General features: G+C 35.8%; 1 protein-coding gene across 2 annotated transcripts; it reads right to left on the minus strand.

Moving 5' to 3' along the window:
- Window positions 1-359: 359 nt before the first annotated feature.
- PSMD14 (proteasome 26S subunit, non-ATPase 14) lies at window positions 360-46674 on the minus strand. 2 transcript variants are annotated; one of them, XM_036386779.2, is made up of 13 exons: window positions 46572-46674; window positions 43344-43393; window positions 41659-41746; window positions 38726-38777; window positions 24346-24417; window positions 23901-24020; window positions 22702-22772; window positions 21580-21730; window positions 9623-9730; window positions 6430-6504; window positions 3957-4082; window positions 2749-2811; window positions 360-564 (listed from the first exon to the last, which is right to left on the minus strand). In XM_036386779.2, exons 4-13 carry the CDS (start codon window positions 38771-38773, stop codon window positions 466-468), a joined length of 933 nt encoding a protein of 310 aa, XP_036242672.1. In that variant the 5' UTR covers window positions 38774-38777; window positions 41659-41746; window positions 43344-43393; window positions 46572-46674; the 3' UTR covers window positions 360-465. The 2 variants fall into 2 exon arrangements, with proteins under 2 accessions (XP_036242672.1, XP_036242673.1); XM_036386780.2 differs by lacking the exons at window positions 38726-38777; window positions 41659-41746; window positions 43344-43393; window positions 46572-46674 and adding an exon at window positions 24747-24767.
- Between the last annotated feature and the right edge of the window lie 25415 nt (window positions 46675-72089).

Below are 72089 nucleotides of genomic sequence, written 5' to 3' on the forward strand. Positions count from 1 at the left end.
AGAATTTTTGCTTTCCTAGCAATTAGTATCTCAGTAGTTTTACAGTGGGGGAAAATGAATGTTTACTAACACTTTGTCTAGTTTGTTAATTCCCGCTGTCCTTTCTCAAAAAACACTGTCCAGAACTTAAGACAGATTTGTAAATGTATTTTTATTGTGTTGCAACAATCAAAATATATATGTCTTACTGATTCCCGCCCCCCCCCCCCCCAAAATATTAAATGAAAAGGTACTCAATTTTTTCCCCACATTGTGTTCTTGAATGCTTTGGAATCTGTGAGGACCTTGACATAAAGAAACTGAAGCAAATGCACAATTAGAGACTGAGAGGTGTTATAGTGCTGCACTTACATTGCAAATGAAGTCAGATGTCTCCGTTTAATCAAATAGAGCCTCAACAGTCTCTGTTTTGTATTAGAAACAATAAACAAATATACACAGAAAGTATCACCAACGGTAAATCAGTTATTTAAATACAACCGTATCCAACATAGCAGCTAAACACTGGACAATGTTTGAGGTCATCAGCACATCCACATGCTCTTCTAAATGACGTTTAGGGTCCTGAAATACAAAGGATGCCATGAGAGGGATGACTGAAACACGTCTCTGAAATATTTCATTTACTTCAAGTCTATTTAAGATGTCTGTGAGTTAATGAACACAGGCCAGTAATGCTCCTAAATTTTCCATTCTAGGAAGACCTAGCAAATGACTGAATTCCCACAAACAAAATTTTATTAATTTGTACTAACAGTTAAGTTGAGGATAGGCTTAGGAAGTAAATTTCTATCCAGCATATCAAGAGTAACTGTGGCAGCTGTTGAGTTAGTTTTAAGGACAACACACAACATGTGAATTTTTCTATACATCTCGCTAAGGCCAATATTTTAATCTTAGTTCTGGTATGTTGCAATTTGTTTTCAGATCTTTGCAAATGTGTGTTCTAATCCTGTGAAGATTCAGGCATAATCTAACATAGTCTTTGAATAGTTGCATTGACTGCAAGAAAATGAGTGTATCCATACCCATAGAAACATGAACAATGCCCTGTCAAATGCTCTTAGGAATTGAATGTTAAGTCTGAGCAGTTTTCTGAAAATACATATTTTTACACACTATTACTCAACTGATGTAGGCATTTGTGGGCATCTGCATGCAACAATAAGATTATTTCTGGTTGAAAATCATACCCATGCACTTCTTCAGTTTCATCACTGATATGAAATAATTAATCTCCAAATACTGCAAAAATATCAGGCATACCTCAAAAAGATGTCTAAACTTTATTACAGTATTATTGTAGCAATTCTTGTGTGTAAAGAAATTAAAATATGGAAGACAATAATGCATGGGAATTGTAACTTCTTTAAAGATGGAATTATGTCAAAATGTAATGAACATCTAAATTTATATAGAAGAGTGCTACTGAATCTGTGTATGCTGCCCTTCTTAAATAACTCCTTTTCAAAGTTTAGACCTGTTGTCCAACATTCTTTCGGTTCCTAACAAATTATACACCCAGTAACATAATATCCCTATAGTGTGAGTGGCTGCTTGTTTACAAAGCTTTTAATCTAAGTTGCATAAAAAATTCCACTTGAAAATTACTTCACTGAACCATTTTTTAAATTTAAAAGCAACTTAAACATTTTATCAGGAAAAAAATTCTTTTCCTTTTGAAGAACTGCTCCAAAATAGAGTTTTTTCACGTATGCGTAACAACTAGCGAAGCTCAGGTTCTGTTTGAGATGACATCATAACCCTTAAAATACAAGTCTTCTTACATACTTATATGTATATATTTATGTATGTGTAGGTGTGCATAAACTCCATTGTTCTGAATGCTACAGAAATACATGAGTGACTGAACAATAGTGCAGATGTGTTATGACATTGCTGCTAGAAGCTGACACATAAGAGCAATCCAGAATCTTTTAAATTCTGCTACTGCTACTAGCAATACAATAAGTACTGGTTCTTTAAGGACACACTTGATATTTTAAAAGCTCTTTCTTGTTTTCATTGCCCTTCTTGAACACAAGCTCTTAAAAATTTCCTTTACTCTCCCCTTGCTCAGAAGAGCACATTTCCTCAACCTTCCTCAAATCAAATGTAGAAATAGTTTTTTGTTGAGTCTTCAAGAAGACATTATATCCTAACATTGCAAAGGGATGGAATGAATTGAGTGGGTGTTTTCAGTTTCAGCTGTGGTCCTAAACAGTTTTCCTCAAACACCAATACAAAGGAACCGAGCCTACCTCCCAAGTGTGTCTGAGAGCTAAGCACTGACAGTGTGTTCATGAACTGAAGACAGGGGTGAGCTGGCTCTTTACATGACAATGTACATGATAATGTACAAACACACCACCCTAACCTCTGTTTCCATGATCACCATTTTTAAGTGTCTCACAGTTTGGGTCTCTCTGACACAGACTTGGATATCTTTATGTCTCTTAGTAGAAGTTAAAACAAATGAAGATGGAAAAGGGAAAACTACTAAATTTCAACACTGTTCCTCAGCATGTAATAAAAACACATATAGAACACGGCTTGCAGACATTCTGCCAATTACCTACAGTCAAAGACCTGTTCATTGCATGACCTCCAACAAAAATAAATTTATCATTTGAAGCACTGAGAATATCATACATGTAGAACTAAAATCACCTCCGCACATGTAAAGAATTAGTATTTAGAATGAACGAAGCATATCATTCCACCTCACTCTAATTCATCACACCTCACCTGCTTGCCAACATTTTTTATTGCCAGCTGTTCAGGTGTCATCTTATCTTCTTCTTCAACAGCCTGTGAAAGAAACACAGAAAAGGTCAGTGTTTCAGATTTCATTTACTTTTCTCCCAAGCCACAGATTCTCAAAATACAATTCCGTTCCTTAAAAAAAAAAAAAAGGAAAAAAAATCAAACAGCAACACATTTCAGAAAGTCAAAAGGAAAGGTACTTCAGGTTTTCAGCAGACGTGGTTTTAATTACTGAGTGTTAGTGCAAAAGATCAAGGCAAATACTTATGAATGGTTTTATTGTCACACATTCACCAAAATGTTAGTAAGCAAAAATCTTAAATGAGCAGTATCAATAGTTAAAGATAGTTGAAAGCAGTTAAAATAATAGAACTGAACCCAGCATTTCTATATGGTTTCAACTACTGGAGATTTGATCTCAATTTTTGTACTGTTTAAAGTAATTTATTTTAATATATTTTGATACTGTTATGTTGCCTTCAAGTACAGTGTCTTCATGAAGTTCATCCACTAACTTAACTAGTGAATGTGATACTGAATTTTGGTTGTAAGGACTTCTGAGGAGTTAAAAAAAAAACACTTGTTAAGAAATACTGACATGATTACTACTCACAGAATGTTTGTTGAGATCTAGTATTTGTAAGAAATATTTCTAAGTGTGTCAGTATTAAAACAGTACAAGCAGCTGTGATTCCTCTTACAACACCAATAACAAATTTCTTCTTCACCAATAACAAATATCTAAACAGAACATTGAATTGGGCTCTGGAATGCATTCTAAATACTTATAGCCTATCTACTAGACTGACACAGATAAATAACCTTTACTCTGCCACAGTGATCAAACAATCCTTGACTGAAGGATTGAAAAATTTGACTGCTCATTTTGATCTACAGAAATCTTATATTCTTGTCACTAAGTAAAAACACAACATGATTATGATTACTCACATTTCAAAGCAAAGCATGTAACTCAACACTTCGACAAAAGTTTAGGGCAAAAGTCTGGTGGCAGTGCCTGAGGAGCTAATCTGGCAACTTCCCACAGAAACCATACCTAGCTGATTAGTACAAACTACAGTCATTCTGAACAAAGCTTGTGATAACCAATTTGTTCTGAAATTAGGTAACTAATTTCTTCACTTCGTAAACACAGCTACACTTATACTATCATTATGGGATATGAATACCTTGTTATAATTCTTAGCTAATTCTAACATCTCCTTCACTACTGTTTCATTGAGTTTGCAATGTTCACTGTAGTCCTGAAGTGTCAAACCTTCCATCCAACTCTTCTTATGCAAATTTAGCAGCATCTGCAAAACAAAACCTCTTTAGAGCATTCACCACAAAATACTTTCAGAATACTATGAAGATCTCTTTGACAGCCAACTGATTTATAGTAAGAAGAATATTAAAAAAAATAGATCTTAAAATGTCAGTGTTTAAATAAAGGAAATACAATGATAAACTACTAGAGTACTCTACTACAGTAGAAGATAGATTTGCATACTTTTAAAGGATCGAACTTCTTGAATCCTAAATATGAAAATGAGGCATGAAAACATGGGTCACATTAACTTTGACAGGAATACATAGATTTGTTTTCTGTGATTTGTTACTTTTGCTGCAGGTTAAGAATGCACAATTGCCTTGTAGCAGAGCTAAGATAAAATTGAATACTTTAGCCGCCATATAGTTGAATAGCTGAAGCTTTTGGCCTCTGATGAAGTTGAAAAAGATTTTAATGCTTGGATTAAATTCATAAAGTAGTTACACAGGCTTCACTGATTATCTGATCTGTATGCAAGCAACTGACAGTAAAACAGACTTTGAAAGTGACCAAAGCATGACTTGTGTGTCTTTGCCTCATAAAGAATAAGCAAGCATAAAAAACATAGGATAAAATGTGCAGAGATTTGATGGTGATAAAGGCAGGCACTAATGCATATATTTGAAAGGTTTTACTTGACACTTTCATGTCATCTTGAAAGAGCAAAGGAACAGCTACAATAGCAATTTCTTTATTTTCATGAATAAAGGAAGTGTATTTTGTGGATCTCCTGCACACTTGATGACTATAGGGAGGACCCCTTCAGCAAACAGTTTCAGCTTGCCTTCAATTTGTGAACATTTACTAGACATTTCTGAGAACTGGTAATCCCTGTAATTGCTATCACCTGAATAAAAGTACCTGTTTCATCCTCTGTAGAGCTTCCAAAGCAACCTAGCTTTGGAACATGTGAACTGAGAAGAAAGTTTGTGTCATAATTTGTGTTAGCAAGATCTTAGCTGCTGACAGAAGGAGTCGTAGGCAAACTGCATATGGACAGTTTAGCTAGGCTATCTTGATTTTAAAATTAAGGTTTGGTGTGATGAGCTCCTAATCTAATACATGAAGCATGTACTTTTGTTACTACAGATGGAGATAACAGATCACCACCATCATGAGGGGGGTTTGAGATATGTATGAAGCTGCCTCATGAAAGATGTGAGAGAGAGTTGTTACCTCACAGATTAAAGTCTTTCTAACTTGGTCAAGATTATTCTCCTACTTGCAAAGGTAATAACTCACTTTTATAAAGCCATTGACGAAAATACACACTTGGAACTTCAGACAAGACTGGATTTGGCCAATTGTTGCATTTGACTGGAAACAATAACCCCCTGGAAGCCTCATGGACATTTCCTGAGAGAGCTGGTTATGTTCAATCAGTTACTCATCTCAGTAACAGTGAGGTCTTGGAAGTCTGATAGTGCACTAAAAATGGTTGTGCATTTCACACATTCTTTCCAACTCCTTAATTTGCACACATATTCCTGCACTATTTGAAACTAGTTTTTTTTCTTATTACTTGTAACTCAGAAAGTCTGAATTCTGTAAAAAAACTATTCTGATCATTTCATCATAAGCTTTGATATCAATTTATAACCCTAACAAGGCCATGAAAATGCACAGACATATCAGAGAACATATACAGAGGATAGAATCTGGCTTTTCAAGAATTAACTTCTGTAGATGATACATAAGCTTTGTTCCTTCCTTTTTGTTTTCCTGGTTGAGACTCTCAAGCTAGATTTTGCATGTAACCTGAAGACATTTGATGCAAAAGTAGCAAAAAATGTTTGTTGCCAGTAACTCCAAAATATTTCTTCTTGTAAATGCAGGACATCACTACTTCCTGATATTCAGTGACGTCTTGGGGAGTTGCAATCATACCAACTGGAAGTACCTTCTGTCAAAGTGATCACAGCAAGGAAAAACCCAACATCCCTTGGTTATATATTCCATTTTGGAAAACACAGTTAAAAATTCTCCTAGCTTCAGGAATTCCAGCCTGTGAAAACTGAAGGCAGCTAGTATGTCTTTCAGCTTCATCACTGAAAACTTGAAACTTTGCACAAACTTAGGTACAGAGAACAGAATGACAACTTTCAATGAGGTGGACAAAAATGTTGTCAAACTATTAATATGGTCATTAGAATGTGGTTTTAGAAAGTTTTATCACAATGACTGTTCATTCAAGTGCTTTCTGGAAGAGAAGCCACCTATTCCGGGAGAGTTTAAACAATTTCTGAAAGTAACAGCCATTGAAATCAGAATATTGCCACAACAGTTTGTATAATGCTTGTGGTACTCTGAATTAAAGCTGAAACAATTACCTTCTGTTCTAGTTCATTCTTCCTGTAGTTGATGGTGATGGAATAGTAATGTCTGTTTAGTCCATGGATTAGTGCCTGCAAAATTTAGGGGAGAAATTGAATTAAAATCACCCACCGCTGAAATTAAGAAATATCAGAAGGAGAAAGCTCATTTCAATATAAACACCTTAAAAGATGACTCAAATAAAGGGAAAAACACCAAGAAAAAAAATGCAGAAATTACCAGGAGATATGAAGTAAATATACCTGGTTCTATTTCTCTTTTTGTGTTCATTAACTGACAGTTATGTTTTCTATTTCTAAACCACAGATATTTTTTTTCACACAGTAGCAACTATAATAAGAAAAAATGGTAACTGCCTTCAAACATTTGACCGATACATATGCACAAACATATTTCTCTCAAATCCTTCCTCTCTCAATAAATGTGGTTATCACTCCTATTAAAATATTCTGTTACTAACAAAAGACTATTTGCTATCTATTTATTTATAACCACTGTCAACATCCCCAAGTTAATTCTCCAGGGTACAACATGAAGAGGGATTAACTGAAGCAAGCAAAAACCTCAGTTAGACAATGTGTATCAAATTAACCTTGGATACTGACACTAATTTTATTTTTTAACTGTAAATGAAGGAAAAAACTCCCACCTTTTTCACTACAAGTATGCCCTCTGCAAATACAATCTGATCAACTGAGATCAGTTTTAGTGGTAGCTGTATGCATGTATTTTCTGTTTTGCTCACTTGCATTAGACATTTCCTTTTACATTTATGACTTAAGGGTGAATTGTATTAATATTTGGGGAGGTAAAATTCTATGATCAATCCTCATCACAACTAATAGGGTCTATTTTCAAATAGAATTTCACATATGAAGTTTACATTTATGAACAAGATAGAATAAATCATACATAAATATGCTGAATTAGTGATAAATCTTCTGTTTCAAGCATTCCATCTATTTAAATTTAATATATATTTACAGCTACACAAAATGAATGTGTATTTGCATCCTGTGCAACTTAATATTTCAGCATTACAGAATTATCTCTATGAAAGCTGAAAATGTTTTCATACATACATTTTAAATAGAATTCTATTGCAAACACATATACAAGGATAAAAAATTACTTGAAAAGTTACGAGAATTAGCACTTACATAAAACCATTACTTGTGCAACTTATTTTAATTAAGCTTGTAAAACACAGATTTTATTATCAATAACAGAATTTATAGTTTAAACTGTTAACTGTAAGTAATTTCCACTGCCATTTTCCTATCCCACTCAAAATTACTGCATATGAGGTTTTGGTGTTTGTGTATAAACTCATGTGTAGATATTTAGGAAGTTTCCTCAAGTTCTTAAAGTTTGACAAACAGATTTGACTTCTCCCACTATCCTCTCCCTTCCTCCCCCCTTCCAGAAACTACCCTTTAAAAGAGTGGGCAAATGTAAAAGGTAAACAACTGTAAAAAAGGCTGTTGATAAGGGAACTCAAGAAAAAAACGTACAAAAAGGGAGTGAACCAAGGGCATGTACTACTCTATTATTCTTCTTCCTGAGATTTTAAGTAAGGTCTTCTAAGTAATTCCTGCTTCTAGCCCAGCTGAAATCAGTATTTAGTTTTCTTCTGTCCTCAACTGGGTCAGAATTTTATTCAAGGCTTAAAATAAAAATAAAACAACACTGCAAGAGCTCTTGCAGCTTTAGAAATAGAGTACCATTTAAAATTATGATTTTTATCATAACAGTGACATTTGCAACAGCTCATTGCCAGCTTGCAAAAAATCAACACAAACAAAAACTATCCATTTTAATAACAGAAACCCAAAATCCCATGGCCAAAATATGCCACGCTGTAGTGACAGTGATCTTAAAATAATGAAGCTGAACAATACTGTAGGGGTTTCCAAGGGAAAGCATTACACATGGTCTAGAAAAGCCCAGTTAGAAAAGCCCTGAAACATGCAAGCATGGGCTTGTCTACATCCAATCAAGAGTATTAGCTGCATATTTCATACTCATTATTGTCTGCAGTTTTGACCAATTCAAAAATCAAAAGTAAAACACAGCCTGAAGCAGACACTATTTAATTTTAAGATGCCTTTTTGCTAGCATTTTTATTAACAGCAAAGAGTTTCAACGTAGTAGTAAAAAAAAAACCCAACTTATCTTTCACCAGATAAGCGTATGGTGGTCTAGGACCTCTCAAAGAATGACTCTCCCAGAGCACAAATTCAGCCATTATTTCAGTTCTGCTCTGACTAGTGGACGGTCTTTTTTCTTGGATGTTTACCTAGCAAGATATTACTTCTATTGTTCAAGTAATGGAAACAAAAGCAGGAACTGGGCTCCATGGTTTAAGGACACATGCCTTTAGAACCCATAGTAAGGGGGAAGAGTTTTTAAAGGAAAAACAGTGAGGAAGAAGAATGACAGGGATAAAAGCATTAATCACTCCAGAGGATACTTATTTCAGGATAGAAGCTATTTCTGAAAATCAAGGCTTGCTTCAGTGAAGACCAAAACTTCTGGTTTTTTAGCGAAAGTCAACTTCAGAAATCAAATTCTGAATATTTAAGTTTCACAAATGAGTATTCAAAAGAAACATTACAGCAGAAGCCAATCAAGCATCTATTTTATCCATTGAATATCCTCCTCCACCATTTTTTCAGCAAATGACTGCATTACATAAAAATCGAGGATTAATTATTTAAGACACAAGGTTTAATCTAGATTACATAATGAGTAAGAACCTCTAGAAACTTACAGTAAAAAGAAAAGAGAGAACTTTTTCCATAATTTATTTGTGAGTAACTTAACTTGAAGAAAGATGAGATGTTGATAAGCAGCAGTTTTTCAGCAGGACTGAAAACAGCACTTGTCTTGCATCACATGTTATGTCATCTATTGTCACTTTTTAAAGTTTGCATTTCCATAATTTATACTTCAGTCTTTGCTGTACACATTAAATACATGCATTCACCCTTGGGTAGCTAATTTAGGGCTCAATTTTAAACCCCTCACATACACATGTCCATTGATGAATCACATCAATTATAAATGCATGTGGAAAAATGCAACAGGGAGAACAATAAATAATTTGTAACCTACTGTTTTAAGTACCTTTCCCAAAAATTGATAAATAAATCTTGCAATTTACAGGACTAGCAGCACTAGGTTTACCTGGATAGATGGCTTGTTTAGGTGACCCAGATTTGAAGTTGTTTGTCGTGGTTCATGTCCTAAGACCATCATATTAGCATTGATCAATCTGAAGGCATCAATAACAACCTGTAAAAACAAGATGTCAAGTCAATTCTTTTTAGAAAATGCAACTAATAGAGCCAAGCAACAGTGGACAAGGCACAATCAACTCTCATCTGTTTTTGGCCTTTATCCAGAAAATCATTTAATTATAATATTAATAAAAAAGAACCTCCTGCTGGCTATGTGATCAGCACACTACACTGCCTTGTATTGTAAGGTGACACCAATTATTACCTTTTCCATGGAACTGTAAGCTTTATATACATTATATCACCATATAATATTGAATTTTATGTGCACTTACTCTAAGCCTCAAAACTATGCATATGTTTGTCACCTAAATCTTATCCAATCAAAATGAATGACAGAGAGAGACTAAAACTGAAAGTGAGCACAAGCTAAGGGACCAAGTCTAAAGCCCAGTCCTGTCACATCAATTATACTACCACAATACTTGAAATGACAACAAAATTATAGCCAGCAAGGAACTTGCCCCATGTATTCCCTTCTAGTCAGATGCTTTTTGCTTCTTGTGACTACGAAAGGGTCTATAAACTGTCTGATGGATTAAAAAGTCCTTGTCAGTGTCATGCTCAGGAGTAAAAAATAGAGTAAAAGAAAACCAAGGTCATTTATGATTTAAAGGTACACGGTAGGCAGTATTCAGTGCTATTTGATTGCAAATAATGTAAACCCATCACTGATTCTTACTCTGTCCTGTGCTATATTTGTCTATAAAAATTTTTGCAAAGAGAAATTCATGGTCCCATGCAATAAAACCCTCACTCCTGTCCAAAACCTATAGGAGCTGAGACAGACCTAAGAACCTACCAACAATACAATCAAACCCACTCTTACTGTGTGCTGACCAGCACAGGTTTGTAACTGCAAGAATAATTCTTGTTTAGGTTCCAGTCTTTTAACTGGACCAGTGCAGGTACAGCCTTGCACATCCACTAAAACAGTACCAGGCAGACTTTGCAGGCATCTTGTCTGCATATCTTTGGAGAGTTATTAACTTAAATCTCCTTTTAACAGCTTTTCTATAATAATTTTTATTCTTTTCTTCTCTGTGAGTTGGACAACAGAAGCATTTACATGGCTGGTTTGATATTTTGAGGAATTAGATTTGAACCTCGTTTATGCTGAACAAACAAGAAATCAACCACTGTCACTGAAATCTGCAGAGAAAGTGATACAGTCTCCCACCTTGTTCCAGCATTTTCCTCTCCATTTACACAAATACTAATAACTAAATAATGTGTAGTTTTTAGGATTAGAAGAAAAAACACTGAGGTCCTTCATGTGGAAATGAAATTAATTGGCAAGTATTTATAACAACAACAACAAAAAAATCAGGTGTAAACAGAAAAAACCCACAAACTTATCACCAGTTGTGATTTACTTTTGAGACCCAAGTGAGACAGTGGTGTTGACTGAGTGCCACTAAGGGCTATTGCTTGGTCTCTCAGCTGCTGGCCAGATCCACCTGCATATGCCATGTTTTCAAACTGCTTGCAGAAATCCTTCCAAAAAAGATCTTCTTTATTAACAATGTTCAGTTGTGACCAAATTAAAGTGAGTTACCAGTGATTTTTTTTTCTTGACAAAAAAACCGCACAATTCAGATTTAGAATGCAGCAGAAGTACGCTATCTGATGCCAATGCTACAGAAAAAGGAATTACATTTAGAATAATTCTCAAAAATATTTAAAACAATTATTATGTATCTATACATTACTTCTCATAACATAAGAAGTAATTGGGTTGTTTCATTTTTTACAATTTTTCTCTATCTTAGAACACTTGTGACAAGCTTTTGTATGTATCTTTGTATTCCTTTTTAACCAGATGCTCTAATTTTTCAACATCTGGAAATGTCCAACCATAACAAACAGGCAGTATAAATTAAAAAGTCAAGCAAAGCAAGGCAAAAAAAAAAAAAAACAAAAAAAAAAACCACCAAAAAAGCACACCAGCAGTTCTCCAGAGACTAGCTAGATAATGGAAAAAAACCTAAGCAAGCAAAAATTTACCCTGAGGAGCAAGAAACATGAACTTGGAAGTATACCAGAATGACAAGGAGTTGCTTTATAGCTTACTAACAGCCCTGCTTCTAGACCTGAATTTAACTGAGAACTTTACTAGACAATGTTGAGCTTATCCAGAAAGAATGGCGTTGTCCAGCATAGATTTGTTTTGGGGCTTGAGCCACGTAAAATAAAAATATTAGTAAACCTTTTTTACAAGAAAATTCAACATTTTGGTTAGAGTTTTCAGATTAGTTAAATTTCACATTAAAATATAAGAACAAGTTCCTGAATTAGTTATGAGTGATACTGAATATTGCTCAAACATCTTAATTCTGACTAATTCTTAACTAACTCTCATTGTGTTTTGGTACAAGCAGCATGGGAATACACTGCACTCTCTATTTCTCTTCCTGAAGGAATGACATGCAAGTATTTCCTAAGTAGAACAAATATAAATCTAACAGAAAGCAGTATGAAAATCACAAATACCAAATATTATGCTTTTAAAAGGGATAAAATTGCAATTCTTACAATCTCAGAGGGGTACAAAAAGTAGATTTGCAAATGCTATTTTTCATCTTAGTTGCACTCTGATGACCAATAGTAACTAAATACTTTAACTACACTAAGATTAAAGGAATTTGCTGCTATCACTATAGCAACCATCTTAAAGAAACTAACATGCTCAGCAACCTGGAGGCTAAATTTAGACCTAATACATAATAAAAACATAAATACCACAATAAATTCTACATATTCACTTCTATGAAATGTAGTTGCTTTTTTCACAGTGAGCATAAATCAGTCCTGCCTTTAGAGGATTACATAAAAATAAATAGACTCATTAATGTCCAGTGTACTAATGAGCAATGGGTGAAGTAGGTGTTAATTATGCCACAGTAAGATCCAAGAAAAAAGCCCCAGTGAGCACTTGGAGGTGTGTACAAGTTAAAGTCTCCTCTCTATGTTTGTGTATTTCGAAGTACAGAATGATGCAGACTGATGACAGAAACATGGTCACCCCCTATTCTATGATGGAAACTTTAGACACAGTATTTTGAACAAAGAACTTCTAGGGATTAATTAATCCCAGCACGAATCACCACTCCGTTGCTTAGATTTTTGTTGTAAAATGTCAGTATTTCCCAACCGAAAAATTTAAGCTTTCATTGTACTTAAATTACCTATATAATACAGCATGTATTCTTCTAGTAAAAATTTGTTTCCAAGCTTCATGCTAAATTCCTTTCCTAAAAAGGCATTAAAAAGTTAACCAGAAGTCTATGTTATTGGGATGCTTTCCAGAAATTTGAAGGTAATTTTTTTTAAATGCACTTCCATAGTGCAACTCTTTCACCACTCTGACCATTTAATTTTTCCTTGTGTAAGTGTCTCCAGACTTTTCAGAGGTCATTTCAACAGCAGACAGCTTATAACAAAACCATTAGCAGTTTGGCTAGCTTAAGGAAACCTCTTACTTTCCTTTTTTGTTTATTATCACTGCATGAATCTGCAGCATATGAGAGTTTATAATTTCTCAGGCTTGTTAAATTCATGTTAAAGGTCTGTTTTCTTGTTGAATAAATTTTGTTCATATAATGCTGCCTATTTCATATACTGAGTCTTTAATAGCACCTTTGGTCTATGCGCAACTCACAGATCAAAACAGAGGACTAAAATAGGGGTTGATGATGCTATTTACATGTGTGATTCCTGCTGTCTTCTTGTTAGTAGCTTTAATATAATAGAAGACCTTGTCTGTTTTGTAATTAACACATCTTTACTGGAGAGATATTTGGAAGTGATTGCTGTGAATATACTGGTTAGTAAAATAAACACAATCACACACCACTTTCTGTTATCAGACAAATTTGTGAATTGTACACATTATACTCCAGATCAACAAACTGTGATATAACAGCCAAGTAGAAGACACATTTATATAACCCTTTATTTTTCTGAAAATATGTATTCAATCTGACCTTGCAAATATAATTAGCTTGTGGGATGTGTGGATTTCAGTACCATGGATGCTTTACTAATTGCAGTTCTTGGAAATAGATACTAAATATTTGGAAGCTGCCAATACAAAATAAAAACTGCATCTTTTTGTACATCTGTCTTAGCTTCAAAATGCATAATAATCTAAAAAACAATAACTATACAGCATTTTTTTTTAGCATTTGCCTGGGGTCAACAGCCCACACTAGAGTCCATAGAATCTATTTTTAGGAAGAAAATATACAATTATGTCCTGTGTAAATTTCAGGACAGCTATAATTAATATGATTAAAATTTACTCACAACATAAAATGAGCACTGGACACCTCAATTGCTAGCTAGACAAAAATCTGGCCTCTTAGAGTCTCCACAGTTATTAAAAATAATGGCTTGATGAAAATTTAGGGTATTTAATGGCCAGATTTTTTTACCTTCTCCTGCAAGTGTGAATGCTGTCACTCTTTAGTTTCTTACTATCAGATACTGATCATACTTGAATATTATCAGTTACTCTAAAACAGTTGTCATAACTTTGTGGGGCATTTAAAAAAAAAGATTAATTCAAGAGTACTTTACACACTTGACTCTGAAACCCCTCCAATATTAAATATCCAAACAATAGTGAATAAAATAGCTTTGTTTTTCAAGTCCCACTATATTTTAGTGGTAAACTTCAGTTAGGCATAAGTCAGCCTTTATTGTTTAAATTAAAAAAAAAAAATCTAACATCAATATTTTTCCAGTGAAGAATCTATGGCATATGGTGACTATCTTTAAAAATGCATTGTATCCTTGGAATTCAAATAGTGATGTATTGTTTATGCCATATGTTTATGAACAAACATACCAGTCCTTAAAGACAACTGCAAAGGATATAGTGTGGTTCTGCCAGGTGTGGAAAAAGAAGTAATGTCCCATCTAAAACCTCTTTTATCACCTGCAACTGACCTGTTATCAACTGCTTAGTTTGTTTCTAGATTCTTTAAAAATGAAATGGAACATGTGACCAGAGAAGTGCAGCTCAGGTTTATGACCATTTCGTTATTTATGCTGCCATGCACTGTTAGACAGCTACAAGTGAAGAACATCTTCTGTCCCCTGCAAGCCCACAACATAAAAAATTCAAAGAAATCGTACTTTTTATGCCATTTCCAATGAAAAGCACTAAGAACTGAAACTGACTCATGCCAAATGCATATCACTGAATTGCTGTGATTGTGAGTTTGAAGTTTGCAACATGGAAATTATTTATAAAATATCAATTTTAGCTCTGGAAAACATATTCCTAGGAGTATGTGCATTTTCCTTCTCTATCCTTGGAGAATTATTTACTTGTGGTCAAATCTGCAGTACAACTTCAATATCCATACTGGAAGGGGAAGAGAACTACAGCATAATACATTTATCTTGACAAGTGAGGGCATGCATCCATAACTCCCATGTAGCTGAGCCACAAGTTTTAAAGCTATATGCTTTAATGAAGATAAATGGACTATTCTACATCCACCACAGCAAAAGGAAATTAAACATTTAATACTTTTCAATTAAGTCTTAAAACTTTCTGTTTTAGGGAAGGGCATGAACTCAAGTAACCTATGTAAATGGTTTAATAGGTAAACGTACATGACTTAATTAAATCAGAAGTCCAAAGGACATTACAGAACAAATTTTGGAACACTAGGATTGATACTAACAATTTCAGCACTCCATTAAAAAAACAGGAGGTAAAATATGCAAAATATGTGAATCTGGATATGTATCACCACTCTAGAAAATGTAAGAAAACAGTGGTGCACTGGCAGTAATAACACTATGTAGTTTATGCCTAGGTTTCTACAGCCTGAACTGAAAATGCCAAGTGGCCCACACTGTGATGCAGACACAATTCATCTCCCACAAATATGATTCTCCAAGCAAAGGAACATCAATCTTTACTGAATCAAGAGTGATCAAATCCAGCACAAACATACAACTTCCTTACTCTCCAAACCAGGCTCCTATGGAAACTCAGTTCTTGCCTAGATCAAACCACAATGTTTCTGTCCAGTCAATGGCAAGAAATCGCACATTACTGAGAGTACCTAAATGTACTACACACTGTGCATAATGTCCAGAAAGGTACTCTTGATACGTCAATCAAAATTACATACTGCACAGTTAGGTTATCCATTTTAGAATTCTTCCATTTACAATAGGAAAGTATTAGCAAATCCAGTTCTAACAATGGAAGTTGTTCCAGGTATAAAAGATTCTGACAAAATTGTAGGCATCACGTTTTAAAATACATTTTCCTCTACATGCTATCTGCATAATGATTCACAATAAATAGACACGTCTCCAAAGCAGTGACAATACAGTCAATTCACTGTTTTGTTAAGTTGCTTTTAATTACTAATTTCAACTGTGTTACTTATTTTTAACTGTACCCTGAAGACCGTTGAATTCATTTGTGTCTAGGGAAGAATAAGTCAAACTAAAGATCAAAACAAGTGCATGAAGTGGGAAGGAGGAGTTAGGTATATTAAAAAAGTCATGTTAGGTGGCTCCAATCTGCTTACACTTCTCACAAACTTTATTCTTAATGAGATATTTTAAATTTCAGGCATTACACTAGAGCCTCCACACATCTTGTTTCAAGGATTGCTCTTTTTCTGCCTTCTTAAAAAACAAAGCCTCTTTAAATCCTGTGGTTAATTCAAACAAAGAAAGGAAAAAGACAAGTTCAAAGGAAAAAGAACAGCACTTTGATAAAAGAGTGGAGTTTTAAAACCATGCAATATTTCAAAAAACTGGTGTAAAACATGCTCAGCTGAAGAAAATCTTGTAGCTAGATGGTAATTCCAATATTCAGGAAATTAATTGTTAAATTGCTGTCTACTACTGGTTTCAGTATTTTAGACTAACAAGTAATTACCAAATTATGAAACCATTCACACACACATTTGTCTTGATAAACTAGGAAGATCTGCAGCACAAAAACAGAAGTCACCCATCTGAAACAGTGTAATACACAGGAAATTTAATCTAAACTGGAACATAAAAGTAGCAAGAGATCAAAACTACTTGGAAATCACTATTTTTATGGTCAGCATGCAGCAGAACGACCATCTATTACTCTGAAGAGAAAAAAACCTGAAACCAGCTATTAACAGCCCTGTAATGCTCATATACATCACTAATTATGCACAGGTTGTCACTTAGATTTACAAGTACCAATGGACAAAAAAGGGGAGAGAGGTTGCTGCAATAAGTCCTCCAGCTCTCCTCAGGGTTTTCATTTGTATAAGGAGGATAAAAGAAGCTTGTATCTTTCTCTCTCTCCAGCATGATAAGAGTAACTTTTTTCATACTTCAAAAATTACTAAAATAACAAATTATAAAGTTCAGCACCTTTTTTACTCCTTTTTGAATAAAATTCCAGAGATCTTATAAGCTGAACAAAAGAAAGCAGTTTTTAACTACCAATAAAAAGAAACCGCATGCACAAAATGGTTTCAGAGCACAGCCCACATTCTGTCTCTTTGAAGTAAAAAACCTTCCAGCTCCTGAAGAGGTTGCTTGGACCACAGGACAAGGTTCTTCAATGATGAATGTGGCAAGAGACAGTAGTAATAAACTGAAAAGAGCAGCTGCTGACCATATGCATACAAAGGGAAAAAACAAACTGCAAGAAAAATAAAATATTGGAACAGGAATTGGCATGAGGCTGTTGAATCTCAAGACCCAAGTGGACAAAACACTAAGTGACCTGATCTGAACTCAACGTTGAAACTGTGCTCACCACAAAGTTGGGCAAAATGATCTATAGAGATCAAGTAGAATTACTTTGATTTACCTAAATGTACATATTTATTTTCTTTTACCATCTGAATGAGTTTAAGATAAGGATAAAGTACCACAGCAAAATCCTCTTATTAATGTGGCTGGATCTGGTTTTAAGCACAAGATTAAGATGCATAGCAGATTTGTTTCTATCTGTCTGAGGTGACTGAAACAGAATTTATAAAAAAGTTATTGCAAAGACAACTATTTTCCTCAGCAAACAATTAAAAAAAGAATTTTGCCATAAACCAACAGATCTTCCAGACAGTGCCTTGCTAGAAAAAAAATATGGTTTAACAGAAATGAAAGTTTGCTGTATGAGTAGGAGATTTTGCTACCAACCCTGCTAAACACCACAACTGCCAACAAGTTTCTCAGATGTACAAAATGGACTTCTGACAATTTTGGATATTTTATCGATCCTTATGCAAGCAATTATTAATCAAGGGAAACCAATTAACTCTCTCAGAAGAACAAAACATTTTAAATGGTGACTTTGTTATAATAAAGACCCAAAGTTTAAAACACGTCAAAAAAGAAAACACCACCCTTTTATTTTTTTAATATTAATTTAACAATACAGTGAGTGCAATGCCGTAAGTTAATGCTTTTGGAGTTAAAGCTACCATGTTACAGTGGGTTTAGTATAGTTATATTTTCCTTAAGAGGTGATGAACAGCTGCTAAGTTGAGGTCCAAAAAACCACATTTATTTTTAACATTTGGCAAAGGTTTATGGTTCTCTGTACAGACATTTCAAAGTGTATGTTGGAAATAAATATGAAATGTCAATATTTAGCTTTATTCCAGATCTTTAATGAAATTACTGCTTCTGTGAAATATGTATTACTTCTAAATATGTATTACAGCTTCCATTGCACAGACTGGAAAACTGTAGGGGATAAAAGAAAAGTTTATTAATAAGTATAAAATGAAACAACAGCTAGCCAGCTTGCCCCAATGGCCATATTTCAGCATGCTTACTTTGACTTCATTCAAAGAAATCAAGCTAAAAAAAAAAAGTCAGAACAATGCTTTTCCTTTCTGGGTTCTGAGAACACTGACCTTCAGTTAAAATTCACTGCACTGTTGCAAGTTTATTTTACAGACAACTAGAGCACTATTAGCCTAAATATTGAAAAATATGGTACACAGACATGAAAAAAACCTAATTTGTATGCTAGAATATGTATGTAAAGTAATTTGGAATTACTTGTCCTTCATGTGTCCTACTATATTTATGCAAAAATAACCCAGACCTAAAATGGTCATTAAAGCAGTTGGCATTTAATCCACAGATCTATATGAGGGGGTTTATTTTTATATAAGGATTTTATATGACTTTTTATTTTTGCTCATTGGCTTTAAGATATAAAATGACTGGTTTGTTTTTTTTTTAACTGATGAGAATTACAGGTATATTTATTTTTAAACTGCAATCATACATCCCTGTGCTACGCAGAAAATGTGTATGGAGACAAGGTAGTTAACAAAGAAGTTAACAAGTTTTCCTTTTCTATAGTAACAGGGCAAACTGCTTTTTAATGTTTTAGCTAGTCAGGGTGAACCTGAGATTCCTCATCAGAATTCACTGCAACTTCCTGACACATGAAAATAACCTCTGCCCCAGTTATTCTTCACTAGCACAAGCCATGACTGCTTCACTGACCATAAACTATGGCAATTTATATGGGCATGGACCTGCCCTGAGGCAGCTTTAAAATTAGCTAATGTGCTATTTTGGGCTTTGCTTTTAAATACATCTAATCTCAGACAAAACATGCCATATTAAAATCTTCTATGCCACATGTTCACTATATTTTTTTGCCAGACAGTCCTGCTAGTATAAGGTATAATGAGTAATGATCTCGGACTCACGTAGCTAAAGCTCACCAGTATAATGGTTACTACACCAGCAAAATTACCTCTGCAAGTGGCTCTTCATGCTGGCAAATGCAGATACTTTCCTGAAATAGGCTGAGCTCAGGCTCTGTAACACACAAAGAGGCTCTGGGTGCCATGATAAGTTACCCAGGCACATGAAGCACTGGAACCTCACCTGAGAAACCCCCCTTGAACAATAACATATCTGCTCTTCTCTCAGTTCATTGACAATCCAAACACTTTTTAGTGTAAGTGATCTTGCCAACCAGGATCACAAAACTCGAACACATTCCACATCTTCCAAACCAAGAAGTTAATTACAAGTGGTATTCATAATTTAGGAGATTCTTTTTATTTCTAAGCTTTAAAGGATGCACTTGCCAGAAACATGACAGATGTAAATTTTTTTTAACATGAAACCTGAGAACGTAATTTAATCTGACTGTAGCAGCTAAAAATGTGTATGAAAAACAAACATTACAAGACTTCCAGTAATCTCAAGTACTGGCAGCAATGCCATAAGAGCAGCTGTAACTGAGAAATGCTTAGATGGACAAAAATTTATTCACATTCAAAATAAATATGCCAAAGATTACTTTATTGAAGATCTCAAAGATCTCAAATCTAGACATCTATGTCAAACAACAGTGGCAATAAAATTATTATAAAAAGAAGCACTTAGTGAGCAAGTGTGCAGTGTGACTTATTAGAAGGCTTTTCCTCCTAATGGATTTAATAGCTAGTGAGGTCTAAATTAATTACTAGTAATAGTCTTGACATTATTTTTCGTCAAAACAAAAAGAATCCTATTTCAACATTTCTATTGGAGTGGGAAAATAAAAGTTCTAGGAAAAATAAGTTAGGAATAATTAAGTGTTCTACTGCATCTTATCCCCCCCGCCCCCCAGACTACCTGTATTTTCTTCTACTCTTTAAGCAATTTAAAAAGGAACAACATTTCCACAGATGTCTAATATCTTCCAAACAACCAGAAGCTAACAATTTTTCAATTGCCCGTTACATAAAGGTATTTGCTATAAAATTCAGAATTAAAAAAAATAAACAAAACAACCGAAACAGCAACTGTAGCTTCAGAACATTCTGCTATGAAATTAAGTGAACTCATAGTGTTTGGTATCTTAGATAAGATGTGCCTCACAGGAAATATGATAGTACAGTTTTATAGAAGATGAACACTTTTGAAATATTTATAAATTTACATGAATATCATCCATATATACCATGACGCATTTCAATAATTATTCTACAGTACAATGGGAGTGCATGCTCAAACAAAACACCTCAGCAGTATTTTAAAGCAGTAAACCACCTAGCCAATTTCTGTACGTTCTGTAGTTTTTCTAATCCACTCTCCCTGTGGTTGAGCAAAATCGAATTGCCTCTCACATTTGCAGACAGCTCTGTGAAGGTGATAATAGAGCTGCTCCCTGCTGTCATGAGGCAGGAAATAGGAAAATGGCATATGGGGCTAGAAAGAAATAAAAAGAGAACTAAACAAGAACAAAAGAGATTTCAACAAAGGACAACTATAACCCAATATGCTTTGCAAGTTAAAATCTCTTTTCATAATAATTTAATGTACTTAATCATTTATCTGCATGCTTCCTAAAAATTCAAATGCTTGATATCAACTTCTCTGTAAAGTTTTATTGCCCAAAACATTTGGAATAGAAGTTTTAATAAAAATCGTCATATGCAATGCCTGGAAATCAATGCATTCTTAGTACCCATGTTAAGGGGCTGAACTTATTCCAATCTGTTAGTAATTGATCTCAGAATCTGTAGCTAAAATTTAATATATAAAACAGTGTATACTTGGATTATTAGTTGTAAACCTGTTGAGTGACACCTGAATAGCAAAATATTAAGAGAGGATTATGATTGTTTATGTGTACTGACAATATCAAAGACTTCCAGCCTGTTTAAAGACTACTTATCTAAGCTGCAGAACAAACTGGAAGTGATCTTTTAATTTACAATGAAATTTTGGTTTTAATTTTTTTTTTTTGATACGCTATGGGCCTCCAAAAATCAAGTACTTACATTTATTTACAGTGCTTCTGTATTAAATCTTACTGAAATACCTTAAAAATAAAAAGCAAGCCTACTATACCTTTCCTTTTACACTCTGAATGGGATCCACCACCACAGCAACAGCTCTTTCTGATAAGGCTTCAAAGCTCTGCTGAGTATTGATATCTACACCAGACAACCAACAGCCAAAGCCAGGATGACTATGATACCAACCAACTACCATCTCAGGTCTGAAACAAAGAGGACATTGAGATTTTTAAAAACATAAACACTTATCACAAGAAGAAACAGGAACATATCAGGGCATAAATTGTGATGAGCTGTGAAAAAAACACCATTAGTAATATTTAAATTACTCACCATAGTATGGTGAAAACATGGACATGAATAAATGAGACAAAAGAGGGCTATCATTAAGGGATACACATTAGCAGTGGTAGATCATGCTTTCAGTTTTTCACCCTGTTACCACACCTTCCCTGAACCAGTTTTTACCCTTTCAGCACTTGAGTAAATATCTACTCTTTAACTCCTTGGCATCGAAGGTTGAATTTTCACGGCAGAAAGTCCATTTCAGACATGGACAACGGGAACCAACGGTGGGAAAGGATTAAATATCAATTAAACCAGCAGTAGAACTAGGAACTCAGTCAAAAAGCAATTTGCACTGTTCTGTTCAGCTGCTGAGCCTTTTGCTAACATTAATTTTGAAGTTTTTCCCACAGTAAAAGAATTTGAGCAAGCAGACGACAACTGTTGAGAGGTAGGAGTGAAATAAAAATTTGTTTAAATACTAGGATCTTTGCAAAATTATTTTCCGTTTCTTTTCACTAAAATTGTTCATGAGTAAGCTATAACTTCAAAAATTTTTAAAATTTTATTTGAAGGGTTAAATCAAAAAATCAATCTTTTAAGCAGGTGCTGTGTAGTGATCGCCAATGCTAAACTGAGCAGCATTCTAATCTTTCTGGGTGATAATCAAAGCTGTAGATTTAACAGGAGTGACAATCTCCTGACAATTGAAATGCATGAGGGAGACTGAATTACATGCTATGCTACTCACCTAATTTTTGGGACAATTACTTATTTTTAAACATTATCAATAGCCCTTAGATCACAAGTTTTGCAGAAAGCCAGCCGTTTCTTCTGAAAACCGTGCAGGGAGTACTTGTGACTGTCAGCCCTCTTTACAGTGCCTTACCTTCCCGTCTGTTTCAGCATATCCAACATTTTTGCTTGAAATACAGGATCAACTGCCTCCACACTGACACCCTGATTTAAAAAACAGACAAAAATCATAGTAGCTGTACGTGAAGCAATATTATTAAAAGACAGACAGAAGCAATATTATTAAAAGACATAGTAGCTGTACATGACGCAATATTATCTTGTAACTTGTAACTTTACACAAACAAAAATATTCATAAGCATCTGTTTAAAAAAATAACGAAATACTTTAGTACTACATGACAGAACACCCTTAAACACAAAATATAATTTTTAGAAATGTATTTCAATGTGATTTTTTAAATCCTGAAAGATTATTTTGAATTGCTATTTAAGTAATCTTCACTATGAGTAAACATGATTAAATAGGCATAGGAAATCACTTTTTTGTCCTCTGTTTGGTCTGCAAACAGTGGCCTGTTGTTTGTCCCAAGTTCAGCTCTACACGTTTTATTCAAGATAAATATAATATATTTACTTTTTGCAGATTTTTATATTATGCACATGAATAAAGTCAGGACAAAAGAATTTAAAATTTTCATGGAGTGCAGCTCTGAGTAACAAAGGAATTATCCCATGCCTGTTTCAAGCACATTTCATTCCAGTTACATGAAATAAAGCACCATAAATTCCAATTATGCCCCTTGACTCTTCACCTCTTTAATCTGTTCATAAAATGGATATTCTTACTCAAAATTTAACCACTTTTGTTTTTCATATCACAGAACTATCATTTAAGAGACATGCAACTAAGATCTGTCAAAGAGAACAAGTTTGAAGTATATCACAATTAAGGGCATGATACTCTTCTAATCAAACCTCTTACATTTGAATATTTCTGCTGGCTCATACTACATGAGTTTTGAAAGTTATCAATTTATAAGTCTTATAAGTCATGTAATACACTATATTTGTACATAAAAAAGGACACAATATCTGCATATATTGCTATACACACTTAAGTACTAGCCTTCTCTCAAAAAGAAGTTTTGACGACATTTCTTTTACTGAAATCCTTTAACCATTAAACTTGTTTGTATTATAACTCACAGCTTATACCTCAGATTGCTTCAATGAGGTAAAGCACAAAAACATTTTAAAAAATATATTTACCTTGAGGAAAAAAACAAACAAGCAAATAAAATGATCAAGGTCTAGATGCGAAGAACTCACCGTTCCAGACTGTGGCATTGCAAAAACATCAATCACTCTCACAGTATAATCATCAACAAATTCCCCAAGCATCAGACCCATAACTTCCATAGGGACACCAGCACGACCATGCTTCAACATCTGGAATTAAGACCAAATGACACCATATGTTTAAACGATGATTCAAGTCTGATTTGAGGTAGTTTTTTCAGCCTTTGTTGATCTCTAGCTAATTTGCAACTTGTAGCACTTTTGGAAACTGTAGCAAACTATAAAATAGTAAAAACAAACCCAACAAAAGAGAACTAATTAAAATAAGTTTCTGAGGGTTCCAATCAGTATTAATTTATTTTTAAAATAAGTCTGGCCATCACTTAGGCAACACAAGTCCATTAACTCTGGACTGCTGCCAGGTGCTCTAACTCCAGCATTATATTCAGACATAGTATGTACACAGAACACTTACTTTCAGCAGTGCAAGGGAAGAGATATAAACCTGTTCCGCTGTATCGACTGCAGGAGCATCTGTTGGTGGTCCCTGTAAAAAGAATAAACAATTATTTTCATCATCATTGTTATTCTGCAGTTTCTGAATATTTTCTTTTGTTTTGCATATTGCAAAACTTGTAGAAAAATGCATATGTAATTGATTTAATGAGTTAGATGTAGTTGTTACAAACAAAACAAAAAATTGCACATCCAATCCCCAAACCCTTGTTTACAGCACTTTCTGTCACTAACATTATTTTGTAATAGGTCACCCAGCCATCATCCTGTCACCCCCCACCTCAAACAACACAGTCTATAGAGCAATCTTACCAGAGCCAGTCAAATATAAAGCAGGCAAGTGTTACACTGGATACAAACCTGTTACAAGCCATTCAGGCTAAGAGTCAGATAAGTTTCCATTAGTCAGCCTTGCTGCAATGCTAACCTTCGTCAGCTCTAAAATATGGCCAGTTCTCCAATTAACTATGTGTTTCTTACAGTGGTGTGAATGTAAATGCTGCTGGGCTAGCATGATTAACTGGCACCAACACAAACAGCAATTTCCCTTTGCTTCATCAGCTTTCAGCTAAAGAGGACTTGCAGATAAAGGCTATGGGAGTACTTTGCAGATACACTGGTACAGTGAGAGAAAAAACGGACCTCTGATCCCTAGGTGGAAAAGCTGTGAACAAAATACTTTGCTCTTTGCCTTATGAGTAGTTATTCAAAAATTAGCACAACTGTCCCAGGTGTGAATGATTGGTTGAAACAGGTTCTGTGTAATGTTGAAATTGAAAAACACAGGAGGCAGCAGTTTAAATGTCCCTTTCTTGAGGAACAAGAGAAATATTGCTGTTATATACAGAATTCCACATGAGCATCCCTCATTACAGCCAATTAAAAGCACATTGATTACTTTATTACCCAATTTCCACTGAAAAGACATAGCTTACTTCTGCATGAGGTGATGCAAACTTAGAGGGGCAACAAAGCAACTATGGAAAAAAAAAAAGATACTCCATTATCAAGTTAAAAGAGGAAAATGGTGCCTTTACTGAACCCTTTACAGATTTAGAAATTTGAGTCCACAGTTATAAGAAAAACTGGGGGAAAAAAAACTTTTGAATAAATTCTTATTTTTCACTTCAAGTGAAAAAATTCAACACAACATGCATCCTCATGACATCAAACAAGACACAGCGATCAACACAAATCCATTACTTCCTGAAGATAAAACTGGATACTTAAGTAATCAACACATTATATTTGTACAGGAATTATCCTTTCTGCATACTCTGATTTTCACGCACACAGAAAAACATCAGTATTCAGAATAAAGCCTTAAAGAGAGTAAGAAAATTCAGTTGTGGGGTTTTTCCCCCTTAAAGTCAATGAGTCTATGAGTTCTACATTCACTCTTTGTATTGTGAATCCAATCTTTGTATTTTGAAAATCACATATATGCATGGATCTGTCAACCGTACCCACCTCCTAAAAACTTCAAACCTCTATTTCCAACTTTGATACTGCTGACCATCATCAGTATTTGCCTTTCCTCACTTCTTACTACTCACTCCTAATTCTTCTGTCACTCTAGTCTTTTCATCCGCAAGCTTCCAGCAGGTTTCCCTGCTTTTCACCTTCCATAGTATTCTCACCAAAGGTCCATTTTTCATCAACCTCACCCCTTTATCAAGTATTTCCCTGGCCTGGCCCCAGCCCAGTGAGATGCTCCAGTTGAGATGTACTCCTCTAGCATCCACACTGAAACACACCAAAAGCAGCACTTTAGAACATTGCCCAGAACCAGATGGACAGAGCACCTGCATCACTTATCCCGAATTTTCTGCAATTAAATTGACTGGCAAAGCTTCAAATGCCCAAACATTTTGCAATGCTGTTCCCATGTTTTTTTCTCCATAAACATGTCAGTTTACTTTTTAAACTCTATCTCCTCTACTTGAAGTCTATTCACTTAGAAGTGTTTGCTTAGAATTTGGAAAGCACAAAGACTCATGTTTCCACTTACTCAATGCAAAGAAAAAAGCCCAGGTAACCTGAGTTTTAATTTAAAAGTAACTTACTAGTTTGTTAACCAAACCATTTTTTCATGCATAACACTCTCCCGATTTTCCACCAGTTGTAGACCAGAAATGGTCTGAAGGGAAGATAAAAATAAATAGTAACCTTGTGCTTTAGGAAGAGCCCTAATACCCATGCTGTGATCACCAAATGCATTCTACATTTGTTCCACGTTTTGTTTAACATTTCACTGTAAGCAACCATCCCATTACACCATCAGTAATTTTTAAAATAAAGAATAGAGTAATAAAAATCTCCCCAGATTAGCACAAACAGTTCCACGATTTCTGGAAGGTTAATCTTGCTGTTTGACTGAGACTAGCTTCTCCAAAATCAGGAGGCTTGAACTGAAGCTTACTCCACAGACTATGGCTCTTGGATGAGCCCTCCTCTATGAAATTTCTAGTGTTTGTTAAAATCACATTGACACCTGTCCTGCAGCTGAGGCATTAATCAAAGCTCTGTCCTCTGTACAGCTGCCTGTGCCCTCAACTTATAAAAGCTTATTATTCAAAACTTTTCTCATTTTAGAGATCAGTCAGTAGATTCACCACTTACAGGGAGGAAACAAATATGAATACATTTTGTTTCTGTAAGAAGGCAGATGAATCACCTTTAGTTTAAGTGAAGGTAGGAACTAAAGCAGGGTGTTCCTTATATTTCCTTATGATTTCTATATTCCTTGGAGCATCCAAATGTTCATTTACTGTGATGATGGTGCAGAAGAGGGCATACCTAATATGATGCTTCATCTAATCTTTAGGCATTCTATGAGATAAAGTAGGGGTTTTTTTCAAAACTTACGTTGAATTCCCATTGCCAGCACCCATAGTCAACAATTTATTTTCAGCATAGGAAACTCTGTTAATTCATAAAGGAATTCTTCATCGGTGCAAGCCAACTTGATTAACTTTTGCTATTTTTTTAAAAGCCATAGCATTCACTGTGAAGGATTTTAAATCCTAAATGTGTTTAAATAGACATAGAAGTTACTACATTAAGGATTAGGAGGGATCAACAGCATACTTCACTACTTCATATTAAGCACATGCAAGACATAGTAAAAATATCAAACCTGAGTTTCCACTCTTACTGTGCAGTTCAACCAGTTTACCTGAACTTGTAAAAATTAGCTAATGGTAGTACACAAGGCAGGTTTGTTAACTCTCAGTCATCTTATAAATACACAGCACATACCAAGTATTTCCTTGGTCATTGATGCTTCTTTGTGTGACCTCACTATCTCCTTTCCATCTGCTCTGTTCTTCTTATAGATTTTAATTACCAGCTAGATTATGGGAAAACTTAAGTCCTCATTGCACCGTACCAATTATGTGTATTCATTTTCATGTTAATATTCCTTCTTTTGTTTTTAGTATCAATTACAACGAACTGCTCAAAAGAGTACTGAGATTCAGGAATCCTGAGGAGGAAATGATCCATAGGTCAAGTTTCATATTTTTCTATCAAAGATAAACTGCATTAGTACGTTAGTATTTCTACAGAAAATTCTAAACCAAAGTTCATCAAATTCTTGACATAAAACCTTCAAAGATTTAACAGATAAAGCCAAATGGAACTTGGGTCTTCCAAGTAGTTTACTTGACTTTAGATGATTTGAAAAGAGAGAGCCGTTTGGAAACTGGAACCAATTTCTTCCATCTCTGATCACCTCCATTTCCACAAATGGCTGATAATGTAACACAGCCCTGGAGTGCCAGCCCCAGCTTCTGTGTGTTAGTTACACAGTATGTGGGAGCCACCTATGAGTTATGTGTTTTGAGACCTCTTTGGCCTGTTTCTGGTTGTCTTTCACAAAAGTTTACGCACTTCTTTCATCAAGCAAAGAAGAAGAAAGATTTTATTAGCTAATCTCTACATGGAGGCAAATATTTTACACTGACCCTCCACAGCATGTGCTATTACCACTGTTCATAAACTTCACTGCCTGCCAACTTTAACAAAGAAGCACCAGCCTTACGAAGCAGAGCACCAAATTAAATTAACTGGTATCAGGAACCCAGACAAGAAAGCGTTTGCGTCTGCAATGCAAAAGAGCTGCTGGTGTTTTTGGTTACATTATCATATTCAAAGGACAGCTATGTCATTACATAGTTTTAGAAGACTGTCCATCTCACTGCAAAGTAGCGAATATTGCATACCTACAGCTTTATTGGATTCTTTCTTGGAGAACTGGAGAATTAGATTTGGAAACTGCAAGGACTACTGAACATTCTTTTTCCCAACCATGCATGTATAAGCTGGATACAGTAATTATTAAAATAAAATAACTGCTGTAAAAAATACTGTTATCTGTTACTGAAAAATTGATGCTTCTTCTGAATCAACTCTGTGCTTCCAGTCACTGAAATGAGCTGCCTGATGGCCACGTCATAAAACCCAACCAAGCTTTAGGATTGTTTTTGTTTAGAATGGCAGAATTCCAAGGTCAATAATAATTGATAAAATTAGGTTATCACTATTCAAATAATTTTTTTTAAGTAAGACTTGTAAGGGAAAAAGGATCGCATGCAAGTTATGGACAGAAAATTACATTGTAATATTAAATTATGCATGTTACTATTTTTGTTTCAAACAGTTAAAGAGATGATCCAATATAAAAAGTAGACCTTTACTTGGGTAACCCTTGTTGACGAAGTGTTAAAGGCATTTGCCATTCTTACAGGATAAAAACTAACGCCTTGAAGTGTTACCTACTCAGGCCTTTTAGCAAATTTGTTAACACTTTTAGGTATATTACTTCACCTTTCTCTTAGTGTGAACCGATATAAATTATTTAGCCAATTTTATTATTAAATGTGAACTAAAGTGTCATTTTAGAGCACTGTTCTTTATTTGTACTATTTTAGATTTATTCAAATAGCTAGAGGAAGCAGACTTGATTAATTACACAAGGAACTGAGAAATATTCCACAAATGGATACACTTTCCAATGTTTAAATGGATCTTAAACACTGCTCTGGTTTCATGTTAATAGCACAAAAGATGATTTTGAAATACATCATACCTGTTTCAAAGAAAACCTAGTTTTGCAGTAATAAAAATCCAAAGGCAGTGAACTTAAGTGCTGTAAAGCACATCTCAGCTTTAACACACCAAACAACATATTACTGTGTAAAATAAAAGAATTATTACTACTTCTAATTATTTTTGTAACTGGAACAATTTAAGCACAAACATAGGACACACAAGCAAACAATGATTGCTATCATGTTTTATTTCTTTCCCAGTAAGCTAAGAAAGAACCTTTTAATAGTTTAATTTTGTGAGTATTAAACAACTAGTGTGAAAAACAAGCTGCATGTAAACTACTTCTACTGCCTCTGCTTCAATGACTAGCTGAGGCAACCTGTTATAGGAGGTGTTAATTGGCAATAGGAGTACAAGTCAGAAGCATGTTCCCCATCGTCCTAACCCAGCAAGGCTAGGTCATTAAAGTGGAAATGAATTCTTTCATGCCGACTTAACCCTTTCACTACATATTTTCAGCTGTTATATCCAAAGACAATTGAGAAAGATTAGCTAAAAAAAAAAAAAAGACAAAACCTCCCTTGGATTACTTTTGAGTTTATTAATCCCACCAATTTTTCTTCACTACCCTTCTCTACCTCCTCGAGAACAAGTGTTACAAGTAAAGATGACATTTTATTATATAGGTAAGGGGGAGAAAGGCAACTGAGGTATAAATGCAATGACAATCATTATAAAATAATAATTTATCATATTAAAAGATGCATGGAAGGATGAGACACCTAAAGTGAGCTTAAATCTTCTGTTTTGTGGAGGTAAATTCAACTTTGTGTGTATAAGTTGGTACAAGGGAAATAAACCTACAAAATACTATCTGCAGAGAGGACAAACATAAGCAAGTGTGCAAAGGAGGTAGAGGTGTTAATGATAGTAAGGCCTTAAAAGTCCAGAGTACCACTGTTCTTCTCTACTTTTTGCCAGTAAGTGGTACAACCTGCTGATATATATGGATATAAAGTATAAGAAATTTCTTAGGTCAGCACAGTGTTTTTTACACATTGTTAAGCCTGAAAATCTAAGCAGAGTTGGGATTGTGGAACCATTTTCTTCCCGCACTGAGACAATACACTTCTGGAAATTACCAACCCATGTTCCATCAGTGGAAGTGGCAAAGGGAGAGAGGCATATTCTGTGATCTCAATGGTTCCAACAACTTTGTCATGACAAGCACTCGAAACCATGTATTGCATTTTCTGCAGTACAGGAAGTTAACATGATCAGTCATGACAGAGAAAATTATTCCAGTCATACAAAAATATTAAAAAATCAGTGAGCTCAATAAAAAAGAGAAAACTGTATTACTTGCATTGTGAATCACACACTAAAACTAGTAGCAATTTGAAATTTTATTGCTATTTTCAAGCTATTACGCACACAATTTTGTAGTTAGTTCCACATCAACAGGATTAGATTTTGAAGCTACCATTATGTCTAAACAGTTTGTATGTTTAGGTCCATTTTTATACCAATTATAAACAAGCAAGCATAACAGACCACAAAATACCGTAAGTCTCAACAAACAGCCTAGATTTCTTGAAGGATCACATTGTCTTGTTACACCATATGTCAGATGAAATAAAAATTGCAGTAATATGTTTGGTCTCAGAGACTCCAAAATTGAGTAGGGATACTAAGGAAGTATTGTGGCATCAACTGCTACCTTAAATTGAAAAATCTCTGAAAAAACCCTCACCTTAACAGGCTAGATAAAAACTCTCTCAGTATGTTTTACAAAATTCTGTCTCCTAAAAAAAGCTTACCCAGGTTCACATTTACAACAGAACTCCACCAACAGCAATATAGATGGACTTGAAATATATAACATTTCCCATCTCCCTTCCTCTTCAAAACCAAAATTACAAAACACAGAACTTTGTATAGCTTTGAGCAGTTGGTTAAACGGGTTGGGATCATAAATTTGCCAACACCTCTTTGGTGCAGAGCCAGAATTTCACTGCTTAGCTTTCTGCTTATTTAGGATTTTAGTTTCTGTGGGGCGGTGTTCTGTGGTTTTCTTTTTTAGGGTGTGTGGGGTGGGGTTTGCTTTGATTTTTTGCTATGGTTTTGGGGGGAGGGGTTGTTTTTTGGTTGATTGGTTGTCTTTTTGCCTTTTTTGGGTTTCTTTTGTTGGTTTGTTTGTTATTTGATTGTTTTTAACTACAGAACATTATTATTAGAAATAAACATTTACTACTCAATAATAACGTATTCATGATGTAAAATTACTTATATATATATATATAACTTTGATGCAATTTGCAATAGTCAGACTTCCTACAATGCTCCAAACACAACTGTTATATGAAATGGCTGCTTAAGTGTAATCTTCCCTGGGTCAGTGTTTCATTTATCTTTACCCCATTTAATCTACACATTCATTGAGACACAAAACTCAAAGGGGTAGGTGTGCTTTATTACTGCAGTCAAAATTCCTTATCAAGCATAAGGACAATTTGGACTAAATGTTTTTAAATGTCATTTCCAACACAAACCAATCTATGATTCTATGACAATGTCATAGAAAAAAGCCCTAAGATTAGGGACATAAAACAAGTTCTCAGTAACACTGTACATCTTTTTGAAAAGAGCTACTGTTTTTCACAGCCTCAATCTACTGGAAATAAAAAGAAAATACAGAGGTCAACTTAATTCCAGAAAAAAGCCAGGACTAACCTGTTATCCACTCCCATCAGCATTACAGAAGGTATTGGGATTTAGAACTGAGAACCTCAATGCAGATGATGAGCCAGCACCTGTAATTTTGTCTGCCTCCTGTAGTCTTGCTTCAATGTAGATTTTGAATTACCTTATTCTAAATACAGTTCTGCCAAGAAGGCAGGATGGCCCTCAGCAGGTTCTGCCTAAGCTCACCCTCAAGTACACTTTGTAGGCAAAGCAGTTAAAGATATCTCCTCAGTATAAAGAACAATGCACTGGGTTCTAGGTATCTGTAGATTCAGTGTTGTGAAGAGCTGCTCCTCTGGATACAAGCAAGTGAACTGGGAAACTCAGTGGCAAGATGCAGCAAGGTCAATTGTTTGCAACACTTCAAAAAACAACTGATCAGCCAACAGCCACTGCCCCCTCAAAACCACACCACTATAACACTTCCAACTTTATAGGAAAACTTAGAGGACTCTCCTACACAGCAGGAAGAAAAGAGAAACCCTCACTCAAAGGTGCTGCATAGTAGCATTGCAACTTAATATGCAATTGCATGGGATTTCAGAAGGAAGATACAATTTCCAAGAGAAATAAATTAAATTGATTGCTATAGGAGTGGCTGTTTCCTGCTTGCAGAAAGGAACATTACAAGTGAATAGGTGAAATGCCAAATGCACAAAGATATTTCTTCTTCTTTACCCTTTCTTCCCTATGTTCTTTCTCATTATGGCTACACTCATTTCCTTGTCCAAGCTCCTTTGTCTCTTTTGGAGAAAGTCAAAAGTCAGCTGGACTACACTGGCAATTAAATTGAGGAGAAGAGAATCTAATTGCCTAATTATTAGAAATATGGAAGTTTAAGATCTGAGGCCAAGAAGAGGCAGCTAAAAATGTTCTCCAGAGTAAAATAGCAGATCAGAGGAAACTGTAATGCTCAGACACAACCCACTGGCTTTTTTAGTTTTAGTTTTATATTTGTTTGTGATGAATAGGTAAGACATGTCTGTAGTGCAGCCATCCTACTTCAAGACAGCCTTTATAACACAAATTACACAGAGGGTTTAAGTAAAATTATGGCTTCTCCTAAACCAATTTTAGCAGGTTTCTCTTTTCCTCTCCCAATTAGCTCCTTAGGAGACAAATCACATTACAACAACTCAACTGTACTTCAAATGTATGAGAACTATACTCTGCTTTGCCATCCCCAGCAACTTTCAAACAAGCCTAACATGACCCATGGAGTTACCTTCTCCAGCAAAACCAGACCCTGGCCTGTGACCCGTGGCCACACCTGGATCCTAAATTTGATATGAAGCTTTCATTGAACAGCCCTGTACTAAAACACTAATCAATGCAGTAAAACATTCATCCCAGACAGTGAAAGTAAGTGAAACAGCACAGTCTATTATCTCTAAGGTGGTTCTCTTGTCCTTAAAACAAAATCATATATTTTGTATAGAAAAACTGACACTGAGACTTTCTGTGGAAGATAATGCAGGCAATTAAGTCTTCTGAACTTTCTTTGGAATTTCATGTTGGATATTTTTAATGGATGAAATGAAAAATGTTTGTCATTGAGAAAATTTTTTTATTCCTTAAATGGGTTGAGAGCTTTCAGGGGAAAAAAGTAGAACTGGAATAACCCATCCAAATTGTACACCATCTCATCTACTGGGAATTACATTTGAGTTCCAGAAATAGTAACATTCTTCATACTTGAGAACTTTGCTGGAAAATGTCTCAGAAGCAATGGCACAGAAACGATGCACAATTTTACGAGCTATAATTCAGACTTATTCCCCTGGCAAAATATTCTCCAAAGGTGTATCTGAAGCTTCAAATACTTATGAGAAGCAGACAACAGTGTACCACCACAATTCAAACCACATAAACCACCCAGGAGACACAGAAAGGAGAAAGTCATATAGCTAAACAGATACTGAGATACCAGACACTCTACAGCTTTACAATGAAAAAGGTACTTAATTAAAGACAACACATTTACACCCTTTAAATTAAAACACAAGCTGTTTCAAGAATCAATGAACCAAAATAATTTTCAGTAAGATGGTAAGGTGCTGCAGTTTTTCCTGTTTGGGTTGTTGGCGTGGTTTTGGGTTGTTTTATTGTTTTGGTTTTTTTTGGAGAGGAAGGATGGGGGTGTCTGGGTTTGTTTTGGGTTTGAGGTTTTTTTATTGTTGGTGGATGTTTTTGTTTACATATGAAAGATGTAAGATGCAAGAAAAAGTCATGTACTCAAATGACACATCAGCTTAATTAAGTAACTCAAGGAAATTTGCATCTAATTGTTAATTGGAGATGATCTACACAGAGCTTGACCCTCCTCTGTCTGCCAGACCATCAACTCCTCTTTGGAAGCCCCACAAAAGAATGCACTGTGCTGTCCTCCAACAACCACCCTGACTAGATTAGCACACAAAGCAGAACTTTAGATCAGCAGCAGGTCTCCCAAGTTCCAATGGTGCCACAGATTTACTAAACAGGAAAAGCATGTTCTAAAAAACCCAAGATCCTATGAGGGGAAAAAGGTTCCACAGCACCAAGCAGTGCAGTATTTGAAACCTCCTAATCAAAGTGACAGTTTTCAAGTGCCATTTACAATGCCCTAATCTGGAAACATCCCAGCTAACCCATCTGATCAACTATTTCACAGATGGAAGCACTTGATGGCTAATTGGCAAGTCCACGATTCAAATAAAATAGCTATCTGCACTTCTTTTTCTATATTCCAAGTCAAGGTGTAAACACTCCTTACAAGACACAGGTCAGTTCTCTGTCTCCCCCTCCCTTCCCAGTGGAAATTTTCCCCTTCCCCTCTGTCATCAAATACGTTAATTCAAAATTACAGAATCAGTTTTATTTTTCATTTATTGTACTAGAACAGTTGTCTGCACTAACAGAGCAGTGTAAATGAATATTTTCAAAAATCTAAGAAGCAATGAAAAATTACTTTGAAAGCCCCTTTTTAAAGTGTCATTATTTCACTGCTTTCTATCACATCTGGATTCAGAAAAACAGACAGCATGTGCTAGTGTGGACAAGAACTTGCTCAACTTGAATTACTAGTCTGTAAGTGATGAAGAGAAAAGCTTGGCTACAAATGCACTTAATTTGCTCACACCCTTTGCAGTGGGATTGCCTAATAGAGGCATATGTGGAATTGATTTCACCAGCAAACAATAGTTCAGCATACAAAATGAAGAGGAGTGTTGCTCCAAATTCCTGCCTGCTACATAAGCAGAATGCTTTTACGTACCCCACAAACCTGTTCATTTGTCTGCAGCAAATGTACAATGCAAATCAAAGTACTAAACCACCAGTGAAATTCTGTGGTAGGCAGTATTCCAGAGGGACAAACTGAAAAGAATGATTCAGGAAAAAGAAGATAAGTAGAAAAACCCAACATGACAAGGGGCAGAAGGAGAGAGAAAGGAGACTATGTAAGTGAAGCAGAACAAGGGCTTTGCCAAAATCTTAATTCCCATGAACTACAGGAGCAACATTGAAGTCATAAGATTTTGAGACATCACAACCCTTTCAATTTTTTACATCTTTTCTAAAAGGCTTCATTTATTCATTTATTCACTCATCTTATGCATTTATCACAAGAACCTTAACTCAAGACAAAACAAGCTTGTGGACCAGGTACAACACCAGTCATGTAAGACACAATTTCTGCATGAAGAAGTGTTCCAAAGGAGGTCTTACTTCTGGCATCAAGTTCAAAACTAAACACAGGTACCTTGCCATAAAAAGAACACACAGTTAATGACCAAGCATACTGCCAGAAAATACAGTGAATGGCTTATGTGATGCCAAAAGTTCTAAGAGTCTCTTCCCTTCTCCTCTCTTGTTCACCTCCTGCCCTACTAAGACAGCCCTTTGTCCACCTATGGTTAAAAGAGAAGAAATGCCTCAAGATTTCTAAGCCACATGTCACTGGAAGGAAAGTTTATTGTTGAAGTATCAGCTTAAGATTACTTCCTTAAAGATTTGGTTATTAGCCATTTGAAGACAGGCTTAAGGTAGATGTGATTTAGCAGTGACCACCTCTGGACACCTGCAGGCCAATCAACCCCTCAATGGCATCCTGAAGGAGCAAGAAGTAAGGAAAGAGAACTGCAAATTCAGTGACAGAAGTTCTCAAGTGTAATACACTACACCAAAAGACTTGAAAAGCATATTGCAAACACATGAATTTAAAGTGCATTTGGGATAACATATCTGAGTTAGAATATAGGAAGACCAAGAAACCCTAAATGAGACAATAACCAGAAGAGATAATTTTGCCAAGGGGAAAGAGCCAAGTAACTGCTGCTGAAGAAGCTCAAGCAGGTCACTGAGAAAGAATGCCTTGGCAGAGATCAAACAGAAACTGTGCTCACCAAGCATCTGCCAGTACTTTAACATCAGTTACAAAGCAAATCAAACAGACCCTTACTAGACTTTATGTGATGCATTCCTCTTGCTAAGCAGATCCCAAGCTACAAGAAAAAGCAATCTCCAAACTATGTGATAAAATTACTTTGAAAATGCCTCTTTTTCTACCAGACTATATATACGGATGATTCTTATGCTGGCAAGAATGGCTCAGTCAGATGTTTTTACTATATTCAACCTTTACAACAACTGTGACACAGCAATAAGAACAAAAAGTTCTGTTGCTTAAAACACTCTAGTGCAAACAAATGGTAATAATTTTGCTTTCTAGCATTACAAAATATATCCAAGGAATATCTTCCTCCTCTCTTCTATCTCAAAGACATCTGATTCACTCTGGATTTTCTCTCAATCTCAATTATCATCAATAGATACTCAGAATATAAAGTGACTTTTCAAGGTCCTTTGAAACACATTATTTTAAGGACATAAAAATATCCTATTTGAAAAGCCTTCCTGCTGATTCAATAAACCAAAAGACTACAAATGTAGTCAAGACATCTAGTGCAAGCAGCAACTTGAGTAAAGAGCAATTCAGTTTTATGCTTTTTTTTCAATCTAACATATACTCATCAACTCATTTAAGAGACAATTCCATATTTAAACAAACACAGAGCAGCTTTGCAGGCCAAAGCTACCAGAAGAGTTCAGCAAGCTTCCTCAGAATGTTATGTTCTATTGTCTGCCACAATTTTCTAGCAAGCTTCAAGTTAAAGATGAAAAATTCAGAAAACAGCAGAGAGTTAACAGTAAATTTGAAAAACAGCTTTGATAAGCGTCAAGTTCAGAGAGGACTAAGAAGTGAAAGCTTGAGAGATTAGACTGCACAGATGTTAAAAAAATGAAGAGTCATGAAGCAGGCTGGCAGCTCAGAGGAACAAGAGAAATAACTGTTTAAGAAAGTGAAACTAAAAATAACTGAGGGCGGCTTGAAGATTCACTAAGAGAACGTGAATAGAATTTTAGCTATAAAAAGGGGAAAAAAAATTATGCACCAAAAGTTACAGCTTATTTGGCAAAACATTTAGAGTCTGTAGATCAGCCTAGAATATTTCACCAAATGCTTCAGTATTAAACTGCTCCTGTAGTTATACTGGACACAAACACAATATATACAACCAAAAGAAGCTTTGGGTTTAGCAATTTCAACCCTGAACACACATCCTGAAGCCCAAGACATACAGAACTGATTCCTCCAGTACAGGAGTCTGGATTCTCGACTTAGAAAGAGACCAGGAAGCTACTGCAGCCAACCAAAGGAAAGGACTACAAAGGAAATGACACTGAAGCCAATTCCTTAAGGAAATAATTCTTCCTACAGACCCCAAACAAAGACATTCCTAATTATTTTCCCCCTGTATCCACAGCGATCAGCACAATGTAACAAGATCAACTTGATTTTATTTTTGAAGACTGCTGGCCATGTCAGTTGATCAAGGAAAAAAGCACTAGGATTTGCTGTAGAGGTAGGAGAAGCCATACAATGTGAATAGGTCTCTCACTGGAACAGGACAGCTGTCAGGGAGGCCTTCTTGCCATGAGTAGTTACAGAAGTGAGAACAATCGACAAGAGGAGACACAATAAAACACACATACAGGAAGCTACAACTACCCACAAGTGATAAACTCAATTCAAATTACCTCCTGAAATGTACATACACTTCAGTATCTTATAATGCCCCATTCCCAATGCGATCCAAGAGCTGAAATATGTTATTTATAAAGAGCAGTGGATGTGCTCGGCCATTTACAATAAATACCCTTCATGTACTGGAAATCCATATAATTGGAAACTGTTTTTTAAAAAAATGTATTATGTGTTTCCAATGCTTTTCAATATGAATTTTAAAATGCTCAAGACACAAAAATAAAGGTTTATAGACATTCTGTAAACTTAGTGCCAACACACATACTGATTCACAAAAAAAAAAGGCCAGGTTGTAACAAAAATATGCATACACATATAAAATCTCTTGAGTCAGAGATTATTACTATGAACAATGTTTCTTTGATGCTGTTTTAAAATATGATAGCATAATAGAAGAAACACTCCAGAATTTATTAATTTTAAAGAAAAGATTGACAAGCTATATACTAACCTGTCCCAGCCCAGGCATACCTCCTCCCAGTCGCAGAAGTCTATCCATATTTCTAGAAAAACAGAAACAAAGGAAAAATGTTCCCAAGCTCGAAATGTTTACTAAATTGTTATCTATATAATTCACCTTCAGTCACTCAGTATGTCAAAAATATTGGTGGTAATTACAACACAACATCAGACTTCCTGTTAATTAACACCACATATTAATTCAAGAAGCTGTCTTCCATGCTAATTAACAGACTTTGCTTTATTGCTTTGGTTTTGGGTTATCCCCATTTCTGAAGATGAACACTCTTGTCAAACTTCTCAAAACTTTCCAATCAGTCAATTAATTGGGGGATTTTTGTTACTTATGATCAGTACCTACAGCCAGAAAGTTCCTAAAACTTATTAGATATACAACTGAATTTACTTTCGTTTGCTCAGAAATCATCAATAAAAATCTTAAAGTAAGGATTTTAGCATCCTCATTAGTAAGTTCCGCGCTAATTAACTTACAGCTTGTCAGTTATCATCAAAACTACATGTGAAAGACACTAAGCAGATTATGGATCTCTGAATTAGCATCAAAAGCTTTTTTTTAATGAACTCATTATACTAAAAGAAATACTGTAAAGTAAACATTTAATGTGTATATAGTTAGAAGACTAGTGACAGTACAGTCATTTAATACATTCCCAGTCTTGCATGTGTCAGTGCTTTAGTGCAAGATTATTCCAATCAATGAAACGTCTTCCTTAAAAAAAATAAAAAGCATCAGTTTGTGTGTCTTGTAACTTTCAAGGGGGTGATCCCCAGGAATAAAGGCTGCTAAGGTGCCCAACCAAAAAAATTACACTGCTGTTTCTTTCTCTACAGTTTCTTCATTTTCTCTTGTTGAAAAGACATCTACAATTTCATGGTGGATACCTAGGTACAGGTTCTGCCCCAGCTTTAACAGAACTTTACCACTTGGCTTTTTCAACTTCTTAGCTCTATACAACAAAACTTATCCATAAAATTTTTAAAAGGCCTACTAAATATTAATTTTTAAACAGCTGTTTTCATCAAATCAAGCAATTTCCAAGGTGCATTTGTAGCCAAAATCAGAAAATTTTACTAGCTTATTTTATTTGTCAAATAGAAGATACAAAGCACAGCATCAAAAATTATGGTCTTAACTGGAGAAGTTTTAATACAACACAACAAAGCCTGTTCAGGCTTTGAAAGCAATTGAGAACACCAAATAAGATTTCCAAAATACATTCATCCTCCAAGCAGATGTCACATTACACATAATTACATACATGAGTTCAGATTACATTAACAATACTTATTTAATAGCCTTCTTTTGAAATAATTATGCAAAAGAACTTGAAAAATATATTTGCTTTGTATATGAAAAAATCTTCATGCTGAAGGTGAATGTCACCATCATTTTCATAATTTCTTCTGATATTTGCTAGAATTCTTACTGGCTAAAGACCAACAAGTATTATTTCAGTATAAGGTTAAAACAAATAGTTTAAGCTGCTAAACACATAAAGAAGCAGCATTTTTCTTCCTACTTCAATAACTTAACAATAGCCAAGATACATTGATCAGAAATACCTGCCTGACTTGTTAAATTCACTTTCCCAGTTCAGTCAACTATCAGGCTATTCATTTAATAGGATTCACTCTCTTGATTTTGTAGAACCTGCAAATCCAACAAGTGCAGCCTCACCTAGCAGTAAGTACTTTCTTAAAACTCCACTGGCACCATATAAATCAAAAAGGAGTTTATTAAAGGGTCAGTGGTTATGCTTAACTTCTTCAGTAAGTCATTGACACCAAGCTTCTTTTTCAGAGGCAAAAGCTGCACACAGTGTATATGCTTTTCTATCCTGAACTACAATAAATTCCAAATCAAGTTGGAGGATTTCCTTGGAAAGGTTAAGTTGCTGTTTAAAGATATTATGTAAGCATATGTTAAATGGCTTCAATAAAACAGTCACAATGTTACCACAAATTAACGCCAACTACAGTTCATGTTACTCCTCTGTGGTAGATACTCCTCCATTGAAACTCACAATGATTCATCTTCTGTGTCACTAAAGAGGGCTGAAGAGTAACTGAGAACTATGTTTAAGGTCCTAAAACTATTATTTTAATCCATCATGGCTGTTCATTTATTTTAAGAAACTTCTGGTCTCTACACTGGTAACCCTAAAACTGATAGTTCTGACAATTACAGCAACTTCCATCAACTGATGAGGTACATTACCTATGTACATTTAAGAAATAATAAATAAATAACAAATCCTATAAAAGAAGGGAAAAGCAATAGCTCATACTAATTAATAGTTCATTTACACAGTTTACTCCAGTTTCTAACCCAACAGTATAGTACATCATTTATAAAAGCCATATATTTTGCCATATCAGAGTTGGATTAGATAAAAGTGTTAAACAAACTGACTACTTATCAGCATAACTTTACAACAACATCTCACTGTATTACAGACACCTAACATTTCCCACAGAACAGCCACTGAACTGAGATATTCAGATTTTCAAGACAGCAGAACAGACAGAAAATCTCCAAAACACAGTTCTAGATGCACTGCAAATTATTTCACTAGCTCCATGACAAGATTCTGGTTACAGTTTTGGCAGCTAATGCTTTACCTGCCTATTTGTAACTGAATATGTTTTAGTAGGCTATAGTCTATATGGACCTAAACATGTTTGTTTACTGAGATGTGTAAACGTCTGAAAAATTTAAGTTAATGAAATACATTCACCAAAACAGATTTTAATTTTTATTAATCCATCTAAATATTATTTCAGCTATAAATTCCATTTCTCCAACAATGCTTTTGTTAGCCTTACAACAGCTTAAGGGAAATTTTTAGACATTAATGAAGCTAACTTTAGCCTTTACAAATAAAACAACTATACATTTCTGACCTGGTGCTCAGCAAGAGGTGCTCACAGAACAAACTTGGCAGCAGCTCCCACTTTTTGACTGTAAAGATGACACCAGTAGGTCTCTTTCCTGTAGAAGGAAATAGAAAGGAGAAAGGTAGAAACCTAGTAAAATTTAAAAACCATGGCACATGTAAAAAGGAAATGTTACACTGATAAGCTGAAAAAGGACAAGGCACCATTGAAGAATAACCCAAAGAATGTTTACTGGGCTTTTTTTTTCCCCTTTACCATACAATTCCTAGAAGTGGTACATGCTATGTCTCACTCAAGTATCCATAATCCTGCAAGAAGCTTCCAATTTTCTCAACATTTTTAATATTAAATGCTCAAAATATTTTAATAATTCATTTAAGCAATTTAAAGCTAATTGATCATTTTAAATGCTGTTAGAAACTGAAACCATTGTGGTTTTTTACTATTTTTGAAGCTCTTGCTGTAGCTAAGATGCCCCTAAGCACCAAGGGTGAGAGCAGTCTGCAGGTACAGAAAGCTTTCCTGTTTATTTCTGCAGGAGTGGTTGGTGTGACTGGAAAAGTGATAAAGATCTTTAGATTTGCCCAAATTCAGGTAGAGAAAGGCTGCTTCACATTCAATTTAGGAGTTAAAATTCATGTTATCCTCTTCCCTGAGAACACTGCCCATTAATTGCCTCCACTCAATCATTCATAGAGCAGTGTTTTGAAACAGATCTGTGAAATGATCTGTGGCTGTGATTTGATAGACTTTTTTTCAATGTCAGTGTTAACATAAGGAGCAATGAGGAAGCTGCTGCTGCTCACCAACTTGATGCTGCTTTCTCAGTACTGCCAGGACAGCCATTTGTGCAGCCCTGCAGCAAACTGAGAGGCTATCAAAAACGCTGGGTTTAACCCTGTTCACTTCTCTGAGAGGCTTCACGTTGCATCCCAGAAATAGTTGTCTTGGCATAACAGAAAAAGAGGTCTTGGAAAAGCTGATTGCTTTTAACACTAATACAGGCTCCAGAAGACATTTCTGTCAAATCATTCTTTAAGCTAAAGCTGCTCAAAGAATGTCTGTGGGTTTTGGGGGTTTGTTTCAGTTTTTTGTTTGGGTGGGGGGATTTGTTTTGTTTTTTACTAACTGTGGCAATTTAACTGAGACCCTTTTGAAGCTTATCTCAAAGTAGCACAAGAGCAAAGGAGGATGTGTTCACCTTCCCAGAAAGTTGGAAGAGAAAGAGCAAGTCAGAGTTTCTCAGTGCTGACAGTGGAAATCACTGACAAGTGGAATGGAAAGTTATCCTCCTGCCAGCTTTGCAGAAGGAAATGATCCAGGAGAGACCACAAGGGCCAGTAGCACAAGCTACAACAGAACTGCAGCTACTATTTCGACTGGGCCTGGGTTATTCACCTTTAGCCACCTGACCACCCAGAGGTCTTGCATTCCCTTCCCCACTAACTTACAAAGACATGAAAGAAACAAATCTCTGTGAGCTTGGTCTGTTCCCCAGCGAGGCACAAAAGGTAACCTACAGCTGAGAATCTTATCTGTGCAACAAAGTGCAAAAAGCTAGGCTGATTAGCAACTTCTCTGTTGGTTTTTACCCTATATTCTTTCACACACACATATACTTACATTATACATTATATATACATACAAAAAAAAGCCAGAAAAGTAAACAAACAGTTCACAGTAAATCTCACCTCTTTTCCTTCCAAAGTTGGCAAAAGGTATTTTGATTGTTTCCTTCTGTCTGTAAGGAAGAGTTAACAGTCTCTGTTTAAAGTGTAACTTTAAGGAAGTAACTGTATCAGAAAAAATACAGAAGGACAATTATCATAATTAACTTGCATTTTGGTGCATTGCGGGATTTGGATGACATGCACTCATCGCTGAAATTAATACAGTAACTAATGGTTAAAAAAAAGAATTAAATAGCTTCTCTGTGTGTGTCCATGATTCAAAACACCATAACTAAAATAAGCTTGGTCATTGGATGTTATTTAAAAATCCAGACTTCCATTACTGCAATTTTTATTTAATTGTCCTTACCTCAAAAGGGAAAAATAGTTAATACTAATAATGCAGTGAGAGTATACAGACAGCATCTCAAAACTGATTGGGAAACAGAAATTTTAAAACCCATGTCTAATATTTGCTCCTAATACTGCTGTTAGGTAACTGTAATAATTGGAAAGAGTTGCCCATTTGGAGAGCTCTGGTTCACCACTCAGCTGTTCATTGGTATTTTCTAGTCACTTAAATTCAGACTTTTAATAATGAAAACATTTTTTCTTGGGTAGCATAGGGATGAAGTTATATAAAAGGATCATGCACAAATGTGTATCCACATATAGGTATAAGCCAATAGCTACTGTGTTTATACTTGGCATGTTGCAGCATGTATTTTGAAATCAACTTGAAACAGTCTTAAATTACTCTATCTCCTTGCATGAGACACATAAGTTTCACACTACAGTGCACTATTTTTATCTAGCATTAACACTCCACGATGTGATCCCTCAATGAAAGAGGGTTCTCCTGGTTTGGCAACTTTTGAGTTAGTAGAGAAATAAATATCAAAATCAGCTTTGACATACATAGAAAACAATGGCTACTAAACTGCCCTATTAGTGGAGGGAGTATCAGGCTACACACAGGTGACAGCAATTTACTTTGCAATTTGTACACTGAGAGACTTGATGCAAATCATTTCATCTTCGGTAACTCTGTTTCTCCACCTGAGACTACACAACAAGCTTTGTACAAGCACTTCCACATCCTATTGAGGAGTTACACACAGCAGATGATAAACAATTTTATTAACAGTGCTCAGAAATGGCTCAAGGTTTTTTGTGCAACTGCAACCATTTCAGCTTCACTTGGGATGATAAACAGCTAGAGAGGTAAATCAGCTGAGAAAGTGCACATTGCAGAAAAACGTTATTTCACCAAGAAAAAAAACTCATTGCAGTTAAAGTCATCAAACCTGAACAGAGACTTCACATGTGAAAAGGTGGAGGAGGGGGTAGGCTAGTCTATCTTCCTATATATTTTGTAGGAAAAGAAGAAAAAAATATACATGTTACCATCAATTCTAAGTAATCTGTTCATTAAAGCTTGAGTTTAATCATGTTATGCATGAATGCAGTCTCAGTAGTGCAAGCCCAGAGTTACATGACTCTTGCTTTGCTTCCATAATGTGCTCAGCTCTGTAAACCCAGGCCCTATTTCATACAGACCTGACTCTCAGTAGACCCAAGCTGGATTAGGTGGTTTGCAGGTCAGCTTCCCAGACTCTGCTTTCTGACTTCCAAAAGTACAGCAAACCTAATTCTACTACATTCATTGCTGAGCTGGAGTTACTTCAGTAACACAGATTCAGACTGCTTTAAAGCTACTGAAGTACATTCACATCAAACTTACAGATAAGCAAAGTTTCATTAACAACTGCACCGCCATAGAAACCAACAGAAATAATTTTAATTTTATGCAGTACATGAAGTAATGGCTTTCTCTGAATTCTGCAGAAAGGCAAGGAGACACACAACTATTGTGCAACTATGCAGTAGCCAGCAAGTACTCATCATACCAGCTGTCTATTATTCAGTGTCCTTAACACCTGCCCTATCCCATCATCCTAGATGTTACAAGGTACTTACAGGAACCACTAGTTTATACTCCATAATTTTTGTCAGGAGTGAATCACTTCCAAGAAAGTTGACAAACTAATTTATATACTGGTATTATTTAATACTATTTTTAAAGTATTCTCTAACTTATAATGTTCTAAATCATAGTTTTCAAATGAGTATCACTGAAATGGCATGTTACAACAGATGACGGAACTCAACATTTCCCACTAAGCTACAGGTTAAACCCTGCCATTCAAAGTCACACTAAGTGATTCAGAAGCAATTTATATGCTAGCCAATTTCTGAATTTCTTCACAAACAGATATTTTTCATTGTCTCAATATGGTCACAAACAGTGAATGCTCTGCTCCACAGAATCTTCTTCCAAGTTTACTCCCCACCTGAGGCATACAGGACATCTTGGACTCCCAGGGCTGACAGCTTTTAGATGGACACAAATCTATCAGACTTTTCAGCTTGCCTAGTACCATTTCAGTTCTATATAGCTTTGAGATATATTTACATAAAACTTCTTTTTAAAAAGTAAATCTCAATCCCTGTTGGCTTGCTGTTTTTCCACGGCATACAGAAAACAACTGCAACTTTAAGACATGACGCCACCACACTGTTTACAAGTATCCAACTACATGACACAAATTTGTTACACAAACATTACTTAAATCAGCTACATACTAGAAACAGCGCTGTTAATTTTTGATTATTGCTTCTTCTCTACTTAATTCTGCTTCTTCCCCCTTCGGGTATCCCAACCAGTGCTTTGCCTCCACTTCCCCCCGTGCCCCTCTAACTTCAGCTGCACTGCCGGGGATCGGGGCAATACTGCACCCCGGGAGCAGCAGCGCTGCCACCCGTGAGGTGCCTCTGGCAGGGCACAGAGCACAGAGCCCCGCTCTGCCCGCAGCACGAACCCGCGCCGGGCGCTGCCGAACAAGGGCGGCCGCAGCGGGCCGGGCGGAGGCGGCCGGGCCCTGGGGCCCGTGCGGCGCCGAGGCCCGTCCGGCTCCAGCGGCTGGACCCCCGCCCGGCGCCGCTCCCCGGCCCCTCTCGCCGCCTCACCCCAGCCCGTTGGCAGCTGTCCCCGCTACCCCGAAGCGCTCGGACTTCCCAGCGGAAAGGCCAAGGGCCCAGCGCGATCCCTGCCCGCCAGACCCGCCCCGTCCCGCGCCCGTCCGCACCGCCCGCGGCCCTGCCCGGCGCTCGGGCCGACTCCCGGGCCGCGCAGAGGCCGCCGCGGGGCCCCTCAGCACCCTGGCGCGGAGGCGGCCGGGCCCTCACCTGGGCCAGAGCCGCACGGGCCGCGGTGAATCAGCCGGATCTCATTCAAACCGAGCCCTTCCCGGTTCACAGGGCACCCGGCAGCGGCTTCCGGCCCCGCGGCCGGCGGGGAGGAGCTTCTGAGCGTGGAGAGCTCCGAGGGGCGCGGCCTGTGGGTGGAACGGGCCGAAGTCGAACGTCGTGGACTGCTTTGCTGTAAAGTGCTGCGGGTTAATTTTGTCCCTTTGCAGCCCAATGCCACCAGTGCTGAAGCAACGACGCCATAGGATGGCAGAAGAACCAACAACTGAGTCATCAAATCAATAAAACAATGATTACTGTAATAGGAACAGTATCACATGCACTCCTCTCAAAAACAGTGTTATAGAAAATACGAGGATTTAGACAAGAGAAATATGAGTGACCATATGTGTAAAATCAGCACAAGCAGAAATGGAGAAGCATGGGAATTGTGGCCAAACAATAGGGACATAATTACATTAAAGCATACATGCTGATGAATGGTGCAAACAGAGAAGCAAATTGGAATTTCTATTACCCTTATGTTAACCCTGGAGCAAAAACTCTGTTGTAAATTAAAAGAGGAAAACACAAAGCCAAAGGAGTACATTACCCGACAGCACGTGAACAAGTTAGAGATCTCAGTATCCCTTGTGAACTTATTATGCCTAATGCAATAAAAATTCTTAGAAGTTGATTTATAGGTAGTTACTGAAATACTGCAAGTATTTTAGGAAGTATTGGGACAGCTTAAGAACCTACACAAGCAATTTATTAGACTCTCTACAGAGTTTCTGCCATGAATGACCAAGAAGAGTGTCATGGTTTATTTGAAAGCTCCTTTAAAGACCGAGAATCTAATATTAGAAGATGATCAGCATTTTCTGCTCATAGACCAACTACAAGGAGCAGGTGAAAAGGTACTAAATTGTAAATTACATGGGAATAACCTCAGACAGCTATAGTCACCACTTCCACAACACTGCAGCAGACACAGAAATCTTAGTTTTTTTATACCATGAAGTATAAAATTAATCCCAAGAAAGAGAAAGGGAATTACCATTATATGGTATTCTGCTTTTTAAGAGGGGCAATGTTTTTGAAAAGCAAAATAATTTTCTCTTCCATTTTGTTTTTGGGCTAGGCTGAGGGAATCTCGAGAGTCAAAATTTCCAAAAGATTCTTTAAAAGCTAAAGATTTAAAACGTGGTTTAAATTGTGGGTCAGTAATTTCTTTCTCACGTTACTTAAACCTATTAGCATAATTTATTGGTGCACTCACAACCAAATTTCTCAGAAACAAAAGCAAAACATATGTGTGTCTGTATGTATGTATATGTTTATCTGGGTATGCTTGTCTCAAACAGAAGAAATCTTGCGCCCTGCTTCAAACAGGCTGTTACAGTCCTTCCTCTTTTACCCTGGCAAAGCTTAGCTCCTATAGTCTTAAGACTGTACTTTGAGACTTGTGCATGTCTTAATGTTCTCAGAAGTCATTGTAATAATTATGTGGTCAAAGATTTTTCTTTTGGATCAAATTAATGAGCCCAAGTATTAATTTAGTGGATTGAAATGCATTATGTATTTTGCTGGTTTTTGCCATGGTTTTGAGAGCAATCCATTTATTCCTCCATATTCACTAGAATTCTGACACCTTAAGGAGCAATACCCTTATATTTGGGTTCTCATTCTGCAGTCATGTGTCTTTAAAGTACCCTGCATTTCTGAAAAAAGAAAGAAACACAAGTATTTATTTGTGAAAAGTGAGTATTTCTCTGGGTTGATGTGTATAATAAGGAAAAACAACATAGTTAAATCTTTATAATATGCCTATACCCACTGATTTAAATGAGCAATGACATTTCAAACCACTTGAAAATTTGGCCCTTCTTTGAAATAGAAAGTGAAACAGACTTTCATTGTTATTCCTAATTACATTTCAAGTCATAGTATTGACTTTTTAAATATATACATTTATTGAAATTTTATAAATAAATATAGTTACAGAAAAAGAAAAATGAAAAAATAGGAGAAATATTTACACTAGAAAGTATAGTGAATTAATTGGATATATAGAGGCAGTATCATGGTTGGAACTTATGACAGATGGTATTTTATATTTTTATATAAAAATGATATATTCTTAATCATATATGTCAAAGAAAAGAGACCATATGTTGTTAAACACTTCCAAATTGTCATTTAATCTGAAGGGCACTCTCTCGCATGCTACCGAATCCCTCATTGTTTTGGTCTAACCAGTGCTAATCTATAGAAGATTTTATTTATTGATTTGCAGTAATGCAGTGCAAGAAAATGTTCAAGGTTTGTTCCCTTTTTTATTACTTGGATGGCTCTTATAAGTGGTAAAAACTAGCTTTGATTGGACCCTTACATTTTTCCTGGTTTCCACATGCTAACCTGTCCTTGTTTGTAGTGAAGTGATCAACAGAGATCAGACTTGCTAAGAGACTTGCTCAATCATTTTTTTCCTATCTCCTGGTATATAATTTTCCCTTCAAATCTGTTTGTGATTGGATTAAAGCAGCAATATTTCTGAGGCTCTGTAATTAAATAATGCAATTTCACATGGCTAAGTGGCAAAATTTAAGAAAGGCGTGTAGAACGTGAAGAATGCACTGAGAGATTGGACACAATTTTCTGGCACATCATTTGTGTAGAGAGTGCTGTTTGTGCTAGGACAGGAGGAATTCTCCGGGACTAAGTTATAATATTAAAAAAAACCAAAATCATAACACCAAAAATCCCAAACAAACCCAACAGAAGTTACAGTTTCAGAAAGCCTGGTGTTAGAATACCTGATGCACTGTGGGTTGAACAAAACATTGGACTTGTGGATATTTTTGTTTTCTATGTTTAAACATGAAGAACAGAGCATGGGAAATGACTATACTTCAAGCAGTGGAAGAACTGACATCCTGTTTGTGAGAGGGTAGTAGAGCCAGAAGCACACTATTTTATTGATTGATTTAGAATTATGTTTGGTAGTTATACACTGAAAATGTAATGAAGGAATAATAGTGTTTTAAACTGCAGCCTTTCACCCTGGGAATGGACTGGAACTCTGTCTTGGCAAACCTGTAAATGGGGAAATGGTTTCTTCTGTTATCCTTGGCAAGCACTCACTCCGTTAGAAGTGCTGATGGTGACCTTTGTGACATCCCCAACAGCTTGTACAATGCTTGATCAACTCCTTGCTGCACGCAGAGTAATAGCAAGTCTTGTCACAAACAATGAATAAAATTTTACAGGATTAGTTAAAGATAGTATATGAGTGAGATTACTTTTTTTAGACTCCTCAACAATTCTACAATCAGCTGCAGAAGGCTGTTAGAGGCTCGACAGAGGCTTCATTAATCATGAAACATATGATTATTGAAAACCTGCAAACAAAACTATTTGCATCTCTTGCAGAGCACAGACCTGCCCATTAAAGTATGACAAGTATAAAGTCAGTTTGAGTGAGAAGAATGGTAACAATGTATTTGGATATAATCCATCCCATTTAAGAAGGGAGAGGATATTAAGAAAGCAAACATTCCTTACAGTGAGCCATACACAGCCCCAGCCCCCCTCCAGTTGGTGCCAAAAGATCTTGTTTATATTGGAAATTTCACCAGCCACAAGTTGCACATGCAGTCCTAAAGGAAACTGGACTTTTGTCTTTTTAAGTCTATTTAAAGTGATGGCTGAGTTGTGAGAACTATCTACAAACCATCTGGAGAAGATAAGGCCAAGAAAAAAATCAGTCTTGCTGGAAATGCTTGTGTTGGGGGTGTCTATGGAAAATTTTTATGAGGAAACAGAGAAGTGGGTTTGTGTCCCTGGCAATTGCAAAGGTGCTACTCTGTGAGAGACAGTTTATTTAAATAACTGTGTAGAAGACTGTAAATTGAAAACTGTAAATTAAGAGAAAGGTGGTATGTAAAGTGGACATACTGTGGGTTTTTTCTGGATTGCTGTGGGATGCAATCCCACTACACCTTTTTTTTTCCCGTCCCCTTTATTCAGTGGGTGATTTCCCCCTTATTTGTGGCACAATAAAAATTAATTTTGTACTTCCTTTAGTACTTAAGATATTTCTGATTGGGCTGAACATTACTTTTATAGAAGTGCTGTGTAATTGATATAATGCTTTTCACCAATTTCAGGTAGTGAGAGCAAACCAACAAAGACAATTTCAATTATTTCGGTGGTTATGTCTGTGTTAGGGAGTAGTACAGACTAGGAGTAAATGTGTGGGGCTAAATTGGCATGATACATTTCTGTTAGCATTTTCTACTTTGGATAGCTCTACTTGTGTCCCAAGGATGAATGCCCATTTACAACCAAATTGTATGAAGCATGTTTCTGCTCTGCCATGTTTCAATGAGAGAATCTACTTCCAGCACTCCCAAACTTTAGTTTGCTTCTTGGAAGGTTTTGCTTTAAAGGCACACTCTGGATGCAAACTTAAACAATCATGTAGATGCATGATACGTATATTTTTTTTTTTACAGGAATTAACCAACAATGTGTAAAGATAACATGACAGAAAGCTGGAGAAGAGTGAAATAAAATTGAAGAAGGTGAAGTCCTCTACATTGCTACACATGGCATGCCCAAAGCTCTGGGTATATACAATATGTTCTATGGAGAGCCTGAGGGACCTGTAAACTGCTAGATAAAAACCCATTCAGTGAATATTTTGATCCTCACAAGAATGTCACTTGGGAAAGGCACATTTTTTACAAGAAACCAGCTGCCAGATGAGACCATTGACCATTGTTAAGATCTTTAAAATAAAGCCAAGTAATGTGAATTGGAGCAGTTAACAGATGGATGAATTACTTGTGATATAAGTGATAACCAAGTCAAAGCAAGGTGAGAAAAGGACTTGACATTGCAAAGAACAGCGGATATTTGCAGGGCTAGTAAAGACTGCTTCCCAAATAAAAGTGTTAGCTAGTGGTGAAAGAACTGGAGTGTATCTAATTAAAAATGCATACCAAAGCATAAAGAGAGAATACAAGGGTAAACAAATGGCAGAGACCAGACTTGTTTTCAATAGATGTAAAATCAATCACAACATGGTGAAAAGGTCCTACACAAGAGGTTCGGTGTCCTGTATACAATGAAAGCAGCCATTTTGCCAAAATTAAATTGCTTTCAACTCAACTTATAAAGATCTGCCTAAGCAAAGCTTCTGTGACTGCGCTGCTGGAGGACATAACGGGTGACAACGGTGATTACAATGGCTGATTTAAAGGATGGTAGGGATGATGCTATTCTATAAAATCAGATTTTCTGCTGGGCCAGAACATTTACCTTTGAAATTACCTCACAAACAGGATTGCAATTTGCAGATTTTGAAAATTCTCTGATGATACAAAAGTAATAAAGAATTCCTAAATAGCTTCATTCTACAGAATTCTGCATAAATCAAATAAATCTGAGATTTAGAGATTACATTACTCTACTAATCACAGAAATATAGCAGAGAATAAAGTATTTGCAGTCTTGGTACCACTACAAAATAAGGTGTGTTCATAATTTGTAATTTACCCTATGACTTGGGATGTGAGGAACCTGTACTCTCTACTTAAATAGAAACTGGAGGTAAATACAAAATAATGTATTAAACTTAGACATTAAATTTGTGACTTCTATACAGTCTTCATAATTATGAAAGTTATCAATCAGATATATTGACTCTTATCTTTAGGATGGTTTCAGTTCTTGCAGCCCCTCAAGGTACACACAGTGGCATTTTTTCCTCTTCATTCCCCTGGCTCTTTTTTCTGTCATCCTTTATAGAATTCTCTACTGTCCTTATAAACATTAAGTCATTATTGAGCCCAGTTATATTTGGAATTTTTTTGAGATAATACAACTTATTAATAGCTAGCTAAGATAAATTAGATATTTCTCCTCCTTGATTGGTTTAGAAAAACAGCTATTTTATTGATTAAACATATATGTTATACTTCATCCAGTTCAGCTTTCTGAAACACAAGGCATTGGTAGAAGGAAAAGCAAAATAAAATATAACATAATTGTTTTTTGACTGTGCACAGTCTGTGGAGTTGTGATTGTGCCTTTTTCTCTGTGTTGATCACAGAAAAAATACTAGAAGTAGATAGAAAAGGTTACTTTCATTCTTGTAGTACCCAAATTATCAGAAATGTAGCTCTTCCTGACTTTATTACACTGGATAGACAAGCTTCTTACAAACACTGAGAGAAATGTAATTTGGATAGGCACAGTACTTGCAATTGGCAATAAACTATTCAGGTAAGGCTACATCCTTATTTTAGTTATATTGGCTATGTGCCATAAATAAACACAGTAGTGATTTCTCATCTCACTAGCTTACTTGATTATGTCGATTAAAGGCTATAAACTGACTTTAATTATGTGTTGTAACAGTTGGTATTTGGAGACCTAAATATTTGGATCCATGTGGTGGCAGTTTTAGTCTCCATTGTAGAAGGGATCTGGAGAAGCTTTTAGTACTGCCCAGATTTCTAATTTCAACTTTTTTTTTTTTTTTAATTAATATGCCTCCAGGGTTTTTTATTCATTTAGGAGGTCATGGTTCTTTTAGTTTGGCTACTAAATACTTTTTTTTCCTGTCTTATTCCAGGTCCAGAGATCATTTCAAGCACCAATTGAACCTAAGCCTTTTCTCTGCAAAGGTAGGATGTGAAAAATGCTATGCATTCCAGATTTTTTTTGCTAAGATGATCAAAGAGTGAGACACTTTATCCATGCAGAAAAGGTGGATGCAAATATTACACTTGCACATGCTATTGTTTTATAAAATGATTTGCAAATTTTTTTCAAATTCCTGAGAACTGATGAGGCAGCTGTCAGTATCAGGTGCTTAAGGCATCATTGATTTGTTCTTTGAATACTTTATTAAATTAAATATAATTAATTTTTTAAAATTAAATTTCAACTTTATTTTATTTCTATTTAATATTTAGTTACTCTGTTAAAAAGAGTAAGTGCACTTCCCTTGTTTATGCTTACTGTTTAAAAATTAGTCTGCACAGCACTGTCTAAGTTATTATATTTTATTTCACAGATAAAAATGAGTCTAAATTCAAGTAAGAACAATATTCAAGGCAAAAGTAAATACAAAAGCTTGTTGTAATTAAATAAAAATATTGAAACCAGATAATGAAAAAGGAGTATTCATTAGACCTTTTAACTGTTGTATTACTGGTATTTAGGTGGCTGGGTTGTTAAAATGTAATACAATACACATTCTTTAATTTTGAAGAAAGTGGATTTGAATTATTACAGTAGAGAAATATCTTGAATTGTCTTGAGACTACTGGCTTTTCTACCCACCTGATTAAGTCAATGTAACTGGTTTGATACCCAGATAACTTAATCCAAAAACATGAATGGCCAATTACTGAAGTCCAAGAAACTGCTTCAGGATCTGCTACCTGGTTTTGGTCATATTCAAACTTGATACTAGCTCAAATCTTAAAGTTTGCTTTGGCTCTTGTTTTAGTTCCCACTATGTATGTCAGTATATGGCAGTAGTTTTCAATCTCTTTTGAGTCAGAAAGTCATCAAAATTTCAGTGGACAAGGAGTTGCATCAGAAACGTAGTTTGAGGACAAAGAATACTCCACAGACACTTTTTTACTGTAGTCCACAGGTCACAAAGTTAATGTCAGCACTTTAAAAATCCTTTGGAGTATTTGACTAGTTTTCACATATGTTTAATATATCTGAAATATAATGTGATTATCCATATGGCATATTTGCAGTAGGGAATTTAGGGTGGAATAAATGCAATGGTGATGATCCCGAGAATCTTTTTGTAACAGCAATTATACTCCCTAGTAACGACCTCATGCCACAGAACCTGATACTACTTTTGTGTATTTTAGGAACTTGGAGTTTTTGAGTAGTGTTTGTATACTTAAAATTTACACTGTTGTCCTTTTGTGATACCCTTCTCAGTATTAGTCCAACAAGCCAATAAACTATCTGCTCCTTTTAGCTTAATTTTACACTCATTGTTGAAAACCTTTCCTTTCTCCACAAAACTTGGATATAGAAATTAATTAAATTACACATTTTCAGTTTACCTGAAAAATATGTTTAAGCAAGAGCCAGAATCTCCTCCAGCTAACAATTACATATATATTTGTTATTTATATTTATAACAATTTTATATTCAACATCCTTCACTTGTTATTTTCAGGCACTGTGGATAGCCTCTAAGAAATCATCAATCCTTTGTTGCATATTTCTTTATGAGCACAGATGCTTACAACGTCTATCGAGTGACTGTAAATAACATCATTTTTAATTAGAAATGTGCTGATTTAAAACTGCCTGCTCATCTTAGCTCCATCTTTCAGGTAACTGGAGCTGCTAATTACTTTCAAAAACCCAGGTCAAATGGTCAGTGTCTGAATTCATTAACCACTCAGCAAAATATCTCTCTCCGTCTAGAAAAGAGGAAAACTTTACAAATATTTTTAAAGGTCAAATGTGCTCCACTTTACCCATTGACTTTGTTCTCAGTAATAGATCTGGGATTTTGTAGTAGCAGTAATATACAAATAGTTAATATTGTTTAAATAAGTGGTAGGTAAACCAGGCTCTGTTCCTGTGTAATGGAAGACAGCAAAATATACTGTTAATGGTGTACATAAGCAGTAACCTTTTAAGATCTCCATCCCAGTGAAAAACATTCAAATCCAGTTCATTCAAATTTTCTTTATGCAATCTTTTATGTTTTATTTCTCAAGTAAGTAAGAGAAAAATAATTACCAGTAATGATCATCACATATAGACTATCAAATAATGTGTTCAAATAAGCATAAAAATTGGGTCTAAAGTCCAGGTGTTTTAAATAATTTCTTCTGACCACCTGTGTGGGACACAATTTTTAAGGGAATGTTTTCTACTTGTAATTTTTGAGAAAACAGTTTGAAGCTTTCATAATTTTTATTTTGCTGACAATATGGAAATTGTCCAGTCTAGATCTCTACTTTTATGTGACTGATATTGTTATGCACACAAATATTTAAGGAACAATTTTAAAAATGCAAGCCATTCCAACTGTCTTGAAACATAAGAATAGGGTCTCTCACTGTGTGAAAAGTAATTGTGGTTTGAATTCCTTGAAAATACTTTTGATATTGCAGTTAGTTTTCAAACAATCATTATACTTAAAGCTGGTAAGCTATTATTATTAACATGGTGTAGGCCTTCTAATTTTTTGGTGCTTCTTTGAGGTCTTCATTTCCTGAACATTTGTTAAACTTTCTTCACTGCTTACCAGTAAAGTTCTAGCTAGTTTAGATACTTCTCTTGTAATGGAAACTTGGTTTTAGATATACTGGGCTGATGTGGATTATATTCATGTCATCAATACGATAGTGTAAGAGTTTTTTTAACTCATGTGTTGTTATAATTATGTGCTGTGTGGTGTAGTTAAGTTTTGTTTCTCATTGGTTCTAGCATTTTTACTGCACAAATAGGAAAAAAAACTTAACATCAAGTTTTTCTTGTGACAGAAGAAGGAGTTATCTTTAATATTTTGAATGAAGTGGTATTTTTATGGAGGAAGAATGCACTCTCCCTAAATTTGGACATTCAGATATTTTGCCCTTTGAAGTCTTTTTCATCTTAGTGTAGTTGATGAAAGACGGTGCTTTTTTTTCCCCAGAAGCTAAGAGTGCTAAATAGACTCTTTCTTAGAGCTTACTGAAGAACAATAGTTTTGGGGTTTTTTACATTGCCAGTAGGAGGGGAAGGCATGTATTATTACACAGTATTGCACACAAATTTATTTCATGTTTTCATTAAATAAATGAAAACATGAAATATAAATATATATTTACATTTCTTTAGAAAAAATTGTTCAGGTACATCTTCAAAAACAAGGAAACACTGTGAGTAATGCTTTCTTTCCCCTCTGAATTACAACATGTTCTATGTGACTGAAGCCATCCTTGCATAAATCATTCTACAATGCCCAAGGAAGAAGAATCACAGAATCATTTATGTTGGAGAAGACCCCTAATATTGAGCCCAACAGCTAACCTAACACCTTCAACCCTAAAACGTGTCCTTGAGTGCTACATCAACATGATTTTTCATCAGTGATTCCACCAATGCCCTGGGCATCCTATTTCAGTGCTTGGCCACACTTTCAGTGATGATTAGTCTAAACCTTCCTTGGCATAACATGAGACCAGTGTTTGGTCTTATTGGTCTATATTTGGTCACTATTGGTATTTAAAACTTAGGTCTTCCAGAGTGGCATGATCATGTCAGCTGGCAGTCCTCTAATTTTAGACCAGAAAAGTGTCACTGCCTTTCAGAAGAGCACACAGTAAAGGTCTTGATTTCAAATAGTCATCAAAATTTTATGGCATTTAGTGTAGTAGCTGAACACAAAATTCTGCTTTAGTTAATTCTTCATCTTTAGTTAATTCTTCATCATTCTTCATATGAAGAAATTACTCATTTCAACTAACAGCAAGAACTTTTTGGATACATTTTCCTTTTTATTCATTAATCTATTGCAGATAATGGCTGCTGGACAGGTGTGCATCTATATAGACAAAACCATCCATCTATAGAGCAGCATGTAAAAAACCCCAAATTGATGGACTTTATCTTCAATTTGGATTAAAAAAAAGAGATTGTAAATTCACTAGTATTTATTACCATTTACATTAAATATCTATGCTAGCTGCATGCATTTGTTCTGCAAATGTTGGTGGAAAATAAGGCCATGCATATTCCTACAACAAAGCTGTTCATTGTATAATTTAGTTTTTAGCTGACTCTGAACTTACTGCAGGTGAAAATAAGATGATCCAGATCTGTCAGCACTGATATACATGTAGGTGGTTCCATTATTATAATTTGTGAAAAGCTCACAAGCTGTCTTTGTGAGGGTGCTTATATAGAGTAATGTATTAAAAAGAGGCAAGATGTTCTACCTTATGATGGCATTGCAGCTGTGTGGTTTGTGTAAAGTAATCAAGTCTTTCTAAAACACACATGAAAAGTATTTGAAGAGGAAAATTGATTAATATTTTTATATGGTTTTGTGTGTAATGTAATACTTCATACTTTAAGAAAGATTTTCCTGCTTTTTATGGGACAGATATGTTCCAATCAAATGAACTGATAAGTATTTATAAACTAGATGCTCTTTTCATGAGTTGTGAGTACTACAAGAATAACACCACTATTCTTATAGAGAACATAGATGTTAGAACTGCCCCTCTCTTGAATGAAGAGTTGTTGCATTATTACTGGTGAAATTTCTGGACTTTTACCACTGTTTTGAGAAGACCCCCCTGCTTTTTTCTATCTTTTCTTAAATTTTGCTTTCAGTTTTTGTTTAAATTTCCTGTGATGAGCTTGTATAGCGTGTGTAATAGGTATTATAACCAGTCTTCAACTGATGAAAATAATTTATTGTGGGGGAAAATTACTTCAAACATCTACTTCTGATAAGCTTATTAAAACATTTTTAATGTATAAAAATAAAAAATATAATGTAGCTGGATATAATCCAGTGCTTTGTAAGATGAATTTCAGTTCTCCCTCCTTCCTCCCCTCTATGTTCAGAACAGTAGCAAAATGATATTATGAGGTTTTATTGAGACTGGCTGATATACTTAGAAAGAAATAGAGGAGCTTTTGGACTCATGGTGATTTCATAAAGTAATTCTGCTTCACTTACTTTCAGTGAAGCAAAAAGAAAGAAAAATTCTGAAATTACACCAATTTAAGCTTGTGCTCTTGTAACTCAATAGGTATGTAATTTTGGGGCTCTCTGTGGGATTCACATATGAATCCATGTTTGAGCTTAAATAATAGAAAATTACTAGCTCTCTAATGCAATAATTTTTTTGTGAAAAGAAAGGGCTCACCTAAAATGTGCTAATCCTGTGAATGCTTGACCATATTGTCTACTTCAGCCACATGATTACAGACAGCTTCAGAAGAACAGAGCATTCCTAATCTGAAGAAATCACTTGATGGGCACTTGAACAAGCAGGGTATTCCTTCTTATGTAAAATGAAGGACAAAAGTGTATTTTTTCTATCCCTGAAAACAAAATTCCTGCCCTCGAGCGTAGTCAACTATGTAAAAACCTAAGTATTGTGCAGCCCACTTTATCTATTGGAAATCTGAGCATTGGAACCATCAATTTTTTGTCTAAGTAGCAGCTCTGCTTTTCTCTTCTTAAGTTCTGGCCAGTGTGCCATTTTTGAAATATTCAAACAAAGAAACCACAAACCGCTAGTCACACCACAATACCAGCTTGTGTTTACATTTTCAGCTCTCCAGATCATGATCCTATTGAGTGCACATAGAGCGAGTGCGTGTACACGCGCCCATCCACCATCAGGAGAAACGAAACTGTAAACACAAGCTGGTATTTTGGTGGGGGCACACTAATATGGTGGTTGGTGGGGTCGGAAGGTGGAGGGTGAATTATGGATCCAGAATTTCCTTGTATTTTTAAGTCAGGCTGCTTGCAGTATCTGCTTTTCAAAGTGAAATGTTCGGTTGTTTTATAAGACTAAGGCCTAGTTTCATTAATTCTGAACTACGCGTTCAGACTTGAAAGATGATGGATGAAAGCGCTAATGCATGACAGATTTAAACTGGACAATGACTTACAAACTGCATTACAGGGAGTCCTGATTGCTTGAGTGGAGGGTGGGCAAGAGTGATCTCACAGTTATTACCATTTATGGAATTCTTTGCTGAACTAACTAGTGAATCATCTTGCTTAATATTAAACTAAACACTAAAGACATTGTTAAAAATAATGTGGTGAGACCAAAGTGACTATCTTTAAATTTGCAGAATCTAAGATACATATTTAAATATAAACTCTTAAAATATAGAGCACTTGATGGGTAAACTGAGGAGATGAAACGTATTCAATTAGATACTTCTCAAAACTTCTACATTTTATTTTTTACTTAATTTAAATATGCCTGCAAGTCCCTAAACTTTTTTTTTAATCAATTAAGTGGTATTATTTAGTTAAAACTAGAGTGCCTGAACAAGGCTTTTATCTGGAGAAGACTTGGTTTTGCTGCTTACAGATCAGCTGTTCCCATTAATTTTTATGGAATTCCCCTATTTGTGCCTATCTAAAGTTGACAGGTCTTCCTTACTGGCCATTTGCAGCCACTTTCTCTTGTCTGCTCCTCCAAGAAGAGAATTGTTTAAAGAGTTAAATTGCTATTTTGAGAAAACAGGATGCTGGAATGCATGATCAAGCCATGGCCTTAAGGAATAGAAGAGAGACAAGAACAAAAGGGAGACTGTTGGCTTCATAAGGAAAATAATCTTCCTCTAAAATCTAAACAGTTCAATAGCTTCTCCCAGTGTGAAACAGCATGGCCTAATTTTCAGTCCTGCTCTTGTATTAGCACATTGTGTTAACAACAGACTTTCTGAGCTCACTCCTTTACGTGCTATGTGTTGTTCTTTCCTCCATAGTAGACATTCTAAAGCACTACTAATTAAATCACAATCACAGATACTAAAATAGTTCCTATATAAACTAATAGAAAATTTAAACCTTAAAAATAATAAAACGCAGACATAATATTTTTATCTCAAAAGCCATGACTCCGTATTTTAGCTGCAAACTTGATTACTTAGCACACAGTGCCCATATTTATCTGATCCTTAAAAAAAAAGTATGTAAGAGGGAACAACACAGTACTGAAAAAAAACATATCATAGGCTTTGTTGTGAACTGTCTACACTTTATGGAAATTACATAACATCTTAGTTCTTAGTACAAGTCTGGTTAAATAGAGTAGAAGAAGACTGTGTACCTGAACTTAAAGAACTTCTGAAATTTGATATGTATGTATTTTGAGCATTTGAAATTACTAACTGAGGGAGACTAAACATAATAATTGCTTATCCTTATAACTAATGTGGTCATTTTGGAACAATAATATTTGGAAGACCGCAATTCAACCACAAGATCTGGAAAGATACCACAAAGTTTTGAAAAATATATCAAACATCAGGCTGCTTAATGGAATTAAGTCTGAAACGGAGATATTTTCATCTACCCCTTTAGATAGTTCACAGAATATCAGAGAGAGATTAGAGAAAGTGCCAAAAAGGGATACATTTTTGTTCTTACTGCTGTCACATTTGTACTATTAAATCACTGATATTTTTTAAAGGTAAGCTTAAAGTTATTTGTGTGAAAAATCATGTTTTGATTTGATTTAATGGAAGCTGAGATTCTCAATGAAATCCATCACACAATATTGAGAAATTTTCAGTAAAATCATGAGTGTTAGCAAACAGCTGAAAGCTTAGTGAACTAAAGCTGAAGTGGAATATCTTGGTAGGTGATGGGAGGTCTCATCTCACACTCTTACCTAAACAAATGGATGATAATCTATTGTTTTAGCAAGGTTTTTGCTGTGGGGTTGTTTTTTTTTGTTGTTGTTGTTTTGTTTTGTTTTGGCTTGGCTTGGTTCAGGTTTTTTTACATTTAGATCCCCTTTCTTTCATGCTGAAAGGCAACAAGATATGCCCACCTAGACTTGCTACTTATTTCTGTGGACCTTTCGTCTCACTCTCTATTCATGGCCAGGAAACTCATCCAACAGCAAGAAAAGAACTAACCTTTCAAAAAAGCTACATAGCTTCAAAATTACTATATTATTATGGTGTCATATGAATGAAAATTAGACTAATACATTAGTACAGCTGAAATAGTAACTATAACTACAAAGCCATTAGTCTTTAATAGTTGCAATCCTGTCTTGTAATAGTTCTGTTTCAATACAAAGGAGAAAAAAATTAAATTAGGAAGATTCCATTTCTGGATGCCACATCTAAGAAAACTGGAAGAGATCAGTCAGGCTTTAATTCCAGTTTAAAATGCACAGAGATGAAAAACCTAATAGTCAGCTAATAAGAAGAAAATTCCTAGAACTGATATGCAATTGAATGATTGGTGTAAATAGGAACAGTGTAGCCAAATCCCACCTGTACACACTTCTGACTTCTGTCAACGTACTGCTATGACAATTTTGCTTTATTTATTAATATTAACAATTATTAGCATAATTTTAAAGTGTCAAACAGTGGATTATTTTTCCTATTTACTATGTATATGTGTATTGCATATACTTTCATGCAATGTAAAGAAAATAGCTTGAAAGTTTTATCTCTTTACATAATTTCAAAATCTATATTAAAATTAAACAGTAGTACTGAAAACATTAATGAAGTATATAAATAGTATATAATAAATAGTTTTATAGTGTATAAACTGATTTTAACATCATGCCCCCCAATAGAGGATTTCTTTCTGCATTGCTTAAATGGAAAATTTATTCCAGAGAGACCTATTCTTTTAAGAGGCTTTTACTGACATTTCAAAGTAATGTGATGCATATTTACACATAGTAAAGACTAAAAAACTTTTAAAATGCATAGCTTTGCATTTACAGTTAATGTTTTTAAAATATTCTTTGAAGGGTCAGATTAAATCTTGCATTGGTAAAACTCAGTTCAGCATCAAGTATAATCAACTAGTAGACTCACATGTTGTATGCCAAGTGGCTGAAAATACATTATGTGAAGTAAGTTACTATTACTATTACTATCACTGTAAATGATGTGCTTGTTGGGTTTCTTTTTCTTGGAGGAGGAGTATGAAATGACTCGCCTTATGTTTGTTTTGAGGAAGTTCCTTCAGAATTAGATCTTATTTACAGTAAATCCAAGCCTGTGGTTCCACTGAAGCTGAAGCCAATCTAAATGTTGATTGCTGCAAACCCTACTTTTGGCCATATGTTACCACCGCTTTCCCTTGAGCTCTCTTTGCTGTGCTCTTCTCCAGCATTTTCACTGGCACCTTCATTCATCTGACTTTAAACCGAACGTCTTGCAGCTCAGGGGCTTTCTTCTAGTATAGTGAAGTATATTTTATAAGTTTTTTTTTATGTCTCTTTGACTTCTCCGTGGGGTCAGATCATAACCTCTGCCAGGGAGGATGGAGCCAGGTTTGAGAATGAAACAGAAGCTGGATAATTTCTTTTTATAGCGGATTGATTTTAGACCAGCCTAGTTGTATTGTCAAGCTTCACCCTGAATAGAATTCTGTCATGAAACATCTCATCTCTGTGGGGGGACAGTGGCCTCCATGCTCTGTGACAAGAGAGAAGCCAGAAACACTTGGCACAAGGCACAGTGGCAGCTCAGATGCAGAGCAGTTCAAAGTGTCATGAAACTGCAGCTTTAACTAATGAAATTGTATAGTTGGCTACATCATGCAAAGGATATGTTAGCTTTTAATTTAAAACAATGTCATGTTTAGAATTAAGCAGAAATAGTGTAGTAATGTTTAAATGTGTTAATTTAGGATGACACATTAGAACAATTTGAAACCAGTTGTAACATCATTCAGATTTTAAATTATTGTACAATAATCACTATTATTATAAATAATCTTTTGTAAATATTTAAGAATGGAACTCTGAACCTGTCTTCCTTCAAATCCATGGAAGTTCTGTTTCCCAGAGTAGGATTAGACAAACTCACAAATTCCCTAAAACTCATGAGTGACAGCATCTTACTATAGACACCTAACTATATGTTATAGCAGTATACCCCCTCAGATTCTAAACATTTAGATCTGTCTTCCATCAAAGCTATCATCTTCTTATTTAAAAGTGTCCTGTTATTGCATCAATTGTTCCTAGACTAACAGTGCTTCTAAAGTGATACACAGAGCCTTTTAAAATTTTTATTATTAAAGACTTATTTCCAAAGTATGACAAGAAATAGAAAAGTCACTGGCTTAAATTGTATCGTATTAGATGTGCAGTATTTAATAATTTAAATTATCCTTTAGCATTGTATCTAAATAGTATTAATGAGGTTAATATCCATAAGAAGACAGATTTAGAATCTCATTGCTAAAACTGGTCAAATAATTCATAATGAATTATTCACCTTGTTTTTTTCATGAACTCTTGGTGAACAGATTGTGATTTTCTCAGAAGGATTAATTATTCAAAGTTATTCACCAAAAAACTTAATAGTTCTTGGGCTCAGTTTCTTGGTGAGCAATATATTGTGAACATCTGACCAGCTCCAGTATTTCAGATTATACAAAAGTGGATTTTTCCTGCTATGACCTTTCCCGATCAGTTAAGGTCTCTCTGAGATGAAATGTTTATGATACTTGTTTTCTCATATGGAGCTGTCTCTTTAAATCTGACAGAGACAAATAGTAGCAGTCCTACTAGTAATACAATATTGTTCTTGCCTTTTAGTTAGTAAGTACTGTATGCTGTATCATACCTTTTCCTAATTTCCCATTACTTATTCTTGGAGGGTTGATTCATTGTCAGTAATGTTTTGTAGGGATGATGTGGGTTTATATATTGAATTGAACATTCAAAATTTTATTAGAATTATTTCTGAAAATGTTCTGTATGAGTGAATAATATTGCAAATCGCTTATACAAACCAAGTGAATTAATTTTAATGTTTTAATGTTTTAATATTATATTATCTAATTTGCTTAGTATTCGGAGGATTCCCCCCCCCAACCCGGCAGTGGTTTATATCCATAGACATTGCTTTCTTCATCTCTCAAATATGGAAGTTATCAATCTCCACTGTGATCTCTTCACTTTCTGCAAAAGCATCTTCAGTGAAATGCCTACAGTTGCTGGAATAGCCACAGATTAGCCAGGGTTAGTACAGTTTTGCAAATATTATTTAGAAATGTTGGTTCTGTCCTCCTGAATTGCTTTCCTGTAGAGTTTGTTGAGTTCTTTCTTTCTTTCTTTCTTTCTTTCTTTCTTTCTTTCTTTCTTTCTTTCTTTCTTTCTTTCTTTCTTTCTTTCTTTCTTTCTTTCTTTCTTTCTTTCTTTCTTTCTTTCTTTCTTTCTTTCTTTCTTTCTTTCTTTCTTTCTTTCTTTCTTTCTTTCTTTCTTTCTTTCTTTCTTTCTTTCTTTCTTTCTTTCTTTCTTTCTTTCTTTTTTTCTTTTTCTTTTTCTTTTTCTTTTTCTTTTTCTTTCGTCTCTCTCTTTCTCAAGAAAAATCCAATTCTGAAGTTTACTCTGTCTCACTGAAGAGCAACTCAGCCTTTCCAGAAGGCAATATCCTAGAGAATGCCTTGTGGCTCTTCTTTTACAGAATTCTCCCATCTTTTTTTCTTTTGTTTTAACTTTAATAAGCAATTTAGTCTACAGTGTTCAAATCACATCCTTCAAGTGCAACAATATCCCTTCACCCTTTGACATTAGAAGATTATATTACTAAAATGCTTAAATATTGTAAGAAAAGCAAAAGGAAGAAAACAGTCTTTTCCATTCATCTCTCATATTGAATGGAAATAGCCAGCATAAGAGCCAGCTGGCTTTGTGACTCTTCTTTTACCATCACATTTAATGGACTTATTTTCTTCTTCAATATTTGCTCTTCACTGCTTCTCTTTAGTAATGTCTGGAGAATGTATTTGTAAAAGTGCATCCAATTTTCTCCTGCCCCTATGAACAGCTGTAAAAGTTGAAGGATTGCTTTCTGCAGCACAAAAAATTCACTGTGAATTTCTTTCCTATTGTCTCAGGACCATGGAAAACAGTCCAATAATGAATAATGAAATATTACATTACTTAAAGTGAAAAACTGTTGAATTAACATTAAAACTGGTTTGTTATAGTTCTGTTTCCTGTATTGCCCTACCTACTCCCCTCTCTTCAGTATCCCAAGTTATCCTTAGGTTAGTTCTATATCTTAAGACCTCCAAGACAGGTTCTGTTCCTTTAATGGAACATCCCCAGAATGTTTCTGGTTTTTCCCTTAACCTCTAGTTTTGAATTCTGGCCTTCTAGCTAGGTAAGAGACATCACATGGTGAGGCAGGTCCAGGAGCTTATGCAGGTTTTTTGATCAATCAACTGCTGCCTAATAAAGGTTGGCTTCTTTATACCCTTCACATAGTAGTAACAAAGCTTGTCCTTATTTATAAAAGTAAAAAAAAAAAAAATCAGTACCTTATTGTGTATTTTTCAATTGGTTGAACTTTGCTAACAAGTTTAAAAATTATCAAGCAATAGGCCATAAACCCACTTTTTCCTTTTTTATCGGGAGACGAGAATTAAAAAAAAACCCCCCAACATTGTCTCCTCAAATGAGATAAATGAACATATAAAAATGTATGACCAGAGTACTCAGAAATTTTTTTTAAAATCCTATTTGCACAGTTGTGTGTGTGTGTATATCTGATGCAAGTGTTGCCAGATGCCAATTATGTGGAAACCATACCCAAAGTTGAGAGAGAGGTTGTGTTCTGCAAGTCCAGATGTCACCCAACTCTCAAAGCAGTGCATGCAGTTGTACAGCACCACATGTTTTCCAGTATGCAGTTTTAATTAAGTGAACACAGGATGAAGGTCCAAACCCTGTTCTCCTTAATAATTAAAATAACCACATTGTTTTTGTTCTGAATTTCCTGGATGCAGTAGATTAACATGACACTGTAAACATCAGAATTATTTTGATTAGGTTATGCTTTAAATGGTTTGAAATTATGTGTTCAATATTATCTATGCCTTGTGTTTTAAATTTAGCTGATTAATGAGATTTATGTTATCATTAAAACAGAAGCAGCAAAGGATTTGTGAAGGCAAAAGGATTTGTGTGAAGGCAAAATTTTAAAATTATATATACACAACCATCTATATTCATGAGTAAAGTTGAAGGCAATTCCTTATTCAATCTAAAACTTGAAAAGCAAATTACTTTATGGGAAAGTATTGGGTCCTATTATATTTTTTATAAACTTTGGCATATTGGCATGGCTTAATGCCTAATAGTAGGAAACTTTAAAACAAACTAAAGCACTTTTGAAGGATGACTATATTCTATGTGTTTGTGAGACACTGGAGAAAATAAAGGAGTGAATTGACAAAGGTGTTGCAATCTGGAAAAAGGCATCACAAATGATAATCCAAACAAGAAGGGAGATGGTAACCCATCTGAATGAAAATACTGCTTGATGAATACCCTACACACGGATTTTTCTGTCTGTGTCCGATTGAATTGATGTTTTAGTCAAGCTAGTCTTCCTTTTGCTATAGTGGACTTCAGGTGAGGATTTGTATCGTTCTGCTTTTGGAACCCTGGTATTTCAGGGCAGATCGTCCTTCTCAAAGATCTGACTTTTTAAGGATCTGTGAATATAAATGGTATATTTTCCAGTTCCTGCTGAAAACCAGAACGTATGGATCTTTTTATAGCCCAGCTTTCCTCTAAGTTGTGTGCGATGTTGATAATGGAAGAGAACGGTGAAGAATTAGCGTCTAAATCTAAACGTACATTGTTTGTCGGAATGCCCGGGCGCTGCTTGGAAAGCCGCGGAGGAGCTGGCAGGGAAAGGAGGGATGGAGGGAGGGCCGGAGGAAGGAGGGAGGGAGGCGCAGCCGGGCGCGGGGCTGTGGCGCGCCCCTCGCGCGGCTCGAGCGGCGCCGCTTGCGGTTCCGTCGGCAGCGGCCGCCGAGCAGCGCCGGGAGCCGGCGGGGCCGAGCGGCGAGTCCCCGCTGCCGCGGGAATTACCGAGCCAGGGAGTGGAGAGGGATCGGGACGGGAGCGCTCGCGGCCGCGGGAAAAGACGGCAGAAGTGGCGGTGCTCGGAGGCAGGCTCCCGCCGCACGGCAGGCGCCGCGCAAACCGCGCCACGCAAATCCCTTCCCGAGGCTCCTACTCCAGAGAGGAGCAAACTTTCTGGCCTGCCTTCGTGGAGAATCCCAATCCTAAAGACGCTGAGATATTTAATTGTGAAAAAAAGACTATTAAGAATTCACAGATTATTGAAAACATCAGTTAATCACCCCACGCCTGTCCTAGAAGAGACAGACAGACGCTGGGGAAAGCGCTGGGGACGGGCTGGTGTGAAATGCAGCAGCCTTGCGAAGTCTTTCCAGCTCCAGCCTGCTATTACAAGAAAAGGATCATGTGAGGATCCTTTGAAAGGCAATGTTCTGACTTAAGCAAGCAACTGCATTAATTGGAAGTCTTGTATTCATACATGCTGGGCTAAATAAAGCAAGCTGGTTTGCTGCGGCAGACTGGGGAAAATATATAAAACTAACCCTTCAATTATTTTGTCGCTGATTAGAGTATCCATAACAAATGTAAGAGTCCCATGTAGCACAGAACATCTTTTCAAGGAACAGGACAAGCGTCCTAAACAAAAACCAAAACGACCTAAGTTTTTGGGAGGGTTTTTTTTTGACATTTGGTGGGGGGCGGAGGGAAGCACGAATCGCCACGATTCCCTACTTTCGAGAGTTGCAGCTACAAGGTATCCCCCTTTTTTTTTTTTTTTTTTTTTTTTTTTTATCCCTGAAGTTAACTTTCATGATGGAGAAAAACTCGGCAGGACAACAAAGCTTTGATCTTTGTGTGAAGAAAGAAAGTAATAGAGTGAAAGTCTCTCCAGAGGATAATTATTCTTTGGCCGCTCAGGCAAGAAGTTCCTTGTCACTCTTAAGGTTAATATTAAGGTAGCTCGGCTATACTTTCCCATATTAAAAAAAAAAAAAAAAAAACAAACAAAAAAAAAAAACAAACCCAAACCAACCCTCCCCAGAATGTTATACTATTAATTGCCAATTTGCATATGTGTGCAGCTGCTGTTTTGGCTCCGATCTTCCATCCGATAAGCTTGCTGGAGGTATCACAGAGCACTTGGCAGCTTTCCTATTTGAAAAGAAAGCCTTCCTAACTACAGAACAGCTGATAGTCTATCAGTGATAGACCCTGATGGCGTGAATTACAATTACACTACTTTTCACACTAAATCTGGGTGATAGCTACTTGGAAAGAAGTTTCATCATTTTTTACCACAAACTGGAAAAAGAATTACATGGTCATGCTGTGCTTTTAAAGGCAGTTTGGTTCACTTTTGTCTATTTAACACCTAATTCCGAGGAGTCCATAGGCATCTGGAGATCTGAACGTCGCGTAATGAATTCACTGTTTAGATGGGAGATTTTTTAAATCTACCTCAAATTACATTTATTAACAAGGAGAGCAGGAAGTGTTAGAGTTGTTAGACGCTTCATTTATTAAATAATTTGTGGATATTTTCAGTTGTCATATCCAGAGTCATGGGGGTTTACTTGTTTTTTAATTAGCAATTCCAAAACAATGCTACCACAATTTAACAATTCATCACGTAATCTCGGGCTGTTCAGTTCGGCCACTAATGCTAGATAATTCAGATTGTTATTTTGATCTGTTGATAACTCATTTTGTTGTGATAAGAGAACTGCTGCCTTGAAATTAAATGGCATGTTTTCCTATGGACCTTGTTGCGACCTAGAAACCAACTATATAATCTTTGTCTACCTATTTCTTAACATTATGTCTGGTATAGCAAAGCAATAGTAATTTTAAAATGTCACTTATTTGTTTTCTCACTTCATGATTAGTCTTTATTTTGCATTAATGTGTTTTCATATACCACTGTGGAGGAGGAGGAGGTGGGGAGAAATGCAAGTGTCAAAGTAAATTTAATTGTACAAGTAAGTAACCCACATTGATGCCGAGGTCATGATGTCTAAACTTTTTCCTTTATATGTCAGAAAGTTAATTTAGTGATGTGCTACCCTGATAGTAAAATGTAGCTGCTTAAATATCTTATAAAGGCATGGTGGAAAGCCTGACTCCTGACGTAGCTAACCTAACAGAAAATAGACTTTGTTTTCCCTTTTTAGTTTCTTGCTTTATTAGATTTCTCACTCTCACAGATTATCCAAAAACTACCCATTGATTGATCGCCCGTAGAGCTGCATTTGGTGTAAAGAAAAACTTCACAGCTTTATTGGCTCCCAGGAGACAAAACAAACATAACAAGATATTCGTATTAATACAAACAATGCAACAAATGAGAAAACCATCACATTTAAATAAGATGGTAAAATCAGTCCAGTGTACATCCCAGCCTCTGATATAGCAGACATGGAAGTTCAACTATTCACCAGTGCTCTCCGGCACGGGTCCCTATGGGAGCTGCGTTATTGCTCACAGCACCTCATCACCACGAACAGTTAACCTCAGGAAATGCCACCGAGTAAAACTTTCAGAACCCAGTTGAAAGGAATTTCACTACGGCTTTGCAACTGTAAATATAAAGGTTGAGATTAGTCTATTTCTTCAAAAATATTTTGAACAAGGGGTGGTTGGGGTTTTTTTGTTCTTTTTTTTGTTTGTTTTTTTGTGTGTGTGTGCTTGGACCTGGAAGCTGTTGCTTATTTATTTTAGGGCATCATATATCTGATCTTAATAAGGCATTTATTTTGGGAAGAGAAAGCGTGAAGGTTCAAACTTTCTGAAGACAAAGAAAGGGATGTGTCCTTTAGCCTAGGCTAAAAAAAACCAACCCAATGAACAGTTTTATTTTTAAAGAAAGAAACTTTCCCTCCCAGCACAAATACACCCACGCATGCCACGAGTATTTTTTTTAAAGGGAAGCTAATGCCCTCTTAGCTTCTGTACCAGTTTTGAGGAAAGGTACCAGTTTTGAGGAAAGCAAGCTGGCAAGTTCACTCTCGGTGTTCTTTCCTCCAGAGTCTTCATCAGAAGATGCAACCAGCCTGTTACACAGTAACATTTTCTTCACATTTTCTTATAATAACTATTTTAATAGAAAAGTCACTTAGGCCCAGTGGGAAATATGGACCTTCTGAAATGCAGTGGGAGTCTTATAATCCTTATCATCTTGCTACCCTCACACAAAGGCTAGGAAATTTCTGTTCTGCCATTCTGGTGATAGTCTTTTCTGGTGATCTCTGTGATGGGCTACTAAAAAAAAGTGAAGCTGAACTTGGTGGCCCTGTGATTCTTTTGAGGCCTATAAGAGATCTGACAGGTCTCCATTTTCCACTGGATGGTGAGGTCGAAAAAGGCTGAGGGGACTGCCTTTTCATTCTGTGTTTGTAGTGTTCAACGGGCATTTCTTGGCATTCTGCTATTCTACAGGAAAGAAAAAACAAGACTAACTTATAAATGGTTGCTGCAGTTGCACTGGTCACGTTTCAATGGGTTTGTGATCTTGCATGCATGACTACAGGCTCTCTGCCAATGACATCTATGTTGGTCTTTTTGCACACTTGACCATTGATCACCCCACATGCTACAATAACAGAGCTTTGTGTGGAACATTGAGGATTGTCTTTGTGGGTGCTGTTTAGATCACCTCTTTCATGGGTAGGTCAGTGAGACACATAAAGGGGCAACACATACATGCTTAAATAATAAAATTTAGAAAGTAGAACTGAACTAACTTTAAAAGAATTTGTGAAGCATACAGCATTTTCTTCTCCTAGAGGAGGCATTCACAGGTTACTACACGTCTTCAAAGAGTTGCACTTGTAGTCATGGCATATAATGCCAAGTTATCACTACACAAAGTAAATTTTAAAATGATGACTCTTAATTTCTTGCTAAGGTGTAGGAAGATATTTCATAACCAGCTGATATAACATTTCATATTACTTTCCAGCTGCGTATTCTTCTCAGTATTACTTGCCTGAAATGCCTGTGTGTGTGCATAGAATTATATGGAATAAAAACTTTGGAAAAATGCAAGGAGTAGTGTACTGAAAGAGATTTCAGAAATGATACATAGGAATGAGACTAAGTATGTTAGAAGTAATGGTAGAAGTATGGAAGAAGTAAATTAAAGGTAGGAGCAAGCCTGCTGTTCCTCTTCCCTGGGCAGAAGGAGGTCTAAACCTAGCAGCTTTAATCTGGATGATTTTTATCATTCTTTGAATACTTAGGGACACTAAACTCCCTGAATAAAGAAATCAGATGAATCCATTCTAATTAGGGATATTCCTGTTGCTGCTGTCTTGTATCACTTGAGGCAACTGGGAATCTATAAGTAACAAGCTTATTTGATTTGTATTAACTGCAGTTAAATGGACACATGGATAAGAACTCTATTAAAAAATCAGTGTATGCGATTTTGGCTGCTGAGTCTCTGTGGGCTTTCGCATCTCGGATGGCATGGAGCCCGAGGTTTCTCTCCCGTGATCCTATTGAGCTTGGACGTGGCTTTTTCTACGCCCCCACCCTTATGTCCAGAGTTATGTACATGTTTCCACATATTAAAAATGCAGTCTATACTGCTCAGATTTACAACGCTAAGCCTCTCCAGACATACCCATCACCAAAGTCTATGTACACTCTGAATGGTACCATTCCAGCCAGCTAGTTCCTCTGGGCTGGTTCTGTACTGGCAGAGAACTTGCATAAAACTAGTGATATTTTTTCCTGCTCACTTCACGTTCTGTACCTCCTCCTACAATTGCTGTAATCCCTTTAACCCCACAGAAACCTCCAACACTCTACTGTTGATAAATTGGTAGGTCGGATGGCCTTTCACCTGGTTGTCACCGCTGGAAAAGTGCTAATGGACATTTGTAGA

Source organism: Molothrus ater, chromosome 7 (assembly GCF_012460135.2).
Source record: "Molothrus ater isolate BHLD 08-10-18 breed brown headed cowbird chromosome 7, BPBGC_Mater_1.1, whole genome shotgun sequence".
Classification (NCBI taxonomy): Eukaryota; Metazoa; Chordata; class Aves; order Passeriformes; family Icteridae; genus Molothrus; species Molothrus ater.

What these genes read in the sequence shown, in the direction of transcription:
- PSMD14 (XM_036386779.2), bottom strand. Translation starts at nt 38,773, where the DNA reads ATGGATAGACTTCTGCGACTGGGAGGAGGTATGCCTGGGCTGGGACAG. An exon ending in AGAATGAACTAGAACAGAAG is followed by an intron (nt 4,083 to 6,429) that starts GTAATTGTTTCA and finishes TTTGTTTTGCAG; the next exon opens with ATGCTGCTAAATTTGCATAA. An exon ending in TAAAAAATGTTGGCAAGCAG is followed by an intron (nt 565 to 2,748) that starts GTGAGGTGTGAT and finishes TTTGTATTTCAG; the next exon opens with GACCCTAAACGTCATTTAGA.